This window comes from Grammomys surdaster, unplaced genomic scaffold (genome assembly GCF_004785775.1).
Source record: "Grammomys surdaster isolate TR1022 unplaced genomic scaffold, NIH_TR_1.0 234, whole genome shotgun sequence".
NCBI lineage: Eukaryota > Metazoa > Chordata > Mammalia > Rodentia > Muridae > Grammomys > Grammomys surdaster.
The window spans coordinates 3,643,531-3,708,398 of record NW_021604679.1 but is presented as its reverse complement, the minus strand read 5'-3'; the positions used below and the strand labels follow the sequence as shown (position 1 = coordinate 3,708,398).

The 64,868-nt window shown below is 47.7% G+C and overlaps 1 protein-coding gene across 1 annotated transcript; it reads right to left on the bottom strand.

Moving 5' to 3' along the window:
- Positions 1-4,417: 4,417 nt before the first annotated feature.
- Igfn1 (immunoglobulin like and fibronectin type III domain containing 1) lies at positions 4,418-35,713 on the bottom strand. Its single transcript, XM_028773810.1, has 26 exons — positions 35,685-35,713; positions 35,371-35,455; positions 33,363-33,495; positions 32,828-32,950; positions 30,988-31,127; positions 29,332-29,431; positions 28,010-28,054; positions 27,755-27,800; positions 27,027-27,204; positions 26,101-26,214; positions 24,658-24,826; positions 23,217-23,489; positions 22,441-22,490; positions 17,964-18,081; positions 17,373-17,497; positions 16,595-16,736; positions 15,957-16,256; positions 15,060-15,359; positions 14,364-14,537; positions 13,299-13,427; positions 10,835-11,137; positions 9,990-10,078; positions 7,693-7,888; positions 6,415-6,714; positions 5,157-5,483; positions 4,418-4,604 (listed from the first exon to the last, which is right to left on the bottom strand). Exons 1-26 carry the CDS (start codon positions 35,711-35,713, stop codon positions 4,591-4,593), a joined length of 4,002 nt encoding a protein of 1,333 aa, XP_028629643.1. The 3' UTR covers positions 4,418-4,590.
- Between the last annotated feature and the right edge of the window lie 29,155 nt (positions 35,714-64,868).

The window sequence follows — 64,868 nt, the reverse complement described above, 5'->3', positions numbered from 1 at the left end:
AGGAAGGAAGGAAGGAAGGAAGGGTTCACAAGGCTCGCAGGGCACACAGGCACAAAGGTGTCTGAAACCTCATCCCCATAAGTACATAAGTAGGTAATGATGCAGTGTGGTCACTGACAAATGCCATGCTCCTGTAAGAAATTCCAGTAAGCAATTTCAGTTAAGTTCTGTTCACCAAGCTAGAGTTGGGCAGAAGCATTTCTTTGCCTAGCTGTTGCCCTCTCTGTCATGAATAGAAACAGACTTCTCAGGAAAATCCATGCAATACTTGATGTCTGAGGATGGACACTACAGGGCTGGGGATAGAGGAGTTTGAGGGGTACAGTCAGCTACTATAACCAAGGTTTCTCCATCTGAAGGTGGGGTATCCCTGGGGGGATTTCCAGGGTGGCTCTCTATGTAGTATTGAGTGCTATACCTTTTAGTAAATGAGGTCAACAGTGTGAGGGGAAGAATGCCCCTAAATGGTGGATGGACTAGAGAATATATTCCAGTCCTTAAAAGTAACATGTCATAAGCAGGCACTGCTGCAGCTGCATGGACTTTGCTATGGGCAGAGAGAATTGACCTCTGGCCTTGGCGGGCACTTGTGGTACATATATAAATATAAATATATATGTACATTCATACAGAAATGAAAAATAACTTTTACAACATGATTCAGCATGTAGATGGGGGCATAGTTATGATCCAATATAGGAAACTGACAACTTGGGGAACTCCACATCTAAATTGCTGTGGCTTGTATGAGACAGAGAGCTAGCTGACAAGACAGGGTATTGGTTCATCGACAGCAGAGGGTCTCATGAGTATCAGGGACAGAAGACATCACACGAAGGACAGATATCACTTGGAATCAGGCTTGAGAGAGTGGAGCCTGATGCCCATTTCACTGGGCTGGAGAAATTGCATTCATAGGAGAGATGGAGACTGAGTCCCATAGTGGGACAAACATTGTCTTTACGAGGTAGGAGAGGCTCTGCTGTCCAGTGGACTTATGTTGACAGATAGATCAGGCCCCTAAGGTACCAACAGCACTCAGGAGTTAAGAAAAGAAAAGTGAATGGTGAGCTTGTGTGGATCTCTTGCAAACAAATGTGGCAAGATTTGTAGCAGGGCAGAGTCTGGTGCGGGCCGGGAGGAGCGAGAGTCAAAGTCAGGGCTTGCAAGCCTTCTAATGCTTTAAAGCCTGGATTACAAGTCATCAATGGGGTAACTAGGTGTGAGCAATTACCTCCTGCTGAGAAGAGGGAGCTCCTTGGAATGGAAACCACAGCCACCAGGCCTCTGAAGGAAGTACTGGCCCGCAAGACCCGTATTGAACTGAAGGTCTACTAGTCTCCTATTAGCATGCAGGACTTGGCCAGGAACCAGTGTGAGTTGGTTTCTGGCAGCCCCTGGGACATCAGAAGCAGTGATGTGAACTCCCTCTCCAAAGGTATCCTCTGGGCATTTCTCTCCTGAAAAGGGTGTCCTGGGAATGGAGATGCTTCACCCAGCCTGAGACCTTTCCAACAGCCCACTGTGGATGGCAAGAGAAAGATGATGGGACTGGTCCAACGACTTAGCTCCAGCTTAGTGATGGACACAACAGGAGAGCGCACAGCCTGGACCAGGCCAGGCAGAATAGCAAGAGTGAAGCCTGCCTAGTCCCTCAAGGGTGTGGAGATGCACAGCTACCCTGAAGCACCATCTCAGGGTGAAGGTAGGACAGACGACTCAGGGAGAATGACTGTGGGCTACAGAAAGCTAAGTAAGGTAGTGAGTGTTTCCCATCCACAGCGCTGAATTCTGCACTGCTGGGTCTCTTGTTTTTTTGGGGGAATTATTTGTTTTATTTTTTTGTTATTGTTGTTTGTTTGTTTTTCGAGGAAACAATATAAGCAGTGGGATCTTTTCATGCTGCACTGGACTGCATTTTTTCTTCTCCCCCACCTCTACCCTGCCGCCTTGGTATCTTATTTGCTGCATTCCCAGACCAAGTCTCATTTACTTCCGTGACAGCAGGAGGCCCGCCCACCCTCCATAAGAAGGTTTCATACCAACCCGAGTGTTTTGCAGATCTAGAGAAGCATCTGGAAGGCAGGATAGTACCCATGACAGAGCAAGAACAGGGAATCAGCCTAAACAGTGTGCAGGGCCCAAGCACTGTGGTGACATTCTTAGGAGGGTAATGCATGAACAATATCCTACAAAGAGACTGATAAAATGCTACGATCCCTTGCACATTTGAGGATGTCAGACAAGGGGCATAAACACAAAAGGCACACCCAGAAACCAAAAGGGTAGTTAAATAAAATCCCAGGGCTAGGGGTATGCCGTCTCCCGATGAGCTGTCCACCAAGAAAGCCCACAAAAGAATAAAGTGACCGACTGTTGCTGCTGTGGCTTACACCCCGGAACTAGATGCCAAAACTTCACCGCTCTATACTCTGCTGAAGGGACACAGAGAAACGGAGTGAGGCTGGAGGTGGGAGCTCCTGCCTTGCTAGATGGCATTGGTAGTGTCAGAGGGGCTGTGGAGGCTGCTGGGGAGAATTGTTGCCAAGGGTCCTGCTCATCTACGCAGGCTCTGGATCGATGCCATTGTACAGTGAGCGAGAGAAAGGATAGGTTAGGCTTTGAAGAACAAAGATTAAAGCTCAAACGTGTGGCTATATAAATAATCCAAAATTAAACAACACATAGAAAGAGAGACTGAGGAGTAATGAGTAGGGCCCTCCTGAGCTGAGGGAGAGTTATCAAGCAGTCTAACCGTAAAGGAAACTGGGGTCTCACAAGTAGAAACGATTTGACTGAATAATTAACAGAAGTTCCTGTACTTGATGAAAACCAAGATGGCGGCAGACCTCTCTTCTAACTACAAGCCAACACTTAATGTTAGTGGTACAGACCTGTCATCTCAGAACTGGGGAGGCTAATGCAAGTAAGGCTGGCTGAACATTTTAAGTTCGAGGCCAGCCTGGCTATATAGATAGACTCTGTTTTAAATGAGTCAGAAAGCCAACAACCCAAGTCAAGCAAATAAAAACAAAAATCCCAAAGCAAGCAAACAAAAAGTAATCAATCTGATATTCTATGTCCAATTGGAAAAAAAAAGAGTTTTCCAGGTTCTGTGGAGATGACTTAGGTAAAGTGCTTGCTGCACAGGGATGGGACTTAAACTCAAATCTCCAGCATTTTCTTCTTGTTCTGCTGCAATTACAAGCAAAGGCAGCAGGGAAATCCCAAGGACAAGGCAGCTTCCTCAGTGAGGCGGGAATGGGGGACAGCATGTCATACGAAGGCATTCTGCAATCACTGAATATTTCTAGTGGAATGCTCACCTTAATAAGACACTATCTGTCATAGGAAGACGCTCTTGGCATTCATCCCTAGCCCCTTGATCTACGGCTTCTGTTTCTTCTGCCCAAGTCTGCCATGCATTTTAGCGAAGGGGAGACCACAATCAGAAGGCAGGCAGAGAAGACTGTGCCCACTAGCCAGGTAATCTTTCAGACCTGGTTGCAACATTCTGGGAGATGGTGGGCTTGGCTTTCTTCAGGGCTCACTCATTTCTCTATCCCTGCAAATTCCAGAACAACTCTTGGGTGTCCTGAGGTATAGGACCATACCTACAGGAGGGTAGAGGTACAGGCATCCAAGTATACAGGGGTGCCTATAAGTTTTGATGGCAGTGGATCACATAGAGATGGACCCATCCTACCTGTGACACAGGACAGTGAAGCTGTGCAGAAGTTGGGTGAGTGACTAGGGAGCCTTGCATGAGAATCAAATCTTTATGCGCTTGATAGTCTCCTAGCTCTGCTGACAGGAGCCCCCAGAATAGACTGCAGTAGAATTTTTCCCCAGACAAGAATGTTGCCGGCTCTAGGGAGGGACAGCTGGCTCACAGTCTCTATGCACACAACGTTTAGGGAGGCTTGAGTCCTGCTGATCCCAGGGTTTTTGCAGGGTAGACGCATGTGGAAAGCATTAGTCAGGAAAAGGGAGCCTTGGCCTCACAGACTGTCTCCCCTACCCTGGCTTTCTGCCCTGTCGCAGATGAACACTGTTCTGACTCACTCTCTCCTGTGAGCCCAGACATTCTCCACTCAGAGGCTTTGCTTTGGGGTCCTTCCTTCAACCAACCAGCCCCAAGTTACTCTACAAAGAATTCACCTTCTGTAGTCTGTCATTTTAATGAAGCACAGACAGCTTGCACTACCCCCCACCCCTATCCTTGATACCCTCTCACTCAGGTCCTCTGCCCTCTATGACTTTCCATTCCTGTAGTCACAGTGGGCTCAGCTTCCACCCTGTGGACCACTCTCTCTGGAGCTCTGCCCAGAGGTGCAGAACAAAGACACCCATAGCAACAGGGTCACTCTGAGCCATCATTCAGCTCAAGACCACATCCTCCACTCTTCTTCTATTTCTTCTCCAAGGACTTCATCCCTTCTGGTCATGTCTCACCAAAAGCCCCCTTGTTGCCGTCTCACCCAGGGACATCCACTGTCATGCTGGATCACTCTGAGCAAAGCTTCAGAGATCTGCCATCCATTTCACAGCTGTAGGGTGGGGCAAGGCTAGCATTCCAGGTCAAGTGGCCTAGGAGTTGTATTCTGTAAGACAAGGAATATTTCAGATGATCCCAAAGGGACAGTGGCCCCTCTCACACCTATCCCATCATGAAGATTCTACAATACTTGGCGGCATTGGTTGACCCAGAGCCACCAAAGTTTTTTCTTATTGGTATCTATTATTCACCTTGAAGAATGGAGATGGCCAATGAGAGACTCAGCATGGTCTTTTAATAATCCTATCTGACACAGTTATAAAAGGATCTGCAGAGCAAGACGCTTATGTCTTATCCTGAGACATGTGTCAGCACACACACACAGGGACTCTTAGGTGGGTAGTGTAGGTCCCCACACTACCAAAGTAGCCAGCATCTCATTTTACAATTGAGCAAATCAAACCCCAGGAGGGCCTGTGACGGTCAGGTTAAATATATAATAGAACACTCATAGAGGCAGGCAGAAATGAAAGTCTCATGGCATACCGTCTGAGTCTTCCTGAGAAGCCCAGCCCTTGAGGGCTCCCTGAGGCCAGAGGCTACTCCTCTGGATCTCCTTTCTGTTCCCACTTGGCCCGCTCCAGGCAGCCATCGTTACCTGTGACAATGAGAGTGGCTGTGCTGACAGCTTGTCCCAGTGGGTTCTTGGCCACAGCCTTGTATTCGCCACTGTCCTTAAGGGACACGCTGGGGATGATGAGGGAGCACACACCCAGCAAGTCAGTAGTGTACATCGCAGGGTTTCTGTCCAAGCTTTGGTCGTCCTTGAACCAGGTGACATGGGGCTGGGGTGAGCCCTGCACGGCACAGGTCATGCGGCACTCGCAGCCCTGGGGCAGAAGATGAGCCCGAAGACCCACCAGGAAGCGGGGTTTCTGGCTCAGGTCAGGTTCCCGATATATTGGAGACTTCACTGTGAACCTGTCTGCGGTGTATTCCCGGGAAGAAGGAAGGATGGTTAACAAGCAAAGAAGGCCTGACTGGGAGCCAGGTTTGCAGAGTCCATGGTACTGCTGAAGGCCCAGGGACTGAGTCTCTTCCCACAGCTCATCTGCACAGCCTGACACTGTTTTCACCCTTTTCCTAAATTTTGTTTGGATTTTTTTGTTTTGTTTTGTTTTTCGATACAGGGTTTCTCTGTATAGCCCTGGCTATCCTGGAACTCACTCTGTAGACCAGGCTGGCCTTGAACTCAGAAATCCACCTGCCTCTGCCTCCCAAGTGCTGGGATTAAAGGCGTGCGCCACCACTGCCCGGCTTGTTTGGATTTTTTAAATGGTTAAAAACTAAACATTATTGTGTATAAATCAGAACACACACACACACACACACACACAGAGAGAGAGAGAGAGAGAAAGAGAGAGAGAGAGAGAGAGAGAGAGAGAGAGAGAAATAAAAATCTATAGTCTCACTACCTATAGATGACTGTAGCTGACATTTTGCTCTAGCACTTTCTAGATATTTTTGTATTTCATAGAGGTAAAATGATCCAGCCAGTATTGTAATCTTTTCTTCTAGTGATTCCTTTAAAGATCTATACCTACTTGATTTATAAAATATGCTTTGTTTTTATAGAAATACTAACTTCTATTTTTAACGTATTGCTTCCTGTTCCTTTTGAGAGTCCACCCAAAGGCCCCCAGACAGTCCAACACTCACAGCCTGACTGTTTTTGCCCATCGAAGTGGAGCCCAATCTGACTCCAGTGCAGTGGGCATCAGTACAGGCCGGCACTGAGCAGGAGGCGGGAGGACCACTACCACACTAGACGGAAGGGCGCCACTCCACACACTCCACAACCCAAAGCACAGAGGCAGACAGCTAAGCCTCTCCCTCCCTTTTGGGGGACCCCTTACCTCTCTGCCTGGGGATACACCAGGGTTGGCTGGTGTCTGAAGGTTTGCTAACCCCCAGCTCATTCTTGGCTAGCACCCGGAAGTGGTACTCGTGGCCAGGGAGGACCCCTAGGAGGGTAAAGCGGTTGGTGCGGACACGGTCGGCCACCTCATGCCAGGATCCGTGAGACGAGGACCGCATCAGCACTGTATAATGCAAAGGGATGCCCTGAGCCTCATCCGGGGACGGTTCCCATTGGACCGTCACTGTCCCAGGCACATTCTCCTGCAGGTAGATGGAACCCGGTGCCTGTGGGCATGCTGAGGGGGAGGATGAGGGGGGGGGCCGGGGGGACGGAGGGAGGGAGGGAGAAAGAGAGAGAGAAGACATGTTGCAGAGGAGCCACAGAAATTCTGCTAGTGTCTTCTCCTGGGGGTCCTACAGAACACAGTGTTGTCAGGAAGGTGATAGGCCAGAGGGAACTAAGTCTGGGTATACAATTATCTCTGCAAGGTGAAAAATATCCCCTAAAGAATGCTCTTTTTTTCTTTTGAGGCAGGGTTTCACCCACATTAACTCAGGCTAGCCTTAACTCTGGATTCTGCCTCAGTCTCCGAAGTCTGGGATTATAGGTACCCACCACCACAGATGACTTCCAACAAAATTACTTATTAACTCACTTTTTGACAGATAAAATGGCAGGACATGGACAGAAGTTAGAGTTTTCATAAAATCAAACCACTAATGCCCACTGTTAGTCTGTTCCTTCATTTTTGGATATTCAGGGCTAGGGAACGAGGTCATTCTAGGGAAGGGACAACCTTAACTTGCACTAGAGTCAGGAGCAGATTCTTCCCACGGTGTCCTTCAGTGATGCAGTGCTGGGAGCCATATTTGCTCTTATTAAAAAAGGCAGTAAAGCCGGGCGGTGGTGGCACACGCCTTTAATCCCAGCACTTGGAAGGCAGAGGCAGGTGGATTTCTGAGTTCGAGGCCAGCCTGGTCTACAGAGTGAGTTCCAGACAGCCAGGGCTACACAGAAAAACCCTGTCTCAAAAAAACAAAAAAACAAAAACAAAAACAAACAAAAAAATGCAGTAAAGAAGTAAGGGTGTGGTATCTCCATGTTCATAGGTCAGAACCATGGGGCTTTCGGGGACTCTCATTCTACCCAACCTCCTGTGCCTTGAAGTGTGTAGGCTCAACGGTGTGGTCAACTTGCATACACAATGAGGACACAATGCAAGACAAGTGCAGCCTTCACACCTTGGCGGGAGCTCACTGCTGCGTGGCCTCACCTGCCACACCAATGAAGAAGCTGTAGGTAGCCTCTTTCCCCTGTGAGTTCCTCAGCGTCACGGTGTATTGGCCACAGTCCGAGAGGCTAGCTGCAGGAATCAAAAGCTGGGTGAGGCCATCCTTCATAGTGGTCACACTTCTTTTGGGCAAGGGCAAGCCATCCTTCATCCAGGTCACCTCAGGCATGGGTGCAGCCTGGGAACCAAGAGCAAACGCAAATTGAGAGGAGGAAGGTTTTTTGTTTTAAGTGTCTGTTCAAATAAATTATGTGGTTAGCATGTAAAATAATAGGTTTAATGATGACATTTTATTGTGTGTGTATCGCTGAATCTTCCTGATTTTCACTGCTATAGACCTTCTGATTCCATTTTACACAATTCTCTCTCACATACAGTCATGAGTACACACACACACACACACACACACACACACACACAAACACGTGAGAGAAAACATGCTGTTTTTTTTCTTTCTTCCCTTAAGGCCATCACCCTCTTGCCTCCTGTCCCATGTGACTCCTTTCTCCCTGATCTTTGTTCTGTTCTTCATGGAGGACATTTTGTAAAAGGAAAAGTACACAAGCTGGCCCTAATGTAGAAGGTCAAGAAGACCATTCTAGGCTGGAAGAGATGCGCCTGTGCACGTGGGGATGAAGGAGGAATGGGCTCTCGGGGAGGCGGTGACTTGTGGGGCTAGCCAGTAGGTATGGAAGGATGTTGGGACAGGAAGAGAGGCCCAGTGAAACGGTTCTGGCCCTCAGCCTCACACATCTAGACTTCCCTGAGTGAGGAGCTGCTGTTGATGATCACAGGACAGTGCAGCTGGTTCTGGATTCACATGAGCGTACTTGGTGGGAGTGAGAAGAACCCAATTGGGAAGGGAGTATTCCCTCCCTGCCGCCCAAGCAAGCTAGGGAGTGACACGGGAAATCCTGCAATAGAGACAGGCTGCAGGAAGTAGATTGTGCAGCTGGCCTGGAACTGTGGTGACTGGAGAGGGGAGGAGAGGGGAGGGGAGGGGGGGGGGGGGGAGGGGGGGGGGAGGGGGAGGGGAGGGGGAGGGGAGGGCCAGGTTCAGGAAAGGAGCTGGCATGAGCTTCCCCTTCCGACTGAGCTTTATTAGGAGAGACACCCTCGAGATCACAGGGGTCCTGTTCAAGCCTCACGGTGGGAAAGTGAGGGACAGTACCTCATACCAGAAGCAGCATGGTGGCCCTTGAGGTTGGAGAGCCTTAGAGGCATTGCGGGATCATTGGGAGAGACAACTTTGTGAGGGTAGCAGTGGCCATCAAGGGCAGCACGTGGAGGCAATAACTTCAGAGAAATTCTTCAAACAAAGCTCTACCCTTCCTGTCTTTGGGGGGGGGGGTGAGCATGCTTCCCCCTCCCCCTTGAGATCTGTGTGGTCGAAGCAGGAGTTGTCAGTTCTTTGTCTCAAGGGCCAAACTGTAAGGAGGAGTGGCCGGATTTCCCCAGGTTGTGTATCTGATCTCATGGAGGGGTCAGTACCTGAGTGTCAGGCCTATAATCTAACAGTGACCCCTTTAGCTGCTGCTGCTACCAACTGCCTATGGGACCCCCCTGGTGCGCACTCTGAGATCACTGATAGTAAATTGCCCATGGGGGTGTTCCGGGGGTTTAGGCATTAACAATTTGTGGAAAGTACAGAGAACAGGGCCCAGGTTGCTACCATCGCTTTCTCAGCCCTTTGGTAAGCTTAGGGAAGAGATGGAAGAACTCTGTGCCATGGAGAGATGAGGAAATTTATACAGAGAGAGGTTAAGACACTGTCCAGAGTCAAATTAGTGAGCCATGACAGCATTAGGCTATCTATGTTACTACCACACTAGAAACTGTGCGTAGAGTTGTGTAGTGTTGACATCGGCTGAGGATCATCCTGAGTCAGATTCTTGATCATTCACTTGCACAAAAATATATTCTAAAGGCAAAAGTGATTATCTACCCTGCCATCTCCCTCAGTGCCCGGACTTAGTTGGGGAGGGAAGACGGTTCTGCTAATTTGGAGGTGCAGTACCAGAAGCTACCACTAGAGGGATGTGTAGCCCCTTGTACACTTGTACCTGAAAGCAGCATGGCGTCCAAGAGACCAAATGCCAGCTTGGCTTCAAGAATGATTTTCTTTCCCACTCATCTCACACTGAGCCTGATTCCTGAGACAAGTCAAGGTCTATGAATAAGGCTAAAGAATAACGAGGAAGAAGGAACACTCCAAGATTGTCCAGTTTCCTGGTTGCTTGGGGACAATGCCTGCCACACACTGCTCCAGTTATACTCACTTCGAAGGAGACTGGAACGCGAACGCTGTCCCCAACCCTGACCATCAGTGTATCCTTTGTGCCGGAGTCCATGAGGAACCTGGGACAGACTAGAACACACAAGATGACTTGTCACCTCCCTCCACAGTCGGCCTACAGCTAGCTCATCCAGGATGTAGATAGAAGGCTGAACCAAAGCAATGGCCTGGCGGAGGGCACTTGGAAGGGCGTGTTGAGGAGAAATGCCAGGAGACAGGGACAATCTTGTGAGGGGATCAAAGTTGTCAACAGGGAAGGTGAAGGTTATCGTGGAAGGCAGGAAAACTGCATTTTTGCTTGGAGGTGGAGATTACCATTAGTCAGGGAGTGGCCTTCTTGGTTACATCCACTAAAAGACAGAGCCAGGACAGGAGTCTAAGATTCTGGACTCAGGAGCTCTTTACTTTTTATTGTCTCCTTATTGTCACAGTTACAACTAGAGAGAATTGGTACAGCTCACAAAGACAAAGGATCTGCTTCTAGCAATTAACGCCCAAAGGGAAACACAATCCACCTTGCAATAACAGGGAGCGTGCCATCTTAAACTAAGCAATGCCTACACCCCGGAGTCACTTGTTTTAAATCCTGGTTCTGAGTCATTACAATGGAGAGACCCTGGGTGAAGCATCTCTGGCCTTTGCTTTCATCTTTGTAAATCGAGGATCAAGAATATTAGCCATGTAGGACAGGAACTGTAATAAGAATGCAATTCTGAGAGGGGTCCACTTAGCTCGGTGCTCGATGCCACCCCTCTGTTAAGAAGGCAGCTGATGGCTACATGGCAGTGCCTCTCAGGAAGAGTCTATAGGATTCAGGGTGACACTCACCAGTGGCAGGCATGGCATGAACCAATGTGTCCAGAGTAGTGGCCTGGCTATGGCCCCCATCATTAACTGCTGTCACCCGCACAAAGTAGCCTTCTTGTGGCCGAAGCCCCTTGGCTGTGAAGGTGGTGCCTGGCACAGTGCCCACGTGGCATGGGCTCCACTGATGGCTGTCTGAACCACATATCTCCACAATATATCCCTGGGCTTCATCAGCATCCTGGGCATCCGGCACCATCCAGCTCACAGTAATGCTAGTGTTTGACGTGTCTGTAACCTGGAGATCCCGCACAGGCCCTGGAGGTCCTGGACAAGCACAATGGAAATTTCAGGAATGTGTCACCTCCCTCTGAGGTATCTTCCTACAAAGGACTTGGGGTTTCTTTCACTCAGGGGTTTCTGCAGAACTGTGGGTACCTGGCTACCGCCTCAACTCACCCAACAACTTGCCAACCCCTAACTATTCTATAATTCTTGACAACTGATATTTTCAGTTAAGAACCCATTATGCTCTGTTGTGTCTGGGGCCTGGAGTTCTATGTCTGTATGCTGAATTATAACTCCTAGTTGGGAACAACACCAGCACGGATTTCCTGTTCCTTGTCTGTTAAATGGGAAGACCAGCAGCTCTACCTCCCCATGGGGACTGTGGAACAAGCAAAATTCATGATGTGTGTGTGTGTGTGTGTGTGTGTGTGTGTGTGTGAGAGAGAGAGAGAGAGAGAGAGAGAGAGAGAGAGAGAGAGAGAGGAGAGAGAGAGAGAGAGAGAGAGAGATTTGGATATTGCACTGCATCATCATATTCTGGCTGTCAAGGCTAGCTGCATATTAAACATTCTGTCTGTGAGATACCAGCTCCAAATGCACTAGGATTGATAAGGGATCGCTGGTATTTCTAAACACATGGTGATGTTTAAAATCACTGCTCTAGGGGAGTGCTTCTCAGCCTTGAATTTTTACTCAAATCACTGGAGACTATCGAAAACACAGATCCTAATTCAGGAGTTCTGAGATGCAGAACAAGATATTCTTTCATTTTTCTTTCTTTCTTTCTCTCTCCTTCCTTTTTTCTTTTTTCTCTTTCTTTTTTTGTTATTTATTTATTTATTTTTATTTTTTAAAATCAAATCGTAATTTTTACTTATTCACATAGGGGTTATAAACACAAAAGGGCAGGACATGGGGAAGGGGATGACACTGGAGTGTGAGTGTTCAGGGGGAGTACAGATATCTTTCAGAATAGGGTATCGGCTGGGTGAAGGTTCAGGGGACAGGTCACTATGACTCTGCCTATGATTCACTTGTCCTTATCTAAGTTGGTATTATCTGCCAAGGCTTTCTATCTCCTTCTTCTCCTCCTCCTCCTCTTCCTCCTCCTTCTTCTTCTTCATCATCTATCTATATGAAACATATGTCTCCTTCTGTTCAACTTCTTAGTGCTGGGGGTGGATTGCAGATGTGTGTGTGTGCCACTACACATGGCCTGAGATTCTATAAGAAGTTTCCCAAGTGACATTTCCAGTCTACAGACTTTGCACCGTAGTAAGGGTCTAGAAGAGAAGGTCTACTGCTGTGGCTGCCACAGATACTGCGCATCCTGTTCCCTCCATCCCCATCGCTGACGAGAGAGCCAGCGATCAACAGTGAACAGGATAGATTCGCTCTGTTTGCAAGGAAAGGACACACGGGCCAGCTCACCCCCCATCCCTGTAGAATATTCTGTCGTTACTGGACTTGCACAGTCCATCACACAGCTGATTCTACAAGTGCCTTGATTCTGCTGCCCGGATGACTTGTCATCAGCAGCCTCATTTGAGGTGCTCAGAGCAACACCTTCTAAACTCCATGTCCTGGAGAGAAGCATTTAATAGGGGTTTTGTGAGAAGGCTACTCTCTGCTTGAATCACAGTTAGGCAAGCGGGGCATGGGTACATGAGAAGCTGCTGTTGTACTTATCTTTAATGACAAATCCCGCTGTTTTTGTTGTATATAGAATGACTTTCAACATCTCTGATGCTGCTGAGACCTCAGACAGGAAAATACCGGGCTAGATTATGTTCACAAAAGACAGAGGCTGAGGTGGAGGCTCCTAGCGCCTCCTGCAATGCTGGACTCTTTGCATGTGATGAATAGCGTGAGTTGGATTCCCTGCTACCTGTTCCCCAGGGATGAGACTCCCCACTAGTGAATGGGTAATACCACTGGGCTAGCACAGACACTGACTTTCCCCAAGGTCAAAGAGTGCCTGACATGATCTCACAAAGTTCTCATTCCTCCAGCCTGGCCCCTGGACCCATTTGACTTCAATCTAGACCCTTTAAGATCCCAGTGACCTTTCAACCTTGACTTCCAGCTCTTTAGAATATCTCCCTCCAGACTGCACCTGACCTGTGAACTTCTGTCCTACAGTTTCAGAGCTATCCCATGCATATCCCTCCCCAACATCCTGGGTTGGTACCTTACTTACTCATGGGGTCTCTAGCGAAGACAGTTTCCGAAGGAGGCCCGGGTTCTCCAGGGCCCGACAGAGTCACGGCCGTGACCCGGAACTCATACTGGCAACCCTGTCGCAGGTCCACCACAGTGCACCTCCTCTCTGTGAAGACCACATCCTATATTAGTCTCACATGGTGGGACCAGAAAATGGGGACATATCTCAGCACCCCCACATTCAGGAGAAGACCAAACATGGGGTCTAACGCAGCCCTCCTGCATTGCACCAACCAGGTCTGACACGGCTGCTTCCAAGGTGAAAGGTGTTTTCATCCTCATCCCACCTGGTTTGCCTCAGCCTTGCCAGATGGTCATGAAGGCACTTTAATGTCTCTGATTCATGCTGCCTCACAGAGTCATAATACTTAAATACTAAATGATGACATTAGAGATGTGAGGATATGGTCCCCAAGTGGCCTTAACTCCTAAGTGACATTGCCATTACAGGACTGCTGAGAGTTTGTTCTGAGCCTGGTGTTGGGCTTCCAGCACACACAGAGCACAGATATGCATGTGCCTCAGCCTCAGTCTCCCCCCATTCTTTCTTATCTCTGGAAGCAGCTAGTTTCTAGGATGCTCACTAGAGGGTCAGGGTCACTTCTGTCTGTGTTATCAGCAAGGAAGCTGAGATTTACAGAGGAAGTGGGTTCCATGGCCAAAGCCTGAAGTGTGTGTGAGGGGGGCAGAGTGGACAGCTTTACCTCTGGCTTCCAGTCTGAGACTTCTACCCTAGGCGTCCTCAAGCTCTTCTGATGGACTTTGATGGATGAGTCTTTGGGGTTTGGGGATGGGGTGTTTAGCAGCGTCCTTGTCTTCTTTACACAAGATGTCAAGAGCATGTACCCTCCACCCAGCTGTGACTATAACAACTATCTCTAGACATTGCTAAAGACCCCCACAAATGGACAAAACTACACTGGCTGAACAGCAACTAGGTTAAACTGATCCACACTAGTGACACCAAGGGGTCCTGCGGCCAGGAGGGGCTCCAAGGCAGCTCGGGATGGGGTCAGCAAGAAGCTCCCTCAAACCAACTCACCAGACACGGGCTGCTCATTCACAGTCATCCAGGTGTTGCTCCCTTTCTTGCGTTTCTCAACCAGGTAGCCCAGGATGTGGGTACTGCCGGGACCCCGTGGTGCCCCCCATGTGAGAGTGATGCTCTGGCTGGAGGCTGACAGGATGGTGGGGGCAGAAGGGGGTCCCGGGAGAGCTGAGGGCAGAGGATGCCAGTCAGCAGAGGTTGAGACAAGCACCAGCTCATGGGAGGTAACGCTGTGGGGAGAGGGCCTGGGGAATCTAGGGGCGGTCACACTCTGCCTTCTGAAGCATTCCGGTGCTTAGTCAGTTTTTCCGGGGACACTATTCTGGCTGTTCTGGGACAGAGATGATAGGACAGAAAATGCTCTCTAGCCTTGGTTGGAGCCAGTTCTGTGATCCCTTAACCTCACCCACTGATAGCTTGTTCCGGAACAAGGACACGTGATAGAGAAGGATGTTGACCAATATGCAGGTCCTGAGAGAAAGGGGCTCTGTGCCTCAGCCTCAAAGAACCATAAAAGGCTACAAAATCACAAAAGAAGCCATAATAAGGAGTGTCCACTGTGCTCTACAAAGGCCTCAAGTCCCACCCCATCCCCATCCCCCAAGCATAGCTAGTGACCCTCAGGCTGTACTCCTGCCATAGCGGAGAGAGCAGAGGAGTCTTGTATCCAAATGTCATCTATTCTCTCACCCTCAGGAGCCATCAGCACCTCCTCAGACTCCAGGGCATCCCCGGCTCCCTCTGAGGTCACAGCCCGCACACGGAAGGCATACTTCCTGCCCTGCTCCACGCTGACATCGGTGAAGCTGGTATTGTCTGGTGGCTGCTCACCCACCTTCAGCCAAGTGCTCCTTCCAGCCTGTCGCCTCTCCACCACATAGTGTTGTATGACCTGACCCCCATCATCCCTTGGGGGTAGCCAGTGGAGGCAGGCGCCTGCTCTGTGGCAATCCTGAACCTCCAAGGGTCCTTGTGGGGGCTGAGGCTTGTCTGAGGACCCATGGAGAGAAGCAGGAAGAGAAAGGAGTCAGAGGAGCTGGGAGGGGCATGTTTCTTATCCCCTCACCATCGGAGAAGTCTGCAAAGGGGACAGCCCAGAGATGCACACGGTTGCTGACAGCCAGAGGCTGAGGCAAGGTGCAGCTCGTGGAAAGGTTCCAAATGACTCTTGGTGTCTCTAGTCTCTACATCCCCAGTCCTGCCTTAGGAGATACCATGGAACCTGCAACCTGTACCCAGCTCCATTCAGTGACCAGCATGGCCTCCTGATTAGTGGTCTTGTATAGGCGATCTGACTTTGCTGGTCCAGACTAGGGGTCACCATTCCACTAATCTTCCCCAAACTCTGTTGTGTTAGAGTTCACACAACAGGGTCTACCAGCCTGTACCTGGCCTTGGCTTATCTCTTCTTCCAGGGCAATCTGGAAACAGGGAAGTGGGCCAGTAGGGTTGCCTTTGGATCTTAACTCTCATGCAAATGAAGACCAAGGCTAGCAGAGCCCATCCCTAGTCCTGTCCAGGCTCCTAGGGAGGTCCTGGGACCCCAGAACCCTGGGGCCCTGGTTGGAGAACGGGCAGGGTCAGCACCTATAACGTGTAGGGTGAACTCAGCCTGCACACAGCCTCCCTCGCTCCTCAGCTTCACGCTGTACCGGCCACTGTCCTTCCTGCACACGCTGGGAAGGCACAGCCGTGTGTAGTCATCTCCCAGAGCCAGTTGGATGCCCTTGTGGTTGCTGCCCACCACCTCGCTCCCGTCTTTCCTCCAGGCAGCCTGAACAGGGAGGCGGCTCTGGAAAGGGATTTTCACAGTGACTGGCTTCCCAGCCTTGAACACCAGTGGCTCTCTCAGTGTCTCTGTCACATCTGGAGCAATGGTGGGAGGATCTGGAGGTAGAAACAGAGTAAAAGAATCAGAAAAGACCAAGCCTTGGGCCGCTGGGAATCATGGGAAGAGCCTAGAGAAGGAACTCCCTACCCTACCTCATGAGGACTAGCAGAGGGAATGGGCTAGGTCTAGAGCAGGAAAGGCCAGGGTCAGACCTTACCAAGAACTTCCTGGTAAGGAAGGAGATAAGATGTTGGGTTGGGAAAGGCATGGGCTGGCGTCGTAAACAATCTTCACAGACTGAGAAGATTGCAGATAAGTCACGGATTCAGGGCTTCCAGAGGAGGCATTTTCAGTTGGTGCAGAGAGTAGTGGGTAGGGATGGGTTGGGCCTCACCCTGCACAGTCAGGCTGGCTTCACTGTGCTGGCGGCCGGCTACAAAAGTGTATCTCCCAGCCTGGTTGCCCTCCACACCGGTGAGGATCAGTCTGTGCGTGAGCCCATCTTGCTCAAAGATGACTCCATCTTGGGCAGTGAGCTGGAGGCAAAGATCACCATGGAGATGGCTACTCCTACCTTGTCCTGCTCAGCTCTAATAACTGCCCTGTGAACCAGATGGTCATTACCACTTGCCACTGTGCCTCTCGGTGCCGCTCAGAGAGCAGTGGCTGCTCAGGAGACCAGCTGGCCATCAACTCTCAAATCAGCCCTACAGGATCAGGGCTGTTATGAGTCCCCTTTTATAGATGAGCAACTCGTCCGAGGTCACATAATTGCTAACAGCAGAATAGGGATCAGGAGTCAGACTTCTCTGACACCACCATGCTGTGCCACCTGATGTGACCGCTTTGATAGGGCTCAGAGAGCCTGCTCAGAGAGACCAGTGAGCACAGCTGGTCAGGACGAGACCAATGTGCTTGCACGAGCCCATGGAGGCTGAGTGGAACTCATGCGAGAGGATGCTGGGAGGTTGGCATCCATCATTCATAATGTGTTATTTCAAAACACACCACACACTTGCTTTCTAAATGTCTCCCAGAGTTGAAATATCAGTAAAATAGTGAAATGTAGTGAAAACTCCTGTAAAGTCTCTTCTGTCTACTACTCTGCTTTGCCATGCTCCCTGACCCCATTAGTTAGGAAAGAGGGGATATGAGGTGTGAGGTGTCAGTACCTTGGCTCCATCCTTGAACCAGGTACCAGGTCCCAGGTCACTGGTAAGGGTACAGGAGAGTATGGCAGCTTCCCCGAGTTGCACCTCTGTATTAGTCAGACCCTGAGAGAAGTGGTCCATGGAGCCTGGAGAGATACAAAGGAAGTCCCCAAAGCCCAGCCTTGGCCTGTGTTGAATTCTGGGGAGCCTCTATGGTCCTGCCCACAGGGCTCAGGCAGACCCAATGCCCAGCCTCTCATTTCCTTAGGCTGGTACACAGATGAGGGTGTAGAGCATCCTGCCCAACCCCCCGAGTCCCACAGATAGGTGTTTGGAGTCACAGAGGCAAGCTAATACTCTGGGACTTTGGACATGGAGTTTCAAGAGCTAATACCAAGCAGACCTTTGAGTTTCACACAGCTTGGATCGCTTCTGCACGGGGAGAGGAAAAGAGGGGCTGCTCCCTGAATTTGCAAGGGATTCTGGGAAATAGAGACACTGGTAGGGATGAGTTCCTGTGCTGGAGGTAGAACTGGCATGTAGGCACCCCAGTGTCCAAGGATGTTACCCTCTGGCTCCACCCTATAGGAGCCACCAGCTGGGAGTACCTACCTCGGGCCTCCGAAGAAGAGCGGCCAGTGCCAGGCTTGTATCTGGATCTGGGGCTCTGGGTAGCATCTTGTGCCTGGCCACAGACATATGACCTGCCCTCTTGGGTATCTCTCCTGCTGCCATGATGTCTCTGGGGGCCTCGGCTCCTGTCTTCACTCCAAGGTTCTCTCAGAGACCCTCTGTCCTCACTGCCAGTCCAAGGCCCCAGACCTCTGGCCCCCTCTGTGGTCCCTCTCTTTGCTGATCCAACTTCAGTCCTAGACTGTGCCTGATGCTTGCTTCCATAGGGACCAGGCTTCCTACCTAAACAGCCAGTGTCTTTTCCCCCCTGATTTTCAAACTTTGTTGAGGTCCTGGATCCTTGGACCTTGCCAGTCTCAGCCTCCCAGGACCCCGACTCATGGAGGGATCCTCTTCCTTCTCCCTGTCCTGTTCCTAGTTGAAGACCTGGCTCCTGGATTCCTCCTGATACACGTTTGAAGTCCCTTCTGCTTAATGGACTATCTAATTCATTCTGGGGGTCCTGAGGTTTTGAAGTGACACCATCTCCATAGATAGTGGAATCCCTTCTGCCTGGGACACTTGAGCTCTCTGTAAAACCAGCCTTGCCCCCTACAAACTCTGAGCCTCTGCTCTCCAAGGAGCACGGTCCTTGACATTCACCAGCAGCCTCTTGGCCAGTTTCCCATCCCCTGCCCTTGAAGTTTCCTTGTCCTTCATGGGTTTGCCTGAAAATGGCATCATTCTCCCGTAGTGAACTAGAAGCCCTGAAGCTGCCTTGAACCTGGTCTTCCCAGCCTGCAGCCCGAATGTGGCTCATGTCTCGCCCACTGTCAGGTCCTGACATTACCTTGGTCTCTCTCCCAGGTGTAGAACTCCTGTCTATCACATGCCCCACCCCTGACAAGCTTCTAGAACTTGTTCCCCTCCTCCTGTCATTCAGCAATGAGTCTCCACATCCCCAAGGTGTCACTCCCTGCTGGCCAGCAACTCTACATCTCCCTGTTGTTCCCAAGCCTGATTTATTAAAGTCAAAATCATTTCCTGACTCCAGAGCAGCTACCCCTGACCCACTCCCATCCTCCACTGTCCCCCTACTATCAAGAATCCTAGATGTCCCTATAACTCCTGCTTGGTGTACAGATCTGCTCTCCCCACTGGGAATCCCTCTGTCCCTCAGAGACTCTTGGAATCCAGAATCGTCTTTCCATTCTCTGATACCTGGTTTCCCCACAGACACAACAGTCCCCAAGGCTTCGGGGATTCCTGAGTACCCACAACCCCCAAGACTGTTCTCGGTACCCTGACTACCTGAAAACATATGTGGTCTTTCTGGTGTCCCCAGATTCTCTGGGCCCATAGCATTGTCCCTGTGTGCTATGCCACCTGTAGTATCCAACATTCCAGCTATCCCAGAGCCCACCTCAGGTCCTGTTGCATCTGCAAGCCCCATTCCTCTGACTTTCTTTCCATTGTCCTTGGAGCCAATCTCTGCTGTTCCCTGATAAACTGACCCAATACCCACAGGTTCATGTTCTTTGGGTGCACCCAGTGAACCTGGTCCTCCTAGCCTCCCCGAACCGTCTGCAAGGTGCATTTTACTGTCTGACCCTGTTTTCCCAGGCCCCACTGAACCTCCCCTATAACCAACCCCATTCTTGGATTCTATTCTTCCTATTTCCCCCAAACCACCCCTTAAGCCTCTCTCATTCCATGACAAAACATCTCCAGAATATCCTAAACCACTTCCCTCATTCCTTGATGAAATAAATTCAGAAGCTCCTAAACCATTCTTACAGCCCCCTAATGTTGGACCCCCTAATTCCCTGACCCCATGACTCTCAATGTTGTTCTTATAACCTGCCTTACTCTCTGACCCCGTAATTCCAGAACACCCAATATCATTCCTATAATCTGCCTTATGCCCTGAACCCACGGCCCCAGAGCCCCAAGTTCCATTTTTATAACTTGCCTCACTTGCTGGTCTCATTAATCTGTCACCCGATGAGCCATCTCTAAATGCCATCTCACCATCTGGTCCTGTTCTTTCAGGCCCAAGACCCTTTGATTCTTCTCCACAAGCTGTTCTGTCACCAGTGCTCCAAGGCTCTGGAATTCCAGACCCATCTCTATAACCTAATGCATTGCCAGACATTTGAGCCCAGTGGTTCTCTGAACCAGCCTCAGCATGAGGACATGGTGCCTCAGGATGCCTGGCTTTGTCCCAACTCCCAGTTCCAACTGCAGAGGTCCTAGCACCAAGAAAACTGATCCTTTCTCCATCCCCTTCTTTGTCCCCTCTCCCCAGAGACCCTGGTTCCATGGATAATGAAACCTCAGTGCCATTGCCAAAGTCTCCTTCCCTAAAGGCCCCCAAGACTCTGAAGTCCTCATAATCTCCAATGTGACCCCAAGAACTTAATCCTCCAGAGTGCCCTGGTTCTGCTTCTGTATATCCCTCTCCAACCTTGCCTGTTGTTCGAGAGTCTTTCATACCGTCTCCACCCACAGATCCCACTGCCTCAGAGCTCCCTAAGCCGTGGACATTGTGGAGCTTTCCACTATCGGCTATTTGACCATGGCCTTGAAATACATCCCTATGCTGAGCTTCACTAATAGGCATTCCGTGAATGCCACCCGAGCCATTTCTGAGGCTACCCTCGCTTCCAGATACCTTTCCTGTAGGACCATACTGACCTTTGCTTCCAGACCACAACTCCCCAGGCACCCCCGAGTCATGACTGTAAGTACCCTGCTTCCCAGACTCTGTCTCCGCAGGTGCCGCACAGGTGGCTCGGCAACCAATACCAAGGCCAGATCCTGTTCCTTCCTGCATCCGGGAGCCATCACGATAAGTAGCTCCATTCCTAGAAGCCATCCCTTCAGAATACTCCCAGCCCTCCTCATTCCTAGACTCCACCCACCCTGGACCTTGTAAGCCACCCTTACAGCCTATCCCACCTCTGGACCCTTTTCCTTGGGACCTCCCTGACCCATTCCAGAACTCTCCTTCAGATCCCACTGCCCCTGGGTCTTTTAATCCTTCCATGTGTCCCAGTGTTCCCCCAGAGCCCTGGACACCCAGGCCTGGGGATGTAACTAGCTCGTGGTTTCTGGCATCTACCCTTTGACTAGACATCATCAGGGCAGCTACTTGGGAACCGTCCATGCTTCCTTCCTTCCCACTAGACCCCAGCACTCCAGACCCACAGTGGGCCCCTATCTTTCTGAGATTGGACCATGTGTCATCCTGAAAGCCCATGTTTTCACACTCTGGTGTCCCTGCTTCCCTCTGTCCCACTGACCAGCTCTGAGGAAACTGGAGGCTTCTGGAAACTTCCTCTGTCCTGCCCAAAGCTCCAGCTGAGCCTTGGCCATTCCCTCCCCGGAGCTCTTGTAGGCTACCTTTCTGATTCCTGACATCTTCTGGTCTTTCCGGGCCAGGTTTGTAGCCCCTCCCCACAATCCCATGACCACCTGCCCCCTGGAAAGCGCCCTCAGTTTTGGCCTCAGGACTCTTATACCCCGGATGTTTCCTGTCTGCAGATAATGATGATTTCTGGGTGTCATTGCCAGCAGATGTCTGTCCTGGATATCCCCCTGCCTCCCAGTACACCCCAGCTTCTCCATGGCCAGCATCTCCACCTGCCTGAGAGCCCCGGGACTCAGCGCGCATGCCTGCCTCAGAGCTGTGAGCTCCTCCTCTAGGAAACTCAGAGACACAAGGACTTCCTGCTCTGATTCCTCCTAGAGCTTCCCCGAGGCGGGCTCCGTTAGCCCACCCTGCCTCTGCTCTCCTCTCCCTTCTCAAGTCACTCTTTCCTTCCATCGCATCCAGACGATCGCCCCACATTTCTGTCCCCTCCTCTTGCAGCTGAAATCCCTTAGCATCAGACTGGGATCCCCACAGCACCCTCTGTCCTGCCCCAGCTCCCTGCTGAGGGTCGCGGAGTTGTCCCTGGCCATGTCTGTCCAGTTCACTGCCATGACCCTCTCTGTGTTGCATCCCTTCTCCCCTGCTCTCAAGCCTTCTGTCCTGAGGGTCGCTGGACCCAGCCCTCCAGCTGCCTGCTGTCTCCCATCTGTCGTTCTGACTGTCGTCTCTACCAGGCCCTTGTTGTCCTCTCTCCACAAATCCCAAATCTGATTCTGTGTCCCCTCCCTGGAAATGCAGCCTTCCAGAAATGCTTCTGCCACAGTCTCCCTCTCTGTGGGGCTGACTGTCCCCTGGAAGAGTGATCCTGCCTCGCCCTCCTTCAAGAAAGCCCTTTTCATCCTGCCCAGGTCCCCAAGTGGAATTAACTATGTCTTCATCCATCACCAAGGAATAGCCATGTTTGCCAAAGGCACCCCTGTCTGGATCTGCTGTGAGCTGTGCCCCACTAGTCTGCTTGAGGGAACCCTGCTTTCTGGATTGCCCTCCCTTGATGCTGATGCCTCCAGAGTCTTCTGCTTCGGAGGCCAGAGCTTCTGGAGTCTGCAGCCGGTGGTCAGTATCTGTGGTCTGAGGGCCTTTATCCTTCCCACCTTCCATGAGGTGTTAATTACACAGAGGTCATTAGCCCATAGAGAGACAAGAGAAAAGACCCTGTTAAATGAGGGCAAGGCACCTGTCTGACACGGCTGCTTTGCCTAGCCCTCCCCCTCCCCAGTGGAGAAACTGTCCATTGGAGGGGGAAAAACCAAGGATGTTTCAGCACATTGGTAGATACATCCACCACCTCTTCCCCCGACCTATATTCACAAGCCACCCCATCCTGCCACGTGGGTCATGTGGTTTTGGCACATAAGCTTATGTTTCGAAGTTGTGAATTTATCAAGCTTTAGAAGACCCATTTGTCCTACTGTCTGCCTCGCCTCTGCCCAATTCACAGTTTCTGGGGATCATGTTGTCCCCAGATGCCAATGCTTGAGAGAATTAGGGTGTTTCCTGGTCCATCCCAGGGCTTCTCATCCATGTTAAACATGGGACACTGGCGTAAGCCCTATCCCAAGTCTTGGGGGTCATCCTGGATCTGAGGCTTCTGAGTAACCCTAAGAGGTCTGTCTAATGGAGCACACACAGCTGGATTTGGTGGAGCATGAAGAGGCTATGTTGTACTTAATCAGGAATAGATCTGAGGTGCCTTCCTCATTCTCTCTGAGTGAGAGAAGTATACAGAAGCAGATGGCAAAGGGAAGGAAACCCCCCTGTCTGCACTCTGAGTCCTTGTCTTGGTAAAGGCAGGGGAATTCAGAAGTGTGTCCACTCACCTTCAACCACCAGCCAGGCACTGGAGGCATGGAGACCAGTGTTCAGCGAGTAGAGACCCATATCTGAGCAACTGGCCCCCTTCACAACCAGCCGGTGGGTTAGCCCATCAGGGGACACAAAGACTTCATATTTGTCACTGAGCCGCAGTGGTCGGTGCTGGAAATGCCAGGTCGCATTGGGACAAGGGTTGGAGAGGGTACATTCAAAGACTGCATCACCCCGTTCCTCACAGTGGGCCTCTGCCAGTGGGACCACCACTCTGGGAGGGATGGCTGCCATAGAAACAGGAAAGAGGGTGTATCAGCTCTGTAGTGTGACATGGGGATGTCTGAGCACTGGTGCTAGGAATCAAGAAACCTAGTTCAGAGCAGTTTGCCACCATCTTCCTGCTTGGCTAGGTTATCTCCTTGCCCACTTTCTGTAGCCACCACCAGGTCCTTACTGACAGCATCAGTCCCCTCATACACACATAAAATGTAGAGTTGTCATCATATTGTGATTGCCGAGAGACCTTAAATTCTCTTTTTACAAACAAGGAGACTGTGGCTTAAGAAATTAAAAGATCTAGGTATAGCAGTATACACTGATAATCCCAGCTGCTGGGGAGGCTGAGGAAGGAGAATCACAAGTTCAAGGCCAGCTTGTAGCATAGTGGGTTTGTGACCAGCCTGGACAGCCTTAGAGAGAGCCTTTCTAAAGAAAATAAAGAACTGAGGGATTGGTATTTGCCTAGAGCTAGGCCCTGAGTCCAAAAAATGGCTTGTCCCATCCTGACAGCTAAGAGATGGCGCACTCCCAAGGCCATGTTCCTCTGCCGATGTCACATTGTTACCGGGCTTTCAAAGCCCATCCTAGCACCTGGGGCTTGTTGTGTGACTCTCTCTCTTCTTGTTCTTCAGCCTTGGTTAAGCCTTGTTCTTTATGACCTATCTTCCCAAGGCCTCCTCCTCTAGGTCTTTCCTTGTCCTCCTAAGAGGCCCCTGGTCAGGTGCTCTATAGATGGTGTAGACACAGGACCTTCATGGATACAAGACAGAGTTCAAGGAGGGGCACAAGGTGGGGAAGGAACACAAGAAGTGGGACTAGAAGAGGCCTGGGCCGCATGGGCCTGTCTAGCCCAGGTGGAAATTCTCGCTTGGGATTTGTAGGGGAGGCAGACCTTTATCAGAAGGGGTGATGTTGTAGCAAAAGGGCATATTCTGGGCCTGATCTGAAAATAATAAACTGCAACAGAAGATCTGTGGGCAGGGGCATGTCATATATGACTGTGTCCCTGAATCACTGTGAAGAGCCCAGCTGGGTACGAACAGGAGGATCTGGGTTTATCCCTCTTCCTAGTTGTCTTTGCAGTGCTGCCTTGTGGCATGTATCCCTCTCCATAACACCAACACGGACCCTCTTCTCTCCCCTATGCAAACTTCTGTGATGAAGAACACTCACTGCTGGCCTCTAGCTCTGTGGAAAAGACCACAGCATCCTCCACCATGACCTGGTAAAGGCCAGCATCCTCAGGCCTCAGGTCCTGGATCTGGAAGTGGTAGCGTTTCCCCAGCCGTCTCAGACAGTGCTTGGTCTGATTATCAACACCGTAGGGGATCATCTCACCATCCTGAAGCCAAGAAAGGGTGATTCAGGGCCTCAGTGAGTCCAAAGAGTCTCCTATCCTAGCCTCAATCTTGTTACTGGCCCAGGTCAAAGACAACATGATCCTAGAACCATAAAATATATGGGGTTGTGGGATCAGGGAAGAGAGCAGAGGATGTGGAGGGATGGATCATGAGGTAGGTAGAAATATATGTTCTAGGGGTGTCCAGGCCTCTTCCCATGAGTGCAAAAAACTGTGCCATTTATGCAGAGACAGCTGAGATTGCTGATACAAGTTGTGCTTGGAAGAGAGCTGCTACACAGACTTGTGTGCTAGCAGGAAAGGTAATCCTATGGCCTGGGACCAGCTCATTCGATCCCCCAGGAGTGTTCAGAGAATGTCTTCAGGAATACACAAAATGTAGTCATTTTCACATACACCCATCCTTGCTAAGCCACACACAGATTTGCTACTTGCCGAGAATCGACAATCACTAACACTTATCAGCTGCCTGCTGTGTGCCAGATACTATTTCAGGTATATGAGATATTACAATAAACAAGGATTCCTGCCCCGAGGAAGCTAAAACCCCATGGGATAGAAAGAGAAACAATAAGCACCATAAATAAGTAATGAATTTGTATATGGAAAAGTAAAACTAAGAAGAACAAAGCGGGATAAGGGGGTGATGGGCTCAGAAGCACAAGGGTGGAGTGGAGAGCATAGTGGAAGGCTTGTGCGAGGTTAGAGAATTAACCACATGACTGTCAGAGAGGCGCTCGCAGGGCACCAGGAGCAGCTATAGAAAACAGGAACAAGGCCAAGGAGCAAGGACAGGACAGAAGGAAGAAGAGAGACAGGTGGGAGGAGCCAGGTCCCAGGAACAGACATGCATGCAGTGTCATATGGGCAGTGCAGTATTCTATGTGGTAGCTCTTCTGATCCCACATTTCAAAAATTAGGAAGCTGAGGGCACAGGAAAGATGTCTAGATTGAGGTGGTGGAGCTAGGGTGAGTTTAGCTGCAGGAGGGATGCGTGCTTTGCAGCCCCCAATCCCACATACCCAACCTGGCCTCACATGTGCTCGGACTCTGTTCTTAACCATGCTCTGGCATTAGACTCTACATAGAGTGACAGGACTGGCTCAAGGAGAGATAAGAGGTTTCTGGAAACTGCTCACACAGGGTGTCACCTAACTCTAACTGGAAACCCCAAGAATGAATGCTTAACACCTGGGTGTTCTAGATTGTTCCATGGGATCCATGACTTCCATCCCTGTCAGGATTTCTAGCCTCACCTTGTATAGGTAAATCTTGCTCTCAAGGTCCTTGAGATCCAGCTCCAGGTCAAATGTAGCGACCCCTTCCTTGGTGACCTTGATGTGTCTCAAGTTGGCAATGGCACTGACATACTAGAGGACAGACAAACCCGTTAGAGGAGATCAGAGTCTGGTCTCAGCCCTGGCCCGGAATACCCCTGAAGAGCAGGAATTTATGGAGGTCTCAAGTGAGGATACTTAAACCCTCAAGGAAGAAAATTCAGTCATAAGAAGTCAAGTGAGGGAGGAATCCAAGAGAAGGCTCTGGGTGTCCATTCATCTGTTTCTCCTGCTAATAAACATTAGGTGAACATCACTAGGTAAAACTGTGTGTTAAAGGGGGCTGACGAGATGGCTCAGTGGTTAAGAACACTAATTGCTCTTCCAGAGGTCCTGAGTTCAATTCCCAGCAATCATGTGGTGGTTCATAACCATCTATAATGAGATCTGGTGTCTTCTTCTAGTGTGTCTGAAGACAGCTACAGAGACTTCAGTTACTCATATACATAAAATAAATGAATAATTCAAACAAAACAAAACTGTATGCTAGGCCCTGTGTTGATACAGGTAAGAATGGTTGAATGATAAAAAGCTACTTCCAGAATGGGCTAAAAAATACATTCTCTTTTTTATTCTCACAGCCCTGCAAGTTAGATTTTGCTAGAGTCCTTGTTTTACATATGAGGAAATCAAGACACTGAATCCCTAACTTTTCTAAAGTCCAGAGTTCAATAAGTATCGGACCTAGGTATCAAAACGTAGAGTAAGCTTAGAAGGCTGGACCCTTCCTTAGCAGGACCACCCGGTGGGACTAGATAGAGGTAGACTGTCTAATATATTGGGTTCTCCAGAGCCAGCTCCAGGTGTGAGGCTCTTCCTGACCTTGTGCTCCAGGTGGGGTATACCTGGGCCATTCTGTCCTCCTGTTCCTTCTTCATTTCCTGCAGCTTGCGCAGCATGCCCCGGAAGTCAACGATACCATACTGCATACAGATCTTCTCATAGTCCTTACGGTCTGCAGTCAGCAACAGCTGCCACACCTGCTCAGACTCCATCTTTTTATCAGGAGTTGGAGGTGGGGCCCTGGGGATCAAGGCAAGTGGGTCAGAGGCCAGGAGATCGGGGTGTTTCAGGTACTGACCTGCTGACCTTGGCAACTGGAGTGGTTTAGGGAAGCTGCACTCTGAGTACTTGAAGGTCAGGCACAGAGACTGAAAGCTCTGGCATGGACCACTATCTCTAGTGGTGGAGACTGGACGAGGCAAGCCTTACCCTGAGTGTCAGCTTGTAGGAGACTTTGGGCCCCTAAAAACTGTCAATGTTGATTTCTAAGTAACAGGTCTTTGATTAGAAGTGGAGTGGCTTTAAACCATATATTTTTAAAAATTGCTGCTTAAGGCCCTTCCATTTGCAAACAGGACTGAGGGGAAAGAAGGCTAACTCAAGGCTACAGAGCTTGAAAGTGGCCAGATACAGGATGGGCAGTTCTGTGCTCTTCAATCTCTCATCTTCTGATGGCAGTCTACCTCCTTCCTTGTATCAGAAATGGAGAGTGAGCCCAGCCTCCTTATAGAAGGAGTCGAGGTGGGTACCATATGAGCTTCCAAACTCCTCCAGACAGTCCCAGACCCACCTCTTTTTCAGCATCTTCCGAAAGTCCATCAGCTCCTTCCTGAGGTCTAGAAAATAAAAGAATAAGTTTTGAATCTTAGGTGGGATGTCCAGGATCCAAAGAAAGGCTGTATGTGTCAGGGATAATGATCAGGTTTTCATTTTTTATTTTCTGGTAATGCCCATATAAATGTATGTATGTGTGTGTGTGTGGTTATATCAGACGGGGAGCAACATGCAAAGACCCCCAGAGGGATGTTCCAACCATTCTACCTACCCTCCTGAGGTTCCTTTTGCCTTTTTCGGTTCTTCCGAAAACCCACTGGACCATCCAAGGAAGAGAGGAGAGAGGTGGTGCGGACAGACAGGGAGAGAAGCAAGACACTTGGATGGTCTTCCTGGGAAAAGAACCAAGCCCCAGAGCCCTGGCCTCCCACCTATTCTAAGGCACAACATTACAGCAAAAGGAAGAGATGAGGGTGGGGTCTTCAATGAGCTTTGATACCTCAAAGCTTCACTGTGAGCATCATTTCATGAGGGAGAGACTCAGTCACATGTCTACAGGGAAATTGACAGGAATAAGGGAAGCAACCACCGACAACCACAGCAAACTCAGCGCATCCAAAGAGCATCTGAGAGTTGCCAGTGCAGAGGAGGGGGACCCAAACTGCCAAATACATCAGACTGCTTTTTCACTGTTCCCACAGACATTAACAAGCTTCTTCTTTGTCCACTGCTTCCTATGGAGGGTCCAGGAAAACCTAGTACACACACTCCCCTTGCAAGTGACAGCTATCATGTGACAGAGTTCTAGCCAATGGTGTGTTAACAAAAAGCTCCCGGGTTTTGAGTCTTAAGCGTTTGCTCCTTTTATGAGAGAGGCAGGGGTCCTTGGGCTTCCCCTTTCCCTCTCTTCCTGCTTGAAGTGTGGAATAAGTTTGGATCTTCAGTGATCAGTCAGCCTGCTAAGGATGACAGACCGGAGAGACAAGAACTTGGCCTCCTATGACAGCCCAGAGTTGTAAATGAGCCCTGGACTTCAAATTCAGAATTTCTTACTGTGAAATAATTTTAGTATCTTTATTTCTTGGACTTCTTTTAGGTTGGTTTTTTTTTTTTTTGATTCTTAGAAACAAGATGAATGTCAACTTACTTGAGAGGCTAGGCTTGCTTACTCTAGAGGCACCAACAATCCTACTATCACACTGTGCAAACCAAACCAAGCATGTCTGAGATAGGATTTAGTCTTTGTGTTGCTGGTTTGTCCCCTCTGATATAGGCCTGCACAAAATAGCTCTTCTAGAGTGGGAAAACTGAGATCCATGTGGGAAAAGGAACCGACTTTGTAGAAGATACAGGCCTAGAAACCAACATCTGGGTCCTGGCCCCAATCAGAGCATCTGCCACAGGGTATGGCTGAAGGTGTACCTTTTAGGCATGTGCAAGCTGAGGGACACTAGGTGCAATCTGCAAGAGACGGAGAACCATAGCAACAGCCTCTGGGACCTCTCTCCTCTCCTGCCACCCTGTGGTTCCTCTGAGAGTGTTCCAGAGAGAAAGCTGGTGCTCTATCGCTGCTAGCACATGGGACAAACTCACCTTCGATGACGGTAAGCCTCACTGAGCATGTGGCTTCTCCGTAGGCATTCAGTGCAGTGCAGCGGTACAGATCCGAATCCTCTCCAGTCAACTTGTTAATCTGTGGAGAGAGGCGGAGGGCAGGGGAAGGGGGCTGGCACTTGCTGCACTTACTCTGTGTGCTACACACAGTTGTGTGTTGGAAGTATGAGGATGTACAGACTTAACTTTTGCCCCTCTGAAACTCACAGTCTCTATCAAGAAATGCAGACATCAAAACAAACTCTGGATTCAGACCGAGGGCAGATGTTCTTGCCATCAAAGGTACTATGGGTTGCAGAAAGAGCTTGTGCTTGGGGTGGGGTTGGGGGAGCAAGCGACTCCAGCACTGAAAACAGATGGTCTCTGTCATGTACTACTGGCTTTGGGACCTCGGGCAAGTTCCCTGGCATCTGTGGATCTTAATTTCTTCATCACTTGTAAGGTGGGGATAAGAACATCTAAAAGTAGAGAATGGTCAGATTTAACTCATGTCCTCTAGGATAAGTGTTTGGGTCTAACACTTGTGAGTGTTCCACGGTTAGTGTCTAGAATATAATTACTATTAACCACAATTGCTTAAGGGTGCAGATGCTATTTGACTCGTGGTAAGGTGTGTTCCAGAATACCTCCTTTAAACTGAAGACATTATCAATTGAAAATACGTTTAGTGCAGCTCACCTACCAAATTTTACCCTAGGCTTGCCTACTATAATGTGAGAGAGCACATCCAAGAGCCTGTGGTTGGGCAAGATGGTTAAGTCTGTTTTATCAAGAAGAGTTAAATACCTCCTGTAAGTCAGTGAGCACAACATGCTATAGCATACAGTTATCTTCTGACTGATGGAGGCTGCAGGTTGCTGCCCTTGCTCAGAGTGGATCACAAATACATTATTTCAAACCCATGGAAAGATCAAACTGAAAAATTGAAAACTAGGTGTATGGTTTCTACTCAATGCACATTGTTTTTCCCCCAACATGAGATCAAAACTGCAAGTGGAGTCATGGTAAATCAAGAGCTGTCTGTACACAGCTTAAGGTGGCACACTGACCAGTGGTTCTCAACCTTCCTACCGCCGTGTCCCTTTACTATCAACCCTCATGTTGTGGTGACCCCAACCACAACACTTTTTTCTTGCTACTTTATAACTGTAAGTTTGCTACTGTTATAGATTGTAATGTAATGATCTGATATACAGGATATCTGATACATGACCCCTGTGAAAGGATTGGTTGACCCCCCAAAGGGGTCGCGACCCACAGGTTGAGAACTATGAGCTAGATACTTTATGTGAACTTTTCATCTTTATAACTCCTTAAAGTGTGTACTCTAACTATGCTATTCCGTAGGTGAAGAAATGGAGACAGTAAGAGGTAAGTAAGAAAGTTTCCAAAGCCAAAACTGTAGGCCTGGGACTGTGGTCCAGTATGGTCCAGGTGGTCCCCTGAGTATCAGAGAGGTAACAGCAAATCCACCAGGGCTTCTCTTGTCTCAGGAGACCTTAAACTATGGGTCGAAGTTGAATAGACTCAACTGTGGGAATATCTCTTCTTCACCTGGGGACTGTGCACCATAGAGAATTTAAGGGACTAGGAAGAGACCCATGAACCGTGGGTAGAAATGGCTGCGGGGCTTACCTGCAACACATGCTCCTCTCTACCAGGAGCAGAGGAAATCTGGTACTTGCTGGAGTTACTGAGGTCTCCTTTGGTGCTCTGCCAGTGCACGTCAGGTCTGGGCTCCCCACAGACCACCGCACGAAAGATGGCATTTTTTCCTGTGGCAGGAAGAAGCGACATGGGGGTAGAGAGGCAACATATGTTATTTGGATTTAAACTTATACCATCCTGCCTGTCGTAGGCATCCCAGCTCTCTACTCCAAAAGAAGTACCTGACTTTGATTCCCTTACTTGGGACTCATGACGTCAGATGGAAACTGCAGTTTCCAGGTACCCAGAAGAAGTGCTGGCCTGACTTCCACCATGCAGAGGCCTGGTGTCCCCAAGAGAAAGATGTGACTGGGTGGTCTGTGGTGGTGGTGGGTGCGGGGAGGGGGGTAAAGAGGGCTAGGGTGGGAGTCGGATTTCTTCAGACGTGTGTGTGTGTGTGTGTGTGTGTGTGTGTGTGTGTGTGTGTACAGGCTAAGGGCTCTCCTAAACCAAGGCGGTGCATGGCATTTTATGAGTCTGGTTCCCCCGATCTAGAAGGACGGGCAAGACAATCTTAGAAAGCAACAGCTTGTACTCAAAAGAGCTGGTGCTGAGACATAGGACTCCAGCCTCAGAAAAGACCTACAGTTCCATGCAGGGCAAAATGGAGTGGGAGTTACTTTGCCCTCAGAGAACCCTACTGCCTCCTGTCAGAAACATTTCAGCAGAAGAGCCTGAAGGTCCCTGGGCCATCCCTTCTATCTTGTGACTTTGTTTCAGATTTAGAAAAGCATAATAGGGTAGCATTATTTTTCTTATGTCAGAATATTGTTAATTAAAATTTATAGCAGGGTTTGTTGCTAGGGAAGGAACACCAATTCCAAGTGTGTTCCTGTGGCCCTTTAGAGTGGTGCTTCTGAGCCTAGACTGGTCTGTGAGTTACTAGACATATGGCCCTTTAGGGCAAGGTTGGAAGAAACAGTGGGGGGGTGGGGGGAGTGCACAGAGGACAAGTGTCTTCCTTGTTCATGTTCCATTTTTTTTAAATGTTTTTCCTTCACCTTTATCTTACGTGTATGGGTGGGTGCTTGCCTTAGTGTTTGTCTGAGTATCATTTGTGTGCGATGCCTCAGAGGTCATTGGATCTCCCTTAGAACTGATGTTACAAACGGTATGAGCAGTGACATGGGTTCTGGGAACCACTCCCGGGTCCTCTGGAAGAACATCCATAGTAACCACTGAGCCATCTTTCCAGGCCCTTCCACTAATTTTTTGAGACAGGGTCAGGTGAAGATCAATTTGCTAGACAAGCTGTCCAACAAGGCCCTGGAGCCCTGCTAATTCTTTCTCCCCAGTCTGCAGACCGTGTGCACTCCAGTATCCAACATTTTATGTAGATACCGAGAAATCAAACTTAAATCCTTGAGCTTACAGAGCAGACACTTTACTGGCAGCCAGGGAGGAGAGTTTTTAGCGTCTTCCTGTAGAAGACCTTGAGGCAAGGAAAGGAGAGAGAAGAACCTGGGGACCTGATTCCCCGATGAGCACTGACCAGTCCTTGTTCCCCTATATCAGCTCAGCATGACCCTTGTCACTCCTTTTCCCTATAGTTTTCTCATGCTCCTGTCCCTCCTCAGAAGACAGACAGACAGACAGACAGACAGACAGACAGACAGATGCCACTTGAATATAGGAAGGCTAGATACATAGGTGATGGACATAGGCGGGACTAGGTACCCAGAAAGGTTAGGTGGCCAAGCCTCGTGCTTTCTAGAGAGTGAGAGAGCAGGAGTCATGACTCCCTCAGCAGTATCCAACAGGGCCTCACCCTCTGGTAGAGCCAAGGTGACAGGCTTCTGCTTGAAATCTGGTGTGCTGCAGCCTTCTGGGATCTCGTCCACCAGTTGCCTGATGCTCACTCCCGGGATGGAGGACTTCTTAGGGGGCTTTCCTGGAGGAAGTAGGAGGAGTTCATCTTGACCTTCCTCCCACTCAGTCAGAGAACCAGGTCCCTAGTTTCTCCAGCAGTCAAGGCAGGCTTGTCCTGACCACTTTGCTGTCTGTAAACAATGCTTTAAGCTTTCTAGTGGAAATCTGGTTGTTCCTTTCTGGTTGTGTGTCCCAGGAAGACTCTGGGTGTGTGGGTAGAGAAAAGCTAGGTAAAGGAGAGTTGGAAAGGGCCATTCTTCAAAAAATAGGAGTTCTGTTCCTGTGGAGGCTCAGTAAAGCACAGCAAACTCCAAAGCCCACACTGAAAAAGCAGAGATGGTGTCTTGCAAAGAGCTCTGGGCTCTACCTCCTCCCTGCCTTCTGGCCATGTGAGGAACCACAACACGGGATGGAGGGGCAGTTAGCTCTCTTACCAGCCATAGTCCCAGCTTCTTTGTGTTCCTCTGAGTGGAAACTGATCTCCTGAGGATGAGAGATGAATTGCTTATGACAGCCCATGTTGCTATCGTTCCACCCCTCCCAGGCTACCAGGGACACGATCATGATCTAAAGTGAATGTTGGGGGGTGGTCAGGTGATGGCCCTAAGAAGTGGTCTAACCCCTAAAATAATTAGCTTCCTTTTATTCCCTAGAATGGCTCCACTAGAGTAGGTGCTGCCCGGTTCCTGAGGGAAGGAGAACATGGCGCCTGGACTGTATAATCTATTGCTGGCTTCCTGGTGGGACCCAAGCCCACCACCATTCAGAGAGTAACACCAAACTCATTCAGGAATCCTGTTCAGCAGTAGTGACTCCCCAAATTTAGAATGCAAATTCTCCAGCAATCTCTTAGGCTTTCTACTGCAGCCCAGGAGCCTTCTCCTCCACCTTTAGCCAATGTGGAATCTTTCAGATCTCAGGGTCTGTGAGGACGAGACCTGATTTAATGACTCTTCAGCTCTTCTCTCCACAAGTCAATCAGATCACAGAAACCCACCCACTGCTCTCTGAGCTTGTGAACTATGGGGTCAAGTAAACAGGAGTGTGTCCCAGCTTTTTCCAAATACTTCCACTATCATACCCCCCCCATCTCCAACTTCCTTTTACTGCAAGGAGTAGGGTGGGCTTTGGAATTGGATGAAAGCCATGAATGAGTTAAAGGGACACTTGTAAGAATCCTCCAGCCATCCTACCTACCACCCGAGAGGTTGAAGCACAGCCAGGTGGCTCCATTTGGGGGCGCTGTACTTGCTGCCCAAACAACTCAGTCATTGATATAGAATCACACATGACAGAGCAAAATTCAGTGCTTTCTTGCACAACTGCTCACTTACTGGCACTTCTGGCCCCTCTGCAGCCTAGTCATGCCCCCCTGTGTGCTGGAATGTCACTGTGTGCCAACTGCGTTCTGGAGCGGTCACAAGCACCACAGGAGACACAGCCATTGCACTGAAAGGAGTCACAAGGGTGGACAGGAGGGAAGATGACTCCAATGAACAGGGCTCAGCTGGCTACACTAAGTGGGGATAGCTACCCAAGATCTCCATTCTTCCCTCCCTCAGGTCAGTATAGGCGAGAGGGAAGCACACAGGCATCCAGCCACACGAGGTTAACACAGCAGAGCCACCATCATCATGAGCTCTAGTACATTGTGTGGGTATTTGCCATATGTCAAGTAATCCAAATACCAGTCCCTTACCTTCACCTCCTGCGGGTCCAGTTAAGAACCAACGACGTAGGAGCCTGTGATGCTCAAGGGTCCAGAGTCATGCTACTTCTTCTAGAAGAAGAACAAATCCAAAGACTAATGAGTGAGAGGCATGTCTGGCTAGAGAACAGAGGCATTAGGGGGGATGGGAAAGGCGATTAATTCTTTCCTTCATGATTTATTCCCATATTTGGGAAGACTCCTAACTCTTCTCAAAAGCACTCATTTCAGCCTATCTCAACCAGACTCTGAGTTCAGGGTCTCAGACTGTGTCTCCCAGGACCCATAGTTGTCACCCACTGCCCCAGAAGCTGTTCCATTCTGATAGCTAGGTCCTAGATACCTTCAACTTCTTAACAGAAAGGAACAACAATACAGGATTCCTCTTAACTGCTTTAGCCTTGAGGTCGATACTCTGAACTGCTAGTAAGATTTTTTAACTTAGTTGTTGTAATTCATTCTCTACCAGGCAGTGCCTGGAAAATCAGTCAGAGCAGAACCACTTAGACAGGACCCACTGAAATTCTCTCCTCCAGGATACTCCAAAGATACTGAGGTCCCCCAGAAGTATCAGAAATGCACCCCAGCCTGTGATCAGTCAGCTAGATATCCATGGGGCTCTTCTGATGCCCATTGCTGCTCTTTCCTGCTTAGAAAAGCGAGACCACAGCCCAGAGACTCTCTCCCTGACTGTCCCAGACCAGGTGGACAGCCAGGTACACAGTGTCACTCACCTGCACGGCCCACCAGCCTCCAGCCTCCTCACGCTCTTCCTTCTCAGTTTCCAGCTGCTGCTGGCTGCCAGGGACTCTGAGCCGTCTGGCGGTGTACGGGCAGAGCTGGAACAGATGTAGGTCACTGCAAGCGTCTTGCTTGCTCTCTCTGTCCCTCCCACTCACCCCACCACCTCCTCCTCCTCCTGTGGCCCAGGCTTGGCAGGGTAATGCCCCCAGGGCTAAGGGGCCAGTTGGAGAGAAGGCCAGATATGGAAGGGTCCTGTGGCATCTACTGGTCCAGCTCATGTTTTGCAGAGTCTTAAGCTCTTTACCCGACCAGCTGTGGGTACATTTGCTCCATGATGCCTCATTTATTTGATCCCTTTGAGTGGGGGTGTTCTCGTCATGCTCAGCCTCAGTTTTTCAGTTAAGCTCATCCCTTGGGACCCTTGACACAGTAAGTCACACTGATACATAAAGCCACTGTCCTTTTGATAATTGTATCCCACAGTGGTACCAAAAAGTCAACAAACTTTGAGACTGAATCACAAGACCCAGGCAGAGTGAAGTGTGGAGCTCAAAGTCTAAGCCCCAAACTCAGGTACTGTTAGGCCCTGGGTACACATGTTTAAGCAAACAATGAGTCTTCCCGTCATGAAGTTTAATAGAACAGAAAGATGTTGACCATCCGGTTGCAAACTGAACAGGCTCTAAAAGAACCAAGAGCAAACCAAGGATGCCTGAAGGTAGGAAGCTATGAAAGGGCAGCCCCAGCTCAGTCTGGACAGGTAGGGTCTAGAAGCCACTATAGGATCCTAGCTTACCCAAAAAGGACAGAATCTAACTTGAGTTTGAAAAATGCTCACTCTGGCTGTGTGGAGAAGGAACTGGAGGAAGACAGACAATAGATAGAGTTTGGCTCTCAGAGGGGCAGTTCCATAGGTCCCTGGGATTACAGATTGTGGTAAAAGGTGGAGAGGGGGGCTATGAACAAGAGACAATCCTTGGTATTTTAGATGTCTCTGCTAATCCTCAGGGAGATGATGCGCTCTTCTCTGAGGCCTAGGGATGGCCTTGAGTTGGTTTTCACTACAGACCAACGTCTGTCTCCCGTGTTTTAAGAGGAGCCGTGTTGAGGATGTTTCTGCTCTGTGCAATGCTTTACATTTAGATCTTTTTCATTGCAGCAAGATAGGAAGTTTGGGTCTCCAAGAAACAACATGAGTCAAGTGATTTCCCTGGCCTCACAGCCTATTCTCAAATCTGATACACAGAAACATTTAGAAGGCTGTGTGAAAGTGAGAACCTCCATCTGTGCAGGAGGCCCTGTGCAGGACACTGATCATTTTCCCTGTTGCTGGCAGCCAGAAAGGAAAGGATGGAGTACCAGCCCCTCCTCTCAGTTATCACTCAAGACAACAGATCTCGGATTATGACCTTTTCTTCCCAGTGACTTTCCTATACACAGATGTCATTGGTGACCTTTCCCATTATTCTGGTGGCACATCACCTGATTTTATATCTCCCAAGTCTTTGCCGTCATTGAGTAGAGAATACGGCAGGGGATTTGGATTTCCTCTCCACTCTTCCTCTAAGCTAAAGCTGCCCTGTCTCCACAAGAGAGAAATGCATATATGGCAAACGGCAGGAGGCCCAGGCACCATTAAGGCTCCCTTTTGGGGTCCCTTGACCCCCCATAGCATATAATTGATGATAGGGTCTCTGACATACCAGTGTTAACATGCAATGGTCCTGTCATTTAAGGGTGAATTTCCCAGACTTGAAAAGTACATAATTCCACATAACTTGGAGAATTTGAATTGACTTAAGGGTTATCATGGCTCTATGCTATGGTGTAAATTTCTTTGCTAAGCTCAATGAGCCAACCAAGCATGCTCCACATCCTTCTCTCATCTTCGTGGGTCCAAAGTGAGTGAGGCTTGAAAGCACATCCACACACATCACACACACATCACACACATGCACTCACGCACTCACGCACGCAAGCATGGGCAGGACTGAATTCTCATGAGAAGTAGAAAACATGTATTCCCTGTTCCAGTGACATCAGAGCATAGGGCCTGAGCTCATACTCAAGACTCCACTCACCACAGTCTTCTGGGAAGTCTGAGTTACAAGATCTGATGAAGACAACGTCATCCCCAGAGCCTCACAGCTGCCCTCCCTATGTCATTGTCAGGGATGCTTCTGGGGCTACCACTTCCAGAGAACCATCTACCTTCTCAGTCTCCCAGCTACACTTCAGGACAACATACCTCCCTGTCTCAGTCCAGCTCAGCATCAAGCCAACCCCAGTGTAATGAATCCCATGTGGCTTCAAAGAGATGATGACCTCGGAGACCCCTAAGGACACTTTCATGCTTGCAAAGCTGCTTTCAGCCACAGAGTAACTAAAGGCCTTGCCAAGCAAGCCCTGCTAACCTCAGGGCTGCAAAGGGGGGCTCTTCACCCTCAAAAAAGAGAGGTTAGGGAAGGGTCCCTGCTCTAGTTTATAGGAGGAGTGAAACCACCGTGGGTGGTTTATTAGAGCAATGTAGACTGTCACAGAAAATCAGAGCTGGACAGGATCTCACAGGGGACCAACAACGAGAAAAAGACAGTATTTGACCTTCATAGAACCCTTGTTTCATACCAAACAGTCCTTTGCATCTTTAAATATATTATCTAGGGGCTGGAGAGATGGGCTCCATGGTTAATGCTATATTTAACTCACAAATGCAAAATGCCTTACCATGTAATTGTGCCATTCATGGATTGTGACAAGATTTATTTGGTGGTTAATTTTTGGTTCCCACTTGTGGGGTGACACAGGGATGCTGGTGACAGAAGTGAGCATCTTCTCCTTTATTCCTGTCACTGGTTTCTCTAAAGCTATGGGACTAACTCACTGAAAATGGTGTTGGGAGTTCTTGGGGAAGCACACCCACATCAACACCAGAAGAGGTTCCCCCTGGGAAGGAAGCTGGAGGGCGGGTCTCTAGAGTTCCTAGGAAATCATCTTTCCCTTTTCTATGACCAAACTATCAGGCAGGCCTGTTCACTATGACTATGATGCAAGAGGAACAAGTCTATTGGGAAGATGATGCCCTTGAACCACCTTCCCCTAGAACTGTAATGAGGGTGGAGCCCACTCTGACCTCATAGCAACCATGCAGCGTGCTCATGACAACCACATGGCTGTCACTCTGGTACAGCAGCCTCCCAGCAAGAGACTTTGGGTGTTCAAGAGATGGAGAAGAAGACTATCTGAAGGCATTGCTGAAGAGTCTCTTGGAATCCTCACTCAGTTCTTAGCTAAATTATACCTGAAGCAACCTCAAAGCTGCTTTATTAGGTGGAAGGACTAGATCCGGATGAGCTTGGGACGCTGAGTAAAAAGCACTGAGGCCATTTGGATGAACTGGGTGAAACGTAAGTGAACCGGAAGCAGGTAAGAGTGGGGAGATAGGTGCTGGACTCGATGGCTCACACTGTCAATCTCAGCACTCAGGAGTCAGAGGCAGGTGGATCTCTGTGAGTTCAAGCCAGCCTGGTCTACAGAGTGAGAGTACCAGGAGAGCTGGAACTAATGAGATATTGTCTCAAAAATAAATACATAAAATAAACAGCCACGACAAAGAGTGCGGGAGTTAAGAACCTTGATCCCTGGAACTGGCCCAGCAGACCAGCCTGACAGGCTATTAGAAACAAACTCCACCAGAGCTAAGTTTGCAGAGGGATCTCTCTTCCTGCCCCCACCAAGAGGATCCAGTGTACAACAAATATAAGCTTTTGATAGCATTGAAAGCCTTTCTGCCCACTGACCCCTCCTCTCCAACTCAATAAGCTGACCTGTCTCCTGACTTCATTCTCCCTCCTGTCTGAAAGGCTAACTGTCCTTGCCCTGTGATCCCCATATTAAGTGACATTTCCACATGACTGTATCCATTCAGTTGATTTTCATGTCTCATAACTCCCCTAGAGGCATGCTCTGTCTCCACCAGTCCTGGGAATATCACTAGGGACAAAAAGTACCTCTTCTTCCTTGGACAAGACTGTGCCCCTAGGGCATCTTCACTAACAGAGCCTTTTCCTAGGCTAGAGCCCCAGTAATGAAGAGAAGCTATATACCCTTCCCCTGTCCTATCCTGGACAGAGGAGCTCTGTTTATAAAGAAGAGAGTCCTGGTCAACCACTTGCTTAACAGATTCCATATAGGAGCCGCAAGCGCTCTTCCTTCAGAGTAGGAAAGAGCTCAACATTGCATCTATCTTGTGAGCTTCATAAGGAAGGCTGTGAGGTGTCCTCTGTACTTTGTTATGGCATTAGGCATTCATTTGAGAATGGCTGAGGAGCCACAGAGGTGTATAAGCAGAGAAATAAAATATACTGTCTTAGAAAGAGCCCCTAGATATGCTGCCCTGTCTCTTGACATTTCTGAAGGTAGAGGCAACATCTTCTATAGCAGACAGGGAGCACCAAGGGTAAGGACAAGGACTTCCAACCCCTGTACTTAATCCTGGATACACATTCAGGGAAGGTTTGAAGCTTGTGGACTGATAGACCTGATGTGAATATTGAGACCTAGAGAGGGCATGTGTTGCCATTGGGAACTTTCACTCCTGCTGACCAGGTGGCACCCAGGATTATAGGAGAGAGATGCCATGACTCAATCCCCCTGCCTCCACCATGGCTTCTCCCTTAGGATCAGCTGTTTTTCCTCTGGCACCAGCTTCCCAGATTCCCAGCAGAGTAGCCACATGCAGCTGGTATTAAAGATCAGGTTGAAACCCTATTCCTGTCCAGTGGCTTGGCCCTGGAGCTCTGGCTAGTGTTGGGTACCAGAGATGCAGTTAGGCTGGGAACTCAGCAGGGAGCTGGCTAGGAAAGACTGGGTCTCTTATGTTTTGGGGGAAGCTATGCCATTGGGAGTTAAATCCTCTGACTAAGAAATTCAAGGACAGCACTCACCCCTAAGAGCTGGAAGAGAGGAGGACCCTTCCTTGATCAAAAAGATAACCCTTTAATTCCCATATGTGATGTCAGAGACAGACACTTGCTGTCGGAGGAGACACAATCCCACTGTCAGGTCACAAGAGGAAAGCATCTGTTACTGCTGTGGTTGACTCTGACAGCTACTCTCTGAAGCCAAGATAGAAACAGAATGCATTAAACATGCATGGTGTATAACTATGCAGGGCATTTGGTGTTACGATCTTTGTTATTATCTCCTTTGGTTATTCTCTTTCCTCCATGGGTTAGAGGAGAGATACTTGCACAGTGTTGTCTCTGCTTGGCCCACTCACTTTCAGAGCTTCAGTGTGGACTTTGATAGTCAATGCAAAGTAACAGAGCTCTTAACAGTCAGATGATCTTATCCATGTAAAAAAGTTAAATGAGGGCCCATGCTGATTGGTTCTCTTCTCACCTCAAAGTAAAAGGTCATTCAAGAGAGATCTGGTCTTGTTCATTGAGCTAAAAACAGTTCTTGGAGAAAACAGGAACTTGGAGAGTTTCTGTTCTAGTTAAGTTTCTGCTGCTTTGATCAACCTTGACCAAAACACAACCTGGAGGAACAAAGGCTTTATTTGGTTTAAAAGACATAGTCCGTTATGAAGGGAAGCTAGGGCAAGAGCTCAAGACAGGAACCAGGAGGCAGGAACTGAAGCAGAGATCGGGGAGGAGTGCTGCTTCCTGGCTTGTAATTCATGCCCTGCTCAGCCTGATTTCTTATACAACCCAGCCCCACCTGCCTAGGAGTGGCACCACCCACAGTGGGCTGGCCCTCTAAAACCAATCATTAATGAAGAAAATGTCCCACAGACACACCCACAGGCCAATCTGATAGAGGCAATTCCTCAGTTGACTTCCTTCTTACTAGATGATTTTGGCTTGTGTTGAGTTAAAACAAAAACAGAAACAAAAACAAAAACAAAGGCACTAACGAGCACAGTCTCTATGAAGCATCCTGGCTCTAACTTGGCATGAAAGAATAGTTTCTGCATGGTGACTCTGTGACTTTTATGTCTGGAGACACTTAGAGACCTGTCTGTAACTGTGATGTTCAAGGGGAGAAGGTTCCTGTGAACAAGATTGCTCTGTGTGTGTGTATGTGTATGTGTATGTGTATGTGTATGTGTGTGTCTGTGTCTGTGTCTGTCTGTGTCTGTGTGTTTGTCTGTCTGTCTGTCTGACATATAATGGAAATTATAATTACTAGGAAACAATAGGACCCAATGGAGTTACGCTGTGATTGGAAGTTCAGTTTAGAAATGTGCTTGGTCAAATCCTCAAAGTGTAGGGCTGAAGGAGGATACAGGATCAATGGAGCAGCCCTTTCCTGACTCAGCCCATGTGATGGTACTATCCAGTAATCACAGGGCTACTGAGGGGCTTCCCAAAACCATCCGTCTAGTTCCTGAGTAGAGATGAGAGCTGATTGGCAGTGGAAGAATAAGAGAGGCACAGCGAAGAGCAAACTTCCTACTGGTGATGGTTTGGTGAAAACAGCACAGGGACAATCACCCTACCATAATTTGAGAGACAGATTAATTAAAGACCACCAAATATTTAAAAAAAAAAACCCAAAATGCTACATGAGTCACCATAAAGTAAGAAAGAGCACGTGGGGTGCATTTGGGGATATGCAAGGCAGTTGACTCTGCAAGATGTAAGATCCAGCCCTGGGAGGTCTTACTATTAAAATTCCTGTGTTTTCTTTCATTCTTAGCATGTGCCCTCACTACCTATTTAATTTACTACCTATTTAATTTCTCAATCAAGACTAGAAATGGATGTTGGGTCTCTTTTACAGGAGTCAAACCCAACATGCTAGAGAAGGTTTGACCTGTTTTCAGAGTCCAGTGAATGATGATAAGGTTGGTAGATCTGAAGGCTAGTATAGGTCAGTAGCTAAGTACCTGACAGAGGGCTGGCAAAATGACTCAGGAGGGAAAGGTGATTGCTGCCAAGCCTAATGATCTGAGTTCAAATCCCCAGAATCTACATGATGCAAGAAGAGAAGCAGCTCCTGCACGTTGCCCTCTGACCTCACACAAGTGCTGAAGCACACCTCCGAAAGTAATAAGTAAATAAGTATGTGTGGTTTTTAAGTGCCCTGAGTGGCAGTCTCATATAAGTGTGGCACATTCCTCAGGAGGTGGGGTCCCTGTCCCCGTATTGTAGGTAGGGAATTGAGGATGAGGGGAAGTGAGGGTAGTATGAGCATCAACTGGTGATGCAGGACCGCTGGGGGTGGAGCCAAGCACACAGCCTCTACTCTCTGGGCAGGACCTCGACCATGTAGAAAACAAAATAGGGCGGGGGGGGGGGGTTGAGCGTCTTTCATCAGCAGAGGACAACTGTTAGTGCAGGTTGTCAACGGCAGGAAGTCCTTGTTTAGCTCCGTGATACCCGTTACTGCTACACTAACCAGCTGCCCAGCCTGCATTGGTTGATTTTAGACACACAGTGTGCTCCTCTTTCTTAGGTTCCTTTCTCCTCCTTCCTGAAACTCTCCTGCCTCCCACCTCCCAGCCTTTAATTCTGGAAAGTACCCAGGGAGTTCCTCAGCTAACTGAGAGTGGGCCCTGGGGGACCACCTGACAACCTGTTTTGCTAGATGCCTGTTCCTAGGGGACTGACAGGAGCCAGCTGAATCTCATTAATGCCCGTGACGGAAAAGGACTTTGGTGCCTGGTGACTGACTTGTGCCCCTGATCAGGACTCACTTGGCAGTGTGCCAGCATGGTGGCTTCACAGAACTGAGCGTCTGGAGAACTGATGCTCATGGTTTGTGTCTCTCCTGGAGCTAATAAGTGTGCTTCCCCTCTCCCATGCTAGAGGAAGTTCTCCAGGACTCTCAGCCCTATTTGCTTACATTCCACAGAAATGAGGGATGGCTCTCTGAGCCTCGTGGTTTCCCCCAAGAGTTATCTCATCTGCTGGCTTTTCTCTGTCTCCTCATGGTGCATCTACAGATAGCAGTATGAAGGTTTTCATCCGCTTCTCTCCTGGCCCTGGGCACCTTCACTGTAGGAAGCAGGGATAGCGTGACCCTCAGCATAGAGAAATAAACAAAACCCCATACAATTTCCAATGTTTATTTTTTTAATCGGGCCTACCTGTCAACCAATATTCACAGAGATCATGAATGTGAGGCCAAACTGGGCTACGTAGTAAGTTCCAGGATAGCCTGAGCTACATCTCAAAGAAACCGGTCTTTATATCCTGGGTGGCATGAGAATTTAAAGAAAGGAATTCCCAATCCCTGGCTGACTTCCTGAGATCAGTTGAAACCAACTTTTGGCTGAAACAAGACTGCAAGCGAAGTAGAGATTACGACAGCAGAAAGCTTGTTGTAACCGAAGTGTCTTGAACTAGCCGTGATATCACTTCCTAACCTACACTGTGGATATTCAGGATCTTCCAGAAAAGATGAGGGATTTACAATTATGTGAACCTGGGTTCAAGACTTGTATCTGACATTTCCCAGTCATATGACTTAAACACATTGATAATGCCCCACTTGTGAAAGAGGCAACATTAGTAGAAAGGGTGTGAGCATTTGGACTGGACAGACCTCAGGTTTGAATTCCACTTTACTACCGGCCATCTATGAATGAATGAGGAAGACTTAACTAAACAGAGAGGGAGTGAGCGGGTTTCATGGGAGAAGCAAGCAGATGGCAGCCATGTTAGACCATAGCGTCTGATAGAAAAATGACTTTGGCTTTGACTCTGAATGGAAAGCCACTGCAGGGTTTTAGACAGAAGGATGATGAGACATACCATATTACTAAAGGACCTCTCTAGCTTCTGGACTGAAATTAGATGGAAGTAGAGGTAGGTGGAGGAAGGGTAGGTTGTAGAAGAGAGAGGACCAGCATGGGCAGAAGTGGTGCGCAGGCCCAGTGCATGTGTATGGGGGCCATGGGATCTACTGCCGTGCTAAGCATATCATTCTATTACTGAGTAATTGTTGGTAGGGGTTGTGTAACCCACTAATGAAGAGTTCTCCAGGGCAAGAATCACATGCTTATCATATTCGACAATGAGTATTCTGCACTGAGTCTAACTCAAGGCATAGGAAGAAAGATGTACCTGGGCAGCTCCTTGGCAAGATGTACCAATGGCCTTCATAACAATGGCCTCTTCTCCACCCTCCCCTTCAGTCCAATTGGTCTGACTCCATAGCAAGTGCACATCAGCTATGGTCAGAAAATGAGAGAAAAGTAGAGACAGAGGGGAGACGAGAGAGTCTCAGGTTTCTATTGCTGTAACAAACACCATGACCAAACTCGACTTGGAAGGAATAGGGTTTATTTGGCTTACTCTTTCTTTATCACCGTCCACCATGAAGGAAAGTAAGGCAACAAACAAGACAGGAATCTGGAGGAAGGAACTAAAACAGAAACCAGGAAGGGATGCTGCTTACTCTCCTGCTCCACACGACTTGCTCAGGCTGCTTTCTTATACAACCCAGGACAATCTGCCTAGGGTAGCACCGCCCACAGTGGGCTGGGCCTTTCCATGTCAATCACTAATCAAGACAATGCCCTTGCAAGCTTGCCTACAAGCCAATCTGAGGTAGGCTTTTCTCAATTGAAAATGTCCTTCCCAAATGTCCTTGGTTTTTGCTAAGTTGACATAAAACTAACCTGGACAAGGAGGAAGACATGTTTAGCCAGTGGCCTTAAAAAAATCATGTGCCATTGACAGGGAGGCATGATGGGGTAGTAAGTCGCAAGGTTGAGGCCCAAAGGTGAGGCAATGGAGCCTTGGCTTTTTCACATGCTAACCCATGGCTAACGTTGGTGAAGACGCTCCCCACTGAGATAAGCCAGTGGACTCACTGCCTCAGCGGGGACAGACTGCATCAGGAACTCTGGAGGCTGTGCAATTAAAGGCATGTGTTCTCAAGAGGCTCTAAGGATCCAAGTTCCATGCCAGCTTGCTGTTGGTAGCCTGGTAGTTCTTGGATAGGGAAGAAATGGCTACATGAGGGTAGGGGTACTAGGGTCGGAGGGGTGCGGGTGAGAGCAAGGGTGAAGGAAGCTGGTAAGGGAGGGACATGCTGCAGAGTGTGCTTCTAAGAGAACCGTGAGGAGGCTGTGGCTGGCGTCTGCACGAAGGAGAAGCAAGGGAGCCACAGAAAGGGGCAGGAAGTGAGCTGTTCTCCCATCTGAAAGACATGCAATGATTCCTTCCTTCAAAACTAGTTATCCTGTTGAGGGATGGAGAGCTGGTGGGAGAGGGGTGGGGGGCAGAGGGCACTCCAGAGGCAGAGGCAGACAGATCTTCAAAGGAAGAGTTCAAAGGTAGCCTTGATCTACAGAACGAGTTCCAGGACAGCCAGGACTACACAGAGAAACCCTGTCTCGAAAAATAAACAAAAATCCCAACCCAAACCAAAGCACCTTGTGATCCTTAGCCATGGCCATCACTTTATATCCCTGTCCTGGGCAGGGACTCGGAGTTGCTCAGGGTGTCACAGCTGTGGCCACTCATGCCTCAGCTACAGCTTACACTGCTGCTATTGGCACACACACGCGCGCACACACACACACATACACACACACACACACACACACACACCCTTTGACTTCATGAAGATTTAGTCTTAAGAGTATTATAATAATGATGGTGATGGTGGTGTTTTAAAAGATAATTATAGATAATTGTAAGTCCTTTCTCAGAGCCTCCTCCTCATTGCTTTTCTTCAGTATTTGAGCTAAAGAAAGAAAACCCTGGTACTGTTCAGTTTTACTCCAGCCTAACCTATAAGTACTGTATTCTAGTCCTTCCAAACACTGAGCCATGTGTGAGCCCCGAATTTGTATCTTTCTTTCTGTCAAGCATAATTACTTTTCAAAGCTTGAAGGCCAATCTGTTAGAAACCATTTGGTTCAGCTCCCAGTGGCTTGTCTCCCTCTTCAGTCCGTCCCAGCCACCCTAGCATCCTATGAGCACTGGCCAAACACAGGCTGCATGTCGAGCCACCCATGTACACTCATCACAATCCCCATGAGAGTCCCAAGGAAAGGATGAGGTCTTTTCTCTCTGCTGTCCCCTGCGGTGCCTCAACCTGGGTGCTGCCCAAGAATTACTCAGCCTCGAGGATTGTGCCAGGAGATGTGATCCTTAAGGGCAGAGATCAGAGTAGATTAAACATATCACATGTTTACCAGAAGATAGCACTGAGGCACAGCAAGGGGTGGGCAGGATAGTAAGCATGGACACCCCAGACTACAGATGCCAGGGGTTAAGCTCACTGCCCAGCAAAGCTGACCTCAGAACTTGAGACAGACCTACTCTACCAATCTGGCCTGTAGCAGCTGCCATTGACTGACTACAGATTTAGCACCTCTTACTGTGGCCATGAATGAGCTGTCTGGGTGCTGAATTGATTGCTCAGCTCTTCTGCTACGGATGACCTGTAAGGAGAGGAGAAAGAAGAAGCTGGAATCATCAGGGGTTGAGCGGGTTGTGGGGGAGGGGGTGATCTTTTATGGTATGGAGTTGTGGAGACTCTGGAGATAAAGGAATCCTGGAAAAATAAAAATCAAGCCACTGTCCCAATGGCCGATCAAGGAGGCAGAGGTTTGGGGACAGAAAGAGAATGTTGTATTTGTTTGCAGTCAATTTTAATACCAATAAGCATGCTTTACTTGTAGCCAAGGCTTGCTTTGCTCCTAACCATAGTCTGGCTGAGCTGCCAGGATGGTTCATCGTGGTTGCCCCCAAGAATACACCAAAGGTCATCTCACTAAAGGCTGTAATGCCTAGCAACAAGCCTGATACTGCCTAAGGGATGCACTTATGGTCATTTATGGTGGGCCTAAAAAGAAGGAGGTAAAAAGAGATCAGGGCTGGTTTGCAAAGAGATGAGAGATAGGCTTGGTGAGAGGTGGTCAGAGCAGACTAGAGACATGACTCTCCTCCCTTCCCCCTCCCCATCATAGGTGGTTATTAAGCAGAGACATGATGGGGCACCAAATCCTCAATGTCACCTTCCACCTAAGTCCCAGGCTCTGCAATAGACATCTCTGGCCCTCCAATTTGATAGGAGGATTTGATAGGTTTATATGACCTTATCTAGAAAGTTTCTTCCTGCCTTGTAGGAGGCATTGCTATGTCCCAGGGATGTCACCTGAGCTTCTAGAGTACAACCTTGGCCCATAGCCTCCCCAGTGGTGGGAGGTGATGCTGAAGGCTTCCTTTAAGTTGCTGAAGCATGAACCTCTTAACCCGAACTGCCGTTGGAGCCATCCAAAGGATACAGTGAATCCACACTCCTTTCAGGGAAAACCAGAATTATTTATTCCAATGGTAAAAGGGAGAGTTTAGATCTTTGACAAGGAAGGGTCTCTGCTCATTCATACTTCTAGGAAACACTGTAGGGAACATAATGGAGACATTGCTATGATAGTTACGGGAACGGTTACTCACTCACTGACATCATTTTAATAAACATCTACTGAGCAACTGTCATAATTCATGAATTATGCTAAGGGTTGGTGTCCTTGTCTTCACATGGTTTGGGGTCCAATTTTCTCTCCTGGAGAGTATTCAGAGGAGACAGCAAAGGCTAGAGAGATGACTCAGAGGTAAAGAACACTGGCTGCTCTTCCAGAGGTTCCTGGTTCAATTCCCAGCACCCACATGGCAGCTCACAACTGTCTGTAACTCCAGTTCCAGGGGATCTGATACCCTCAAGCAGACATGCAAGCAAAATGGAGAGAGAGAGAGAGAGAGAGAGAGAGAGAGAGAGAGAGAGAGAGAGAGAGAGAGAGAGAGAGAGAATCATTAAGAGGAGACAGTGATTCCACGTCCAGGGCTGTGACAATGACAGTGATGGAGGACTCAGAAGAGCTGATGGGAACAGACACAGTGACTTCAGTCAAGACTTGAGAAAAGGAGCAATCTGGGAAGCTTCTTGGTGGAGCTGGAGGGATAAAAAGGGTTAAGTTAAGGGCTAAGGTTGGAAGAGACCAAGATGTAGATGCTTCAGAGTGTCCCAAAGGAATCAAAGCAAGCCCAGCCCATTGGAGATGATTCCTCAAGGCCCCTCTCCAGTAAGGACGTCTTAAATGCTGTTGAGCAGCAGGCCCCAGACAATGAGCTCCTCAGAAGCTACACACTAGCTAGTGAGGTCTTACTTTGTGCTTTTTTCCTGAGTACATCAGAAAAAGTGTAATGAGGTTGTGAGCTCCAACACAGAACATAAGGTGTTTGTATGGGACTCCTTCCCTCGGGAGGCAGCTGTCTAAACAGGACGGGGTGAACATAGCAGCCTAAACACCTACAGGGATCCTTACTCTTGACACAGCATCCTAGCATCCTAGCCATTGGTTTCTGACTACTCATGGTCTCTGGTGTGTAGGAGAGGCAGTATTCCCTGTTGGTACACGTCCAGGGTGCACCTTATCCAGTTAGCATCATACACAGAAACTGTTGGCACACCACTGCAGCCTGCTAAAGTGCCCACACAGTTCCCACCCTGAATTGCCTTCTATCAGGGAGCAACAAACTACAGCTCACAGACCAATTATGCCATTTTCATATCGCCTACAGATGTATTTCAGTGTAATGTGTATTATATTCATAAGCTGTTGTTTGATCTCACTGAGAAGCTGATTCTGGATGCAGGAATGACCCCTCCTCCACTTCAAACCCAAGTCTAGGGATGCCCTTCAAACTGTGACAGGAGGGAAGAGAACAGTAAATTAGAGAGTGAAAGCATGGTGTCCTTTGAAAGCAGCTACAATGTAAACTATTCCCAACGGAAGTTACTATTGTTTATCCTATGATATAAATGTGCCTGCAGAAGAGGAGAAACGCTGATTGAGTCCCTTGAAGTTCAGCCATGAAGAGAGAGATCAATCAGGACTGCCTCAACTTCCCCAGTCGATTTCTGCTGGATGTTTAAGGAAGGACAATTGGATGATGTTATCTCTATCTGTTGCTATTTGTTCTTTTCTTTGGAAGCATCATCCTAGGAAACACTCTGGACTGCCTATGAATCCCAGCTGATTGTTTTAGAGAGATTTCCCTTGTTGACTTCAGATGGATATTTTGAGTATTTGATTTGTACAAGTTTTGCTATCTATCCATCTATCTATCTATCTATCTATCTATCTGTCTGTCTGTCTGTCTGTCTATCTATCTATCTATCTATCTATCTATCTATCTATCTATCTGTCATGTATCTATCATCTATTTATCTATCTCATCCATCCATTATTTTTTTTTAGGTTTGCTAAATACTTACTAAACTCACTCAAAACTAGAAGTATAGCTATTATACTTCATTTTCCAACTGTACAGAACAGTCCATCACAATTACAAGCCCCAGTGTGGTCTGCATGCAATATTCACTCTCTGACACTTCATGGGAGATGTTTGCAGAACTCTGGGCTACGTAAACTGTGTATTTTAAATCCTTGTATGTGCCCCCAACAAATCCCTGAAAATCTGCCTCAGAAACTCCAACTTACCAAATGTCCTGACCTCATAAACTGTCAACTCTGAAACACATGGGCAAGAAACATGAGAAACCTTCGGGGGAGATTTACATTGTGTGCCCATGCAGGTGCCAGAGGTTGGTGTTAGGAGTTTTCTTCAATTGATATCCATATTAATTTTGGAAAGAGGATCTCTCACTGAACCTGGAGCTAGATTTAGCTAGATTGGCTGACCAGCAAGCCCAGAGATCCTCCTGGCACCCCCACCCCCTTCTCCAGCTCGGGGATTACAGGTGTGAGCCAATGTGCCTGGCTCTTTTACATGGGTACTGGGGATCAAACTCACATACTCATACGAGTTCAGTAAACACCTTACTGCCTGTGCCAAATCCCCTTTATAAAGGAAAGCTGTCAACTGGGTGTTCTGAAGAGCAGTGAGAACTGGGCTCTTAACTCCTGACTCTGTGTGAGTTGACACTGGATGGTAAAAGGGTCACTTTAAAAGGCCTGACAAAGACTATGAGCATTAAGTGTCAGGAGACAAGAAGTACTGAGGTACAGGGAGGCCAGCAAGAGGACTCCACATTCTGTGACCTGTGAAGGAGAGAGGCCCTGTCAAATATTGCTTTTTTTATTTTCCTAATAGCTAATATCTAATCAGCACTCCTAATCCTACAGAGTTGGTACAAGTCTCTCCTGGTGCAACAACCAAATTCAGTCAGGAAGCATGGGCCAGACTATTAGACGAAACAGGGAAACACATAGAGTCTGAGAAGGTGGAATCCTCCACGGAGATAGAGTGTATCTGTGATCAATTGCAAGGGCCTCTGTAAGAGGGCTGCTGCACACACCTACAGTAGAAAGTTCCAGATGCATTCTTTCTAGTTGGCTCTGAGAGTGGACTGTGGAGTCTGGACTGGGAACCCAGCTCTGTCACATACTTGCTTTATGACTTTTGCCATGTAATTTAAATTCTCCGCACATCATTTTTTATAGCTGTGATAGTTAATACTGCTTATGAACTGGACGAGATGTAGAAGACAAGCTTCTAAGAGGCAAGCTGCGTGGCAGGCCTGTGAGAAGTGATCTTGAGTAGGCTAACTCAGGTGGAAAGACCTCTTCCAAAAGTGAGTGGTGCCATTCCCTAGGCTTGAGTCCTAGACTGTATAAAAAGGGAAATGCTAGCTGAGGCTTCACTGCTTTCTTCTTAATGACTTTAGAGTCAATGTAACCATCTCTGTCACACACTTGCTGTCAGACTTTCCCAGCATGACCTTGAAATTTGAACCAAAATAAGCCCTCCCTACCTTAAGTTGTTTTTGTTATTTTATCACAGCAATGGGAAAAGTAGGTAATAAATACATATAAAGCGGGGCCTAATAATATTTGCTTCATAGGGTTTGGAAGATTCTAAATGGGTATTTGTATAATTCATAAAGGAGTGTCTAGTAGCTGCTTAGTTCTAGATACACAGTGACTACTAAACACATCCAAGTTATTAGTCCTTTCTCCTGACTTATACTCACTTGCTTTTGCTCTAGAGTCAAGAGTAAATGAATGTTCTGTGACAGAATGATTGTCTAGTGTACAAAGGGGTCTAGGTTCAATCCCCAACACTACAAAAACAAGGATAGCTATTTAACAAAAACAACACAATTCCCCATGACTTCTAACAAGTGACAGATCCCGATAGCTCGCTGTTAGGCTGAAGTACATACACCCTGAGTGTGGATAGTAGAATACCCTGAGATCTTGGGCCTTTTCCTATCATCTCCTTAACACTAGGCCGGTGTCTTAGTTTCCTTTCTTTTTGGTGTGAAGAAATACTTGACAAAAGCAACTTAAGGAAGGAAAGGTTTATTTAGACTCATAGTACAAGGCATTGTCCATCATGACAGGGAAATCGTGGCGGTTGAGGTCATACACATCTGTACACAAAAAGCAGAACAATGAGTACTGAAGCTTTGTTTGCTTTCTCCTGTTTTAAATTCGAGGACCCAAGTCCATGAAATGGTGCCACTCACCTCAAGGGTGAGTCTTCAAACCTTAACTAACTCTCACTGTAGACCCTGCCAAGTTAATAATCAATATTAACCATAAGTCCACTCCTTGTCAACTTGATCATCAACTTGATGATTAAAACATCACTTTTAAGTGATAACCTTCTACTCCTTGTCCCCACAGGCTCATGGATATCTTATAATGTATTCAACCTAACTTCATAAACACCCACAGTCTTTTTGTAAGATTTTTTTAATGCACTTGTATATGTGTATGTGAGGGTATGCATCTGTGAGCAGGTACCTTCAGAGGCCAGAAGAAGGCAGTAGATCTCCCACAGCTAGAGTTACAGATAGTCATGGGCCACCCAACGTGAGTGCTAGGATCCAAACTTGAGTCCTCTGTGTCTTAGTTAGGGTTTCTATTGTTGTTACAAGAGATACCATGACCACTGCAACTCTTAAATGGAAAGCATTTATTTGGGGCTGGCTTATAGTTTCAGAGGTTTAGTCCATTATTGTCATAGTGGGAAGCATGGCAGTGTGCAGGCAGACATGGTGCTGGAGAAGGAGCTGAGAGGTCTACATCTTGATCTGTAGGCAACAGAAATGAATTGTGAGCCACTGGGCTGGCTTGAGATTTCAAAGCCAGCCCCTTCAGCCCAATCAGACCAAACCTACTCCAACCAGACCACACCTACTCCAACAAGGCCACATCTCCTGAAAGTGCCACTCACTGTGAGCCAAGCATTTAACATTAAGCATTTAGCATAAAGTCTCTGGAGCCATTCCTATTCAAACCACCACACTCTGAAAGAGTAGTGCCATCCATCTTTAGCAGTTCTAATATTGTTCAAATGTGAACGTGAAGAATCTTTTTTAAGACCCAGGCAATGTCTTAATCGTGAGCTTCTATACCAGCACACAGTAAAATTCCCACTCCTGAAGGAAGGAATCCATAATAAGAAACATCAGCAAGTCAAACACGGAATTCTGCCCATTATCTGGGGCTCCTGATGGAATAATCATCTAGATTCCAAAAGGTCAGGCACGTGGAGCACATCTTTAATCTCAGCACAGAGGAGCAGAAGCAGCTGGATTTCTTTGAGTTCAAGACCAGCCTAGTTCTACACAGCAAGTTCCAGGACAGCCAGAGCTACAAAGTGAGAATTTGTCTTGAAACAAACAAACAAACAAACAAACAAACAAACAAAGAAGAAGAGAGAAAAGATTCCAAAGGGCTTTAGGAAAATTTCAACTCCCTTGTCTGCACACAGATATCCTATTTCTTAGGTCAGTGTTACTTCATGCCTATGGCTTTCTTTGGCAGATATCTCATAGTCCTGTCGTCTCCAACATCCTGCCAGTCTCTATTCTAACTTACGTTTCGTCTTCCTGGCTTCATACAATGGCTAGTTTCCTTAACAAGCATCGCTTATTCCTCAGCATCAGCCTGTCTGCAATGTTAAATTCCACCCTCTCATCTTCAAGGGGCACATTCCTTGTATCTTTCTTCCTTGCTATTCCTGCCATCTTTACTCCTCTCTAGCTGAAGACCCACTTAAGTGCAGTGAACAACAACCATGCCACTGCCGGATGCTATTGCTAACTTCTCTCCAGAGTTCCTCTGCCAAACCAACTAGCTGATTACTTTAAAATTCTTCCCCAGAAAAGTTCTCAGGACACAGGCAGATGTAGCCAGATTCCTTGCCACATAAATGGCCTGTGGTCCAGTTCCTAACACTCCTCTTTCTCTTTGAAATAGGGTGCCCTCATGAGCACCCCCCCCTCTCTCCATCTCTTCCACCATCCTGGCCTTCCAAATCCTGTCGGTATGGCCTACTAACCTTAGCTTGTGAGATTCTAATGCTTTTCCAGCTCCGAGTTCCATTTTTTTCCCCCACATTCTTCCCAGAAACCAGTTCTAACATGGTCAGATTTATCCCAGCCACAACCTCACCCTGGTTACTGTAGCAGAATGTCTGTCAGAAGCAGCGTAAGGAAGGAAGGGTCACTGGCTTACAGGACACGTCCATCATGCAGGGGTCACAGCTCAGGAGTGACTTAAGTAATCACATTGCATCTACAGCTAAGAAGCAGAAAGAGATGACGAGCTAACATCCAGCTTGCTTTCTCCTGGACCCCAGGCCGCAGGATAGTGCTACCCACAGTTATCCTGGGTTTTCCCATCCCGATTAGTTTAGAAAATCCCTCATAGAGAGAGATGTTGAAGGTTTTTTCCTATTGAGGGTTTGTGACCTCTTCAAGTTAATAATCGGTACTAACCAGCTACTTAGATATTTAAAAGTCTTTGGAAGATTAGAAATCTAGTCCACCATAGTCCTGGTCTTGACCCTAATAGACCCAAGAAGGGTCTAGGATCTCAGCGGTAGGTGTTATGAATGTCTAAGGCTTGGAGAAGTATAGACACCCTCAGAGGTCATAGAAGGAGGTGTATGCTCTTGGACATGGGACTGAAATCTTGAGCCCAGTGACCTGGGTGCTCATATCATACTGTCCCCTTACCAGGCAAAACCCCTCTGAGTACCCAGTGACAGCTTGTGATGACATGGGAGAAAAATCACATGAGGCTTCCTCTGTGTAACTAGCGATTGAGACTAGCGAACTCTCCCCACAGCCCCTTGAGATTTAGGGGAGGGCCTTCCAAATTCGAGGTTCTATTTCTTTTTAAAAAAGATTTTCATTCTTATTTTTAATTATTGATACAGAAAGGCACATATGTACATGAGTGCAGATGTCCATGGAGACCAAAATGCTGGATCTCCTGGAGCTGGATTACAGACGGCTGTGAGCAAGCCGTCATGGATGCTAGAGATTGAATTTGAGTCCTCTGAAAGAGCAGTATGCCCTCTTAACTGTTGGGCCATCTCTCCAGCCCCCAGGGTCTACTTTCTTATTTGCAATGATAGGGACCAAGCCTAGGGCCTCACTCATATAGACTAAAAGCCCTGTCATTCTTAAAGGTATGCCTAAAATAAGCCAATAAACACCTTCTAACAAAGAAAGCTAAAGGTATCCACCAAGCACATAAAGTCTACCAGACATTGTGTAAGTATCTCATTCATGTTGGGACATTTAGTAGAAGACTTGGCAGGACTGAACAAGACACCAATTATACGTACATGTATCCTCATGCCATGTCCTTTCTGGGACTGATTTTCATGTGTCATGGTAACTGTTGGAACCCAGAACTCCTCCACCCCCTCCATATTCCCTCCTGCCCGTCTCTCCCAATGATGGCAGGCTGCTGCTCTTCCCCAGCTGAGCCAGCTGCAGTTGGCTATGATTAATGGCATCTATTAACAGCAAGTTGTAAACAGATAAGGTACACAGTGCCCATGAAGATCTCACCTCCCTAAACCCCTTGCCACCCCATGACGACTCTTTAACTCCCGAGGCCTCTGCTTCTCCCAGCCTGAGAAACGTGGTCTAGAGAATGGCTTTACTCAAGGAATTCAAAATGTTTTAGAAGTAGGAAACAAACCTACGGGGCAAAGTCCAGAATCCTATAATTGGTTTCAGTGGGGACAGAGCTTGGAGGAGCCAGGATGAAGGTCCAGGTCAGAGAAGTCGATCTGCAACGGCCTCAAAGAACTATCAGGGCTGCCTCTGAGCTGCCTGGACTTAGGCAAGTGTACCTCCCCATCTCTGGGCCTCAGTTTCTATATTGATTGAGTGATTAGCTCAAAACATTTTTTTTTTTTTTACAAACTCCTGCTGGAATCACTAGAGTCAGAGGAATCCTTATGGAAATTGCTAATAAGTCCCTGCAAGCAAGCAGGCTCACTCTATTTCCCCAACCAGCTACCAGTGTCTACCCAAGCAATTAGTTCGGCTTCTTTCTGGCTAATTATAACCGATTTAAGAACCAAACCACAATTTCTTGGAGGAGCATCCAGAGGAGGATGTAAGACCCTCAGTCCAGAAGAACCCATAACTTTCTAAAGGATTCTCTTCTTTATCCCACAGGATAAGGACATGCTTAGGGGTCAGCTTAAACCATTGGAACAGATGAGAAAACAGTCTCACCAAGACACCTTGGTGGCAGGTGAGTGGCAGCTGGAGAGATTAGGACTAGTGAGTCTGGGTCGGCCTCTGGTCTCTCAGTGCTCCCCAGAACGCAAACGAAAGCCTTCAAAGCCAGGAGACCCAGCCAACTATGAATGCAATCTGAGGTAGGTAATCTCTGCGTGTGAAGTGATTATGTGTAAAAACAGCGGATTAGTGTGTTCGTGCAGCTATGTCTCCTGGGATCAGCAGGACCTAGCCTCCTACCCCGCCCTGGGACACAGAGCAGTGACCTCCCTAGTGCAGTGCAAGGCCACCAGCACTGCGCCTGAAGCTCAGAAACCCTGAACGCTTTGCTGTAGATCTTCAGCTGGTTTTCCGCAGCGACCCTAGCCTTTTGCGTTCTGGGCAGGGATGATGTGGCCTAAGGTCCTGACCCGGGGCCCGCGCACCCCACAGCAAGAAAACACATAGGCTCTACAGCAGGATCCTCCCTTCTCAGAAATCCTTCCAAGCTCTGGGAAAGGCCAGAGCCAGTGGGCAGCCGGCTGAACCGCAGACGCTCCGGGAGATGTGTCACATTTTTCTCCGGGTTAATTGCCACAGGCTGGGAATCTGAGTCGTATCTGTCTCGGGCACAACAAGCCTTGTCGCCTAGTGGGAGAATCTTAATCTTTCTCAGGTGTCAGCTGCTGGCCCGGGACAGAGATGTCCTCATTCTGGGGGCGCCACCTGTTGCACAGAGTTGCAAAAGGGCCCAGGAGTCTAGATCTGAGGTGGAGCCTCTTGGAATACCGTGACCAGGATTGGACAGATGGAATGTCAAGATTACCCGTAGGCCGGGCTAGGGTGGGACTTGGCCTAGAAGAAATTCTCTCTTATTGAGCCCCACCCACTTTATCCCTGAAGCACACACAACACTCGCCCTTTGCATCCACGTGGGCAAATATTTAACCTTTCCATTTTTGCAGTGGCTTGTGAGTCTGGGTGTCCTGCAGAGTTTGACACATAATAGGCACCCGATACCTGTTTGTTGAATGTGTAAGTCCATCAGCTTGTCCGTCTCCTAGGGAAGTGTTGTTCCCAGACTAGCAGGTATTTCATCACATGGTTATGACATGTCACGTGTGCCGATAAGTAAAACGCTAAGCATCCAGATGGGCGTGTTTATCACTTTTAAAGATAAGTAAGATGAGATGGACAGTCTTTCTTTTTTTTCTTAATTTTTTTAAAAGTTTGTTTGTCTGTTTGTTTGTTTAATTTTATCTATATGAGTACACTGTAGCTGTCTTCAGACACACCAGAAGAGGGCATCGGGTCCCATTACAGATGGTTGTGAGCCACCATGTGGTCACTGGAAATTAAACTCAGGACGTCTGGAAGAGCAATCAGTGCTCTTAACCTCTGAACCATCTCTCCAGCTTCTCGACATTATTTCTAATCAACATAATAACTTGAGCTGGTATAGTAGTAGAGTCTATGGTATCAACTAGTTGGAATTTTGAGATAGAAAGATTGCTTGAACCCAGGATTTTGGAGCTAGCCTGGGCAACATAGTGAAATTCATCTCTTATACAAACACAAATTACAATAACTGCCTTGCAAGTGGGACAGAAAAGGGTAAAGATTGTGGGGGATGCTGGTTGTTTGCTTCTTCTAGTACTAATAACAGCTTCTGATGACATCTTGGGAGATGACCTTGGGTGTATCATCTGACCTTTCTGCTAACCAAAGAGGCATGAGACCAAGTCCAGAAGATGCACTACTTCTCTTCTGTAGGGATGGGAGGAGACAACCTCACTGCAGACTTACCGCTGTGGAATACCTCTCTTCCTCACTCTTCATGTCTAGGTCCTCGGTCATTTCTTAGACTATGAATTTCACACTTACTTTCTGTGTTTAACTATTCAGTGTCTGTGGCTTAGGACTAAAGCATCCTGTGGGAGCCACAACCACTTATTCCTGCTTTAGACAACCTGGTAAACATCCTTCCTGATGTTAAATAGAAAAAATCCTCTGTGTCTCCTTTAGGCACTATGCACTACAAATTCTATCCCTCTTCCCCAGGACATCCCTTCACGTGGTTCAAGAGGGCTGTCTTTCCCCCGGATTCTCACATGGTATTCAAGGCATCCATTGCATTGGCCCTTCCCTAAGTGCATTCTTATATGTGCTCTTCATAGCCTGTGTCCTTAAATGGAAGACAGCATTCAGCTATATGGTTGAATTATTTAATCTAGATCAGTGGTTCTCAATCTTCGGGTCGTGACCCTCAGACCATCAAAACCACAGATATTTACATTGTAATTCATAACGGAAACAAAAATACAGTTATGAAGTAGCAAGGAGTTAATTTTATGTCTGGGGGTCACCACAACATGAGGAACTCTGTTAAAGGGCCACAGCCTTAGGAAGGTTGTGAACCAGTGATCTAGATAGAATTTGTTTTAACTTAGAGCAATCAGGCTCTAAGCTTTGGTAAGTAAGACCAAAGTCAAAAGAGCTTGCTTACTTACTCTTCTCAGTCACATTACACTGGACGATCCACTGATACATCCTCAACTATTCATCCCTTTGATTTATGCAAGTGGGAAATAGACTCAGCCTTCATTTCAACAATGCAGGTTTTTACTTTTGAACTGATGTTCCCCTTTCCTGTATTCTTCTAATCCCTCCTTATTATGGTTTGGGTCGGAAACCATAATAAGGTCTTTATTCATTGCTTTTTATTCAGGCTTCTTATTCAATGCTCCAGTTCCCAGCTGGTGGCATTGTTTGGGAGGTGGTTTAAAACTTGGGAGATGGGGCCTGGCTGGAGGTAAGTAGGAGAGGACCAGTGAAGGCTACAGTGAAGATCCATCCCCCTCATCCCCCTGCTTTCTGTTCACTCTGGATGTGAATAGCCTTGTCTTCTACAGACCCTATATGCCCTGGCATTTCACTTCACCACAGGCCACACTTGGTAGAACCCAGAAGTGTGGCATTGAAACCATGAGCTACAACTGTCCTTCTCCACCATGGTGGTTTGGCCACCACTGACCCATATCTTTGAATGCTTGGCCCATAGGGAGTGGCACTATTAGCAGATATGGCCTTGTTGGAGTAGATGTGGCCTTGGAGGTAGTGTGTCCCTGTGGCTTTGAGGTCTCCTATATTCTGGCTCTACCCAGTGTGGAGTCCAGTCTCCTCCTGGATGCCTTTAGAAAACAGTCTCCTGCTGCAGCCTTTGGTCAAGACATAGAACTCTCAGTTCCATCACTAGCACCATTTTTGACTGTGGCTCTGCCATGTTTGCCACCATGATGATAATGGACTGAATCTCTAAAACTGGAAGCCAGCCCCAATGAAATGTTTTTCTTTATAAGAGTTGCCTTGGTCATGGTATCTGTTCAGAGCAGGAAAACCCTAAGATACCCACTTTTATGTGTGTATGTCATACATGCTTTACAGCAATCTGAGAAGCACAGAAAGCTGTTATGATGGCCATTGCTGTAGCTTTGCTTGAGAATGTAGTTGAGACATCTTTTGAACTCACTTGGAAAAGCCCTAGAATGCAGATAAGCACAGTTGAACCGGCAGTTCCAGTAGGAGGTCAGAAGGCAAAATCAAACAACAGGGTGGATAGCGAAGACCGCTCATGGGGCTGGAGAGATGGCTGAGCAGTTAGGAGCACTGGCTGCTCTTCCTGAGTATCTGGGTTTGATTCTCAGCACTCACTGAGTGGTTCACAATTATCTGTAACTCCAGTTCCAGAGAATCCAGCACTGTAGGTAAAAACATGCATACACACCAAATAGAAAGAAATAAAATGACCAGAAATGGAGCCTTTGGGATGGGATTAGCTCATGAGGGTTTGAATCACATGAATTAATTAATCCAATTCATAGCTCAATGAGTCTAAAGAAGGACTTTGTTAGAAAGTTAACTCATAAGTTCCCTCCCTTCCTCCCCACCCCCCCACCCCCGTCTCTTTTCTTTTTGTCCATAAAGAGGAAAGTTTCAGTCTATCATATACCTCACCCCACCCCAGAGATGGCAAACAACATCATCACAGTTCCCAAAACAATGGAGTCAAGTGCTCACTCGCTTTGTAACTGGGAGCCAATTGGGGTCAATCTTTCTTTCTGTAAGTTGACTTTTTCAGGGTTTTGTCACTGAGAAGGAAGCTAGGCCAGCCCGTGCATTTTATTGTACAGTTGTCACAGCTTTGTGAATAATAGTTAAAGAAAAGTTAAAAGATAAAAAAGTTAAAAGATAAAAGTTAAAAGTTAAGGAATAAAGAAAAAAGACATGTCTCGTGCTGTGTGTGGGCCACAGCTGGCTAGCACTCTCCCTACCCCCACTCCTCCTCTTCCTCTTCTTCTGCTGGCCTATGCTTCCTATTCTCCATGTGGATGTGTAAGGGATGTCTCTAGAAATGTTATTTTATGTCCCCTTCAGTCTGTAAGAAGTAAAAAGTCTTAAACTTTCTGGGTCTGGCCTCCAACAGTGAGGTTGTCCTGAGGTGGACTCCCTGCTGCTTTTCTCTGTTTAGGCCTTTGGTGGCTGCTGTCTATCAGCTTAGTGACAAAAATTCAAAGAATCTTATTCAAAACAAGACCTAGCTAATATGGGAGACATTAGTCATTTACCCATACAAATTGTATTTTTATAAGGCATGCTGGTGGCCTACAGCTGTCCGAACAGCCAATCCCCACTATTAAATTATGTGGACACTGATCTCTGTGGACACTGTACACCTGTGACCTCCCAACTGCAAAGATCCAGTTAGAGTTCATGGGTAAACACACATCAAGGCTAAGTCAAAAAATAAATTGGGAGCCAGGTGTACTGGCACTCGCCTTTGATCCCAGCACTTGGATGGCTAAAGTAGGTGGATTTCTATGAGTTGGGGGTGGGGGTGGGGATAGCCTTATCTACTTAGGAAGTTCCAGAATAGCCAAGGCTACCAAGTGAGACCCTGTCTCAAAAAAACAAACAAATAAACAAACACCTTGAAAATAAATAACACACAAATAAATAGATACAGTTAATGGTAAAAAACTATAGCCAAATACAATTGTGTAATAATATAGCTTAAGAAATTTACAGCCGGGCGGTGGTGGCACACGCCTTTAATCCCAGCACTTGGGAGGCGGAGGCAGTCGGATTTCTGAGTTCGAGGCCAGCCTGGTCTACAGCGTGAGTTCCAGGACATCCAGGGCTACACAGAGAAACCCTGTCTCGAAAAACAAACAAACAAACAAACAAAACAAACAAATAAAAAAACCCAGAAATTTACAGTGTTCATTACAGTGAAGGATCTAAAAGGTCCTAAAGCAAAATCTGTATATTTAATTTACTCTAAGAGTTCCCCACTAATTTATTCATATGACTCAGATTTTCTCCCACACAGGTTGCATCCAACATTCCTTGATACAATTCCTAACAGTGTGTTTTCTAAATTGTAGTTTGAAAACTACTATCATGTCTCAGAAAGGCCATAGATTGTCATCTTTTGTCTGAAAGTTAACAGTCTTCTTAGTCAGTAGCCTGGGGACTTTCAGGGAAATCGCAAGTTGAAAACGTTTCCACCTAGAAGCACAAAGGAATGATTTGCCCTTTGCGGTCTGATTTCCCTACAGTCCTACAATGAAGATTTTCCAAGGTTAGATGTATCACAAGGGATTAAATGCAGACATAGATGAGAAGCCAGCTCTGTCATATCCAACCAGCTCTTAAAGGGGTACCAAAAAAGTAAACAGATGCCATGCTTGTCCCTCAGATTGTCAAAAGGTGCCTAGGTGTGTGATTTAAAACAAATGTTTATCATTTTTCTGTCTTAATTTTGATAGTGAAAATATAGCTAGAACTCTCTCAAACAGCCTCTGAAGTTCTAAATCGTTTCGAAAGAGTGTGAGAGGATGTGAGACTAAGATGTTTAAAAATGCTATTCCAAATAAATCTCCATGGAGGGAAACTGAGGCCCTGTGCTCCGGCAGGAGTTCCTAGTAGAACCAGTCTGTGAATTTGTCCCCATGGACTTAGCATAACAGCATTCTTGCCTACTATGGTGAGCTAAAACACAAAACAAAACCCCCAAATATTTGGCTTGGGTAAGAAAATCGGAACTCCAAAGTAAGCTATTATCTCACACGTATGCTGTCTACACCCAGAAGCTTATGTGCAGAGGCAGGAGCTGAGCCGAGGAAAACACAGCACTGGGCAGGGAAACCTTTACCTAAGGCCACGAGCATCACGATCCTGGGGAGGGATTGCTAGGAGAGTACATAGCTGAAAGGTAAGCACGTGTGTTGTACACCCCATAGACTAGAGGTCTATGTCACTTACTACACTTGGGCAGAATATTCAGGGTGATTACTTCCTTGGTAAGGATCACTTTGGTGAGACGCTGTTGAGGATGAAGCCTGTCGTCTGTGGGACACTGAGGGAGGATGCTGCACGGCAGGACACCTCTGCCCTCACATCAGTACTCCAGGGTCCCTGATGCTTCGTAAATCCTGCTTTGGTCAGAGACAAGACATTTACTTAGGAATCTGAGGATTGTGCCCAATCCATTACAAGGATGGTCCCCATGCTCCTGCCCACCATCAGTGAGCAGAGTGACGACGACTTTGTAAATAGATGGATCGAAGACCACTCCATGTCCTCAGTGATCAATCCTGTGGACATCCCATGAATGACTGACATCTATTCGATGGGTTTTATTCTGTTCAGGTCGGGTGATTCTGTGGTGTGGCTCAGGTGTGGTTGTTAATGCCAATTTAGGAAGGTCATCATCTCCTAGGAGCCTGAGGCTATGGGGACACTGGACAGATACACTTTGCTGGGTATTATAGGGGAAAGTAAGGGCATATAGCTGATGCCTGTGAGAGACAGCCATCCAGTCCCTAGCTAGGAGCACCAACAGTAGGAGGACGGGGTGAAGAGAAACTCAGACCTCTGTTCTAGCACGGATTCCAAGACCTAGTTTATACATGCTAATTCATGCTATGATTGTTGGGGTAAAAAAGGTGTAAGAAGACCCATGTTGAGATGTTCATTCTTTTCTTGCAAGCATTCTCATCTATTTGCAGATGTACCCTACCTGTTGCTTTTGTAACAATGTACCATGAACTTTGTGGCTCAAAACAACACAGGCATATTGCATCTCTGTAAATCTTAAGTCTGCTTGAGTGACAATAGACTAAAATTAATACATACATACACACACACACACACACACAGCTTCTAGGTCTAGAAAAGGTCATTTCTTTGTTTTTTTTCCTCAAAAGCACCCATATTCTTTGTCTCAAAACTCTTTTCTCCACCTTCAGAGCCAGCAACATAGATCCAGACATATGGTCACCTTTGCCTCTGACTTACAGCAGAAAAAAAAGTCCTCTCTTAAGGTCTTCCCTGATTAGATAGGGCCCCCTTGAATAGTTCAATTTACTCTAGCAACCCTAAAAGCCTTAACTTTTTATCCCACTTGCAAAGTCCTTTTGCTAGATAAGATAACATAGTCACAGGATGGAGCAGTAGCATGTGGACTTTTTGATAGCGGTACACATATTCTTATCACATTCCGTCAGCTCAGGGAGCCCCTTGCCACCCTCAAAGCTGTTTCTCTACCACTCTGGACTCCTCTGGCTCTTGGTCTCAGTTTCCCACTAACTTTTACATTTTTTTTCCCCAGCAAAACTCTTACTATCCTAAATTGTAATGGCTTGTTGACCATTGTGATGGTTTGTATATGCTCGGCCCAGGGAGTGGCACTATTAGGAAGTGTGGCCCTGTTTGAGTAGGTGTGTCACTGTGGGTGTGGTCTTAAGACCCTTACCCTGGAAGTCAGTCTTCCAACAGCAGCCTTCAGGTGAAAACAGAACTCTCAGATCCTCCTGCACCATGCCTGCCTAGACTCTGTCATGCTCCCACCTTGATACTGGACTGGACCTTTGAACCTGTAAGCCAGCCCCAATTAAATGTTGTCCTTATAAGACTTGCCTTGGTCATGGTGTCTGTTCACAGCAGTAAAACACTAAGACAGAAGTAGGTACCAGGGACTGGGGTGTTGCTGTAATAGGCCTGACCATGCTTTTATTTGAAAGAATGTGGATTTGGGGACTTTGGATTTGGAAAGCAGTAGAATGCTTTCAGTGAGGCTTAATGGGCTATCCTAGTAGGAATATGGAAGACATTGGTGCTGGGGGTGATTTCAACTGTACAGACCTGGCCCAAGAGGTTTCAGAGGAGAATTTCAATATGTGGCCTAGAGACTGTCTCTGTGGTGCTTTGGTGAAGAATGTGGCTACTTTTTGCCTTTGTCTGAAGAGGCTGCCTGAGGCTAAGGTGAAGAGACTCCGATTAATTGCACTGACAAGGGAAGTCTCAGAAACACCCATCATAGACGTTGTTCTCTGGTTAAGTCTTATGAAGAACATTTTAAATAAGCATAGCAAGCTGAGAAAGGAAAAATATAAAATATATGGCTTGAATTTTAATGGGGGCACCAGGAAGTGAAATGGAGCTGAATCCTGTGTTCAAGGATATTAAATTAAATTAAGGGAGTAGTGATGTTGGGGCAAGATTCCACCCAGCTAAATTTAGGTCCAGGCATGGTAGTACAAGCCTTTAATCTCAGGAGGCAAAGACAAGCAGATCTTTGAGTTCAAGAACACTAGAAGCAATTTGTTTTCAGTTGGCAAGGCCAGCAATATACCTTTACAATTTTACCTCAAGGGTATATTAACTCTCCTGCTCTGTGTCGTAACTTAGAAGGTACCTTGATTGTCTGTCTCTTCTACAAAATATCACGCTGGTGCACTATATTGATGACATTGTGCTGATTTCACCAAGTGAACAGGAGGTAGCAACCACTTTGGACTCATTGGTAACACTTATGTATATCAGAGGATGGGAAATAAATCCAACCAAAATTCAAGGACCATCTACCTCAGTGAAGCTCTTAGGAGTCCAGTGGTGTGGGACATGCAGAGATATTCCTTCTAAGGTAAAGGATAAGTTATTGCACTTGGCCCCT

What these genes read in the sequence shown, in the direction of transcription:
- Igfn1 (XM_028773810.1), bottom strand. Translation starts at nt 35,713, where the DNA reads ATGGAGCAAATGTACCCACAGCTGGTCGG. An exon ending in GAATGAGCAGCCCGTGTCTG is followed by an intron (nt 13,428 to 14,363) that starts GTGAGTTGGTTT and finishes TGGTCTTCACAG; the next exon opens with AGAGGAGGTGCACTGTGGTG. An exon ending in GTGTATCCCCAGGCAGAGAG is followed by an intron (nt 5,484 to 6,414) that starts GTAAGGGGTCCC and finishes AATACACCGCAG; the next exon opens with ACAGGTTCACAGTGAAGTCT.